The sequence below is a fragment of the Miscanthus floridulus genome, chromosome 8 (assembly GCF_019320115.1).
Source record: "Miscanthus floridulus cultivar M001 chromosome 8, ASM1932011v1, whole genome shotgun sequence".
Classification (NCBI taxonomy): Eukaryota; Viridiplantae; Streptophyta; class Magnoliopsida; order Poales; family Poaceae; genus Miscanthus; species Miscanthus floridulus.
This window is the reverse complement of record NC_089587.1, coordinates 205,939,178-206,009,383: the sequence shown is the minus strand read 5'-3', so window position 1 is coordinate 206,009,383 and position 70,206 is coordinate 205,939,178. Positions and strand designations below refer to the sequence as shown.

The 70,206-nt window shown below is 49.3% G+C and overlaps 4 protein-coding genes, 1 non-coding gene and 1 pseudogene across 8 annotated transcripts; 3 read left to right on the top strand and 3 right to left on the bottom strand.

Annotated features, from left to right (window-relative positions):
* The first annotated feature begins 7,109 nt into the window (after positions 1-7,109).
* On the top strand, positions 7,110-12,048 carry LOC136478014 (uncharacterized). The gene is made up of 11 exons (XM_066476336.1): positions 7,110-7,370; positions 7,476-7,658; positions 7,757-7,924; positions 8,019-8,073; positions 8,219-8,277; positions 9,413-9,538; positions 10,491-10,601; positions 10,670-10,724; positions 10,818-11,008; positions 11,168-11,251; positions 11,750-12,048. The coding sequence occupies exons 1-11, from the start codon at positions 7,251-7,253 to the stop codon at positions 11,771-11,773; spliced, it is 1,176 nt and encodes a 391-aa protein (XP_066332433.1). The 5' UTR covers positions 7,110-7,250; the 3' UTR covers positions 11,774-12,048.
* Positions 12,049-28,786: 16,738 nt separating this feature from the next.
* Positions 28,787-30,496, top strand: LOC136474692 (uncharacterized). The gene is made up of 3 exons (XM_066472258.1): positions 28,787-28,990; positions 29,060-29,208; positions 30,087-30,496. Exons 2-3 carry the CDS (start codon positions 29,064-29,066, stop codon positions 30,347-30,349), a joined length of 408 nt encoding a protein of 135 aa, XP_066328355.1. The 5' UTR covers positions 28,787-28,990; positions 29,060-29,063; the 3' UTR covers positions 30,350-30,496.
* Positions 30,497-33,489: 2,993 nt separating this feature from the next.
* LOC136478815 (small nucleolar RNA R160) lies at positions 33,490-33,566 on the bottom strand. The gene has a single exon (XR_010764500.1). It is a non-coding gene; the product is annotated as a small nucleolar RNA R160 (small nucleolar RNA).
* Positions 33,567-33,630: 64 nt separating this feature from the next.
* On the bottom strand, positions 33,631-33,704 carry LOC136478816 (small nucleolar RNA R160; annotated as a pseudogene).
* A 13,592-nt stretch (positions 33,705-47,296) lies between these two features.
* Positions 47,297-53,094, bottom strand: LOC136474690 (putative U-box domain-containing protein 42). 4 transcript variants are annotated; one of them, XM_066472254.1, is made up of 6 exons: positions 52,914-53,094; positions 51,434-51,569; positions 51,191-51,319; positions 49,841-50,811; positions 49,410-49,719; positions 47,297-49,128 (listed from the first exon to the last, which is right to left on the bottom strand). In XM_066472254.1, exons 4-6 carry the CDS (start codon positions 50,807-50,809, stop codon positions 47,510-47,512), a joined length of 2,898 nt encoding a protein of 965 aa, XP_066328351.1. In that variant the 5' UTR covers positions 50,810-50,811; positions 51,191-51,319; positions 51,434-51,569; positions 52,914-53,094; the 3' UTR covers positions 47,297-47,509. The 4 variants fall into 4 exon arrangements, with proteins under 4 accessions (XP_066328351.1, XP_066328352.1, XP_066328353.1 ...); XM_066472255.1 differs by having other exon boundaries at positions 51,191-51,569; positions 52,938-53,094; XM_066472256.1 differs by lacking the exons at positions 51,191-51,319; positions 51,434-51,569.
* Positions 53,095-55,101: 2,007 nt separating this feature from the next.
* On the top strand, positions 55,102-57,333 carry LOC136474689 (amino acid transporter AVT6A-like). Its single transcript, XM_066472253.1, has 5 exons — positions 55,102-55,706; positions 55,808-55,960; positions 56,068-56,271; positions 56,416-56,881; positions 56,984-57,333. The coding sequence occupies exons 1-5, from the start codon at positions 55,154-55,156 to the stop codon at positions 57,090-57,092; spliced, it is 1,485 nt and encodes a 494-aa protein (XP_066328350.1). The 5' UTR covers positions 55,102-55,153; the 3' UTR covers positions 57,093-57,333.
* The last annotated feature ends 12,873 nt before the right edge of the window (positions 57,334-70,206 follow it).

The following is a 70,206-nucleotide window of genomic DNA, read 5'->3' as shown; positions in this document are numbered from 1 at the left end:
AAAGAGGTCAGATATTTTGGACATGCAACTACGAACATAAAACAAAGAGAGTAGAATATATGGCACCTAAATAGAAATTTATCTAGCCTCAGATATTTTGGACCTCTAGGTACCAGTATGAAGATGGAAACACTATATATAAGGGTGTACATGAATTAAGAGGCACGTAGAACTAAGATGCAGCTGGTAGAGTGTTTTGCTGGTGCGTACCTATTTTGCTAGTCCATAACTGCACTATCGTCAGAGCATTAAACCTAGAACCCACCATCAGCGCATAACTGTGCATTTGCCACCATAATATCCCTGCGAGGAAGAAAACAAATATTGAATGTATCAACCATTGTAAATAGGTGGTAAAGAGGAAAAATGGTATAGACCTTTAGCTAAATTATGTCATACTACTTTATTATACACAGAACACATGGCAGAACCACCACACAATATTGTTCAAAATCTAAATATGGAAGTGTGAATTTTACAGCAAAATTCTAAAAAACTTGAATGGAATACTCCATACTAAAAGTAATCCGACAAAAAGTGAAAAATGGCAGCAACAAATTTCAGCAGCTCTTCCATACTCATGGCAAATATCAAAACAAGAATGGATGGAATACTGTGGCAGAACCGCCTAATTTAATGCCTCACAGGAGTGCTTGTCTTCCATTAGACACTAAGCACTCGGGGGAGAACGCTAAATTACTCGATTCCGTCGGGCACACCCCAGGGGAGAACCCGAAAATCCACATTTTTGCCATCAGGATCACAAATAAGAGAATAAAGCTTACATCATTCGTAACCATTTCTTACATCACTTTTAATACAACATCAGAGTATAATATTTATTAATATGACAGCGGAATGAAATCATATTATCAGAGTTATAAATAATTTACTTGAACAGCGGAATAGAAATATGTGACTAGAGTTACAGCGGAAATAAATATCTAAACATGACATGAGGAAGTATTGACATATAGACTACGACAACATATTATTAAACTTCCATTTATAAAAGCATTTGGTGAGAGTTATAAATAACAACTACGATCGCAGCGTAAAGGAAATCCTCGCTGAGCCCACCAGGAGGAATCCACACACAAAGGTCAGCTCTAGCGTCCACCTGTCACCTGCAACAGGGGGAAATAAACCCTGAGTACTCAATTGTACTCAGCAAGACTTACCCGATAGGAGAAAAGAAAAGACTCCAAGGATATGCAAGGCTATCTGGTTTGTGGGTTGCAATTGCAGAAAGCATTACTAAGTGTGCGTCCTTATATTTGATTTTTAATAATAGCCGCATTGGTTCATTAACTAACCATTCTATGTAAGCACATGTGCTACTTTCAAGCAAGTGGTAAGCAATCAGATTTCCTTTGTCCATCTTCCATCTTTCATCTTTCAGTTCTTACTACGATGCTAAACCGTAGACAAGCCGTACCGGATAGCCCGGCGATTCGCGAATCAATGCCCCCAGCTGGGTACCTCGAAAACACACGCCCCGCTTGTACCTCAGGCACAAGCAGGACCAACCCATCACTCTCCTATCCTGGGTATCCAGGTCCCCGTCCAAACTGGGACTCCAAGCCCCCGCCTCTGAGTCCCGGACTCAGTGCGGTGCAAGGACCTCCTTCACCAAAAACAAACCCTGACAGTCGGTCCGGAAAGAGCCGGATCCACGACAAGAGAGCAACAAGTCTTCCAAGCGCCCATACACAAGTATGTGCTCGGGATAATAAGTCTGTGACCTGCCTAGAGTCATATGCACGATCGGTCCTTAATCGACCAGACAGGGAAGACGGTGTAACCAAGCTATGACCCGCCTCCGCGGCGACACAACTTCTTACACCCACCAATACCCAAACCATATCCCTGCCCGGTCACCATTTTCCTTTCCACCATTTATTATTTTCCAAGTGATAGTAATCTAATAATATATTTCCTATCTCTCGCGAGTGACAGGCAATCACTCGACTTCTACCGGAGTCCTGTAGCATAGCATTCTACACGATCCTGTCATACTAGTAAGACTTATAGGAATAAAGATATATATATATGCAAGTGGGTTTCATTCAACTCCTTAACTTAATGCACAAATATTATTTAAACTGCAGAAAGTAGGGGTTATGCACCGGGGCTTGCCTGGGTAAGATATATTAAAAGTTAGTATCTGCATCTTCAGATCATGCACCATCAACTAGATAGAAAGCCCATTGCATCATCTCCTGGAGAGAATATCATTACACCATCTTCGGATTCCCAATCCTCCTTCGATCGATCCGTTGATCCATCATCGTACCTATATGATATGCATGCGATGCAATGCAAAGATGTAATTAATCAACTAAAATCGTGACTCGTATAAATACGCTTTACGCCTCTCGAGTTAACTGGCTAGTTCTAACAACGACCGTACTTAGGCTATATATACACGTTGTCGGATAAAACGTTATTTCCCAATAATAATTTTAGTTATATAAACCAAAGGTGTTTCTTTATTTCACTCTATCACTTTAATCATTGTTCGAATTAAGACATCATTATCTATTTAGCAACTAGTTATTCCGGAGCTACAAAATTTATGATGAGTAACTAATATTGCTAGGGATCTACTGTAGAAATTTCAGATCCAACGCTATTATCAATTTACCACGAAAATCCCTACAAGTTTATATATCACAATATTAATTATCTCTAATTAATTATATAGCTCCCTAAGAATATTATCCAACTACGTGAACAAAATATACTAGCAGGCAGGGCAAGATTTTAGGAGCTCAACAAAACTGGTTTTACCATTTTTGGACTCCTATGTTATTTCATATTGATTTTACAACTTTACCTTTTTAAACTAACTTAGAAATTATTCTACAAGTCGAAATGGGCCGGCGCCAATCACTTGGCCCAACGGCGCGCGCGCCGTCAGCAGCAGCCCATGCGGACGCGGCGGCCCAGCAGCAGGCAGGCCTAGGCGGACGCAGCCACGGCAGGCCGGCCCAACGAGCCGGGAGCCCGCGCGCGCCGGCTTCTTTTCAAAAACGACCTCGAGCTTTGCGATATTTATACCAACCCTATCCGCACTATTCCTACTAATAGAAGTTTCACGACAAGGCCCTCGTAGTATTCGTCTTTACAACGGGGTGGTCCTCGAGACCCCCGCGCACGACGGCACGGCTCCGGGCGGTGCTGCGCGACCACGCCGGCCATCAGGGGACCACACTAACACTGCTAAGAGGTCGACCACCTCCTCTGACTCGAACGGTGACGCTGGGTGCCCACAGGAAGCTACGGTGCGCACCCATGTGAGCAGAACCGGCGGGCGGCGATTCACGGCGGTGGCTAGGCCGTTCCGGTGATCCTACACACTCACGGGCGAGTAGAGATAGCGGAGAAGCAACAACAGCTTACCACGGTGCATGCTACGGTGACAGTTGGAGTGGAGGGAGGCTGAAGAACTCCAGCCATGTGCGCCCGCACCGCGTGGCGGCGCTCCGAGCCGGGCACCCACGCGTCACCTCGTCACCGACGGCCGGCCTGGTCAAGACAACGCGAGCATCGGAAAGAGGGGGTCGCGGTGAGTCCAAGGGCACAAGCAATCGAATTTCAATCGATCACACAGACCGTACCTCCCAACCTACCAACCTGGCGGCACACAAGACCGGCGGCGAGCCCAACACCAAATTGGCCGACCACAGTACACGACTGAGGCCAGGTGCGGGTTGGGTTGCTAGATAACCACCTAAGCTACTTGCAGAAGTGAGGAATTGGACGGTGAGGCCTCGAGCCAAATGAATTGGAAGGGCAGGGAGCGCGGTGCCCAGCTGTGGTCCTATCGCGAAGCAGCACACGGCGAGCCGAGCGGTTAAGACCAGGCGAGGACTGGCCGGAAGCAGCAGCACGTGCACCTGAGTACCGACGATGAGACCGGGAAACCTGGCGTGACGTGCTGGGTAGGAGGAGTCAACCCCGAGCAGTCCCTCTAGCGTCGGCTAGCGGCGACAGCACGCAGAGGCGCACGCCTCGACATAGGGGTCGGGGCCAGACGGCCATCACGCAGCGGCAGTGGCGAACACCCAGGGGCATGGCGCGGCAGGGAGACGTCACCAACAGCGTGGCTGGGCCAGGCAACCCAGGCGCGACGGTAGCGGCAATGACCAACCGACACGGCGTGCAGCAGCCGCGTGGTGTCGTGACGTTCGTAAACGCGGCAGGTTCACATGGCTCTGACTGAGCATGGCACGACGGAACGTGACAAGGCAGGCAGCGACGGTCAGTTGGGACGTAGACCTATGTCGGGCGTGAGAGCAGTGCTCGTTCGGCAACAGTTTGCGCCCAGCAGAGAGCGGACGCGGCCACGTCGGGCCCGGCGTATGGTCGACGTCCACAGACTGGCCAGCGGGGCACGGCATGGCAAACGGGCACCCAAGCGCGCGGGGACAGCAGCGCGACGTCGGTGGCTCAGCGCGGCCAGCACTCAGCCAGACATGGCCAAGCGTGCAGACACGCCTGGTGACCGCGACCCAAAGGCCAAAAGGGCAAAATCAGAGCCGTGCACGCTTTTTAAAGCGACGCCAAAGCTGCCAAACAGTGCGGTTAAGGTTCGGCCAACCTTGCTAACTCAAAGTTCACACCACCAGCTTGCTAGGAAAACACTCGGCGCGACCAAAGAGCGACTAGGGAAGAAAATGCGAGAAGGCCAAGACGGGTTCGTCGCACAGCGCGTCGGTTCACGAATAGAGCACCGAACGTAGGTCTACGTGCGTTCTAAAGGGTTCTGAAAACTTCTAGGTCAACCCTGCTACTTCAGACCATGAGGCAACTAACGATGCAAGAATATAAAGTTAACGTTCAAGAAAATTAGCTAGAATTTAAATACTAATATGCCATCGTCTATCGTTTCCGATTTAGGTAGTTATAACTTTTAGTTTTTGCCTGCATCCCAGAACTATTCAACTAGCTAGTGCGATATAACTTGCCACGAGTGATACTTTAAAACCTAAGTTAAGACTTTTAAAGCCCCGGAAACTCGTTTCGGTAAAACCTGTTAGATCAAAATTGTGGCGCTAAATAGGATCGTAACACCAGGGTGTTACAAATACAACATGGATCCTCTCCCTGGAGGTGGCATGGCAAAAAAATCAGTAAAGATTAGACAACAAATAAATCATGAATGGAGGAAGCTACTGATTAGTGCGCGCCGGGGGGCCTGTGCGAGTTTGCCATCGTGGGGAGGGAACGCAAGCTGTAGCGGTGACCAATGACCCGTGCAAAGGGGAAGATGGAGGGAGGAAGGATTCGGGGAGGAGCCATGAGACCGAGTGGGAGGACCTCGCCCGGCGAGCTGACCAGTCGGCGTGGCTGGCGAGGAAGGGCCGAAACCCTAGGTCGGGTCGCCGGCGCACCAGGGGCGGAGAGGCCGGCGCGGTGCTCGGCGGCAGCGACCTCGCCGGGGTGCAGCGAGGAAGGCGCTCCGGAGCCCGGCCTCGCGAGGGTTGAGACGGGTGTGCCGGCGAGGAAGGGCCTCGCGAGGGCGGAGATGGGTGCGGCGTTGGGCACGGTGCGGGGAGGAGAAGAGTCGGGAAGGAGAGGAGAAGCGTCAGGAAGTACAGGTGTGGGGAAGAAGCAGCTGGAAGCTGAGTAAGGATGGCAACGGGGATATACCCGTCGGGTATCGTCAGAACGTTCTCTTCCCCGCTACGGAGAATTCATCCCGTTCCCGTCCCCGTTAATTATCTCGGGTATAGATTCTTGCCCATCTCCGTACCCGTCGGGCATCGGTCGGGTAACAGGTACCCGACGGGTACTGCATACTCGATAAACAAGGACACTTAGGGTCACAGCTTTGCAATCGGAGACGTTTCTTCTTCACCCGGGTATAAGTGTCGGAGTCTCGAAGATGCCGAGGAGAAGGAGCGAGGTTGCAAGGAGGACGAGCAAAGGTGTCAGAGAGACCAAACTGAGGAAGCGAGGGGCACGGGCGCTCATGAGGCAGGCGTGCTTGTGCTGCTAGCGGAGATGGTGAGGAAAAATTGAACTAGGGTTCCTAGAGCACACAAACTATATATATGATTGTTCAGATTTGGGCCAAAATACCTATGCTGAGCTTCTTTGGGCCTAATACTCGCATGACAGCTCAAATAGTCGGGTTCCCCAACGGGTAACGGGGACGGGTAAACAGGGAACGTTCTCGTACCCGCTATACCCGTCGGGGATGGATTTTTGCCCATTTAGATGCCCGCGGGTAAAGATATGATCACATCCCCGTCCCCTAATGGATTAAATACCCGTCGGGTTTCGGATATGGGGGCCCGTTGCCATCTTTAAAGCTGAGTATATATTTATTTATCCGGATTTTTATGTGAAGCCAGAGAAGCCAAGTAAAATCAGACGGGAAGGCGTTGGAAGAGAGGGGAAATACAAGAAGCAGCTTCGAATCGAAGCGGATCCAACCAATCTCAGCCACACGTTGGCAGATCGAACGGCTGGGAACAATTCGGTTGACTTGGACACGGTTCCTGGCGGCCAAGTGCCTGTTTAGTTCCCAAAATTTTGCAAATTTTTTCAAGATTTCCCATCACATCAAATCTTTGGACGCATGCATGAAACATTAAATATAAATAAAAAATAAAACTAATTATACAGTTTAGACGAAATTCACGAGACGAATCTTTTAAGCCTAATTAAACTATGATTGGACACTAATTACCAAATAACAACGAAAGTGCTACAGTACAATTTCTCAAAAAATTTCGCCAACTAAATAAGCCCAAAGCAAACTGGCTTAGGCCTTGTTTAGATTGTGGTTAGGAATCAGTATTTGGTACCGTAGCACTTTCGTTTATATTTGACAATTATTGTCCAATCATGGCCTAACTAGGCTCAAAAGATTCGTCTCGTAATTTACAATCAAACTGTATAATTAGTTATTTTTTTTATCTATATTTAATACTCCATACATATGTTAAAGATTTGATGTGATGAAGAGAAAGTGAAAAAACTTGCAATCTAAACCAGGCCTTAACGACAGTAGATATCCCTCTCGGAGGCAGCAGTAGCAAGGGAGTCAGTGGTCGGCGGTGAGCTACAAATACCCCGGCCACGTGACGGCACCGGATGCAAACCTATTTATATTCTCTCCTTAATTCCCCATCTTTCTCGTCCGCCTCCGCTCCTCCGCATCCCCCGTCCCTCCTCCGCCGAAGCCTCTCCTCTCCTCCCCTCCGGCCGCCGAAACCCTAGCCGCCGCCGCCGTCATGGCGAGCAGCAACGTCTCCACCGTCTACATCTCTGTCATTGATGACGTCATCTCCAAGGTCCGCGAGGATTTCATCACCTACGGAGTCGGCGACGCCGTCCTAAACGAGCTCCAGGCTGTAAGAACCTCTGATTTATCGATCCCCAGCTCTCGTCCCCTTCAATTTTTCTTGATTTCAGCGATTTTGACGGTTGTCTCTCCGATCCGGCCGAGGAAACCCTAGCTCTGGGAGATGAAAATGCTGCACTGTGGCGCGATCTCGGGGAACATAGACCGAACCAAGGCTGCTGCCGCGTCCGCCGGAGGCACCACCGGCACGACACCGCCCGTGCACGACCTCAACGTGCCGTACGAGGCCACATCCGAGGAGTACGCCACCCCGACCGCTGACATGTTGTTCCCGCCGGTGAGACCGAATCCCTCGTCTGCTGCACCGTAAAATTTTTCCCGATCTACACAATTGGGACGCGAGGTTCTGAATGAGTTACTTGTATTTGTTTTCAGACACCATTGCAGACCCCAATCCAGACTCCTCTGCCAGGGACAGACACAGCGATGTACAACATACCCACTGGCCCTTCCGATTATGCCCCATCACCGATCAGCGATATCAGGGACGGGATGGCGATAAACGGGGCAGACCCAAAAGCTGGCCGTCCAAGTCCCTACATGGTATTGTGAATTTGTACTGTGCTGTTATGTGTGACTAGTTTTTACCCCTTGTTTTTTTTTGCGAGCCGTTTGTCATGTTTAGAAGTTTTTGCAGCCACCACCTTCCCCATGGATGAATCAGAGGCCGCTGGGTGTTGATGTGAATGTCGGTATGTGCATGCTTATGTCCTCTGTTTGTTGTCCACGACTCCACTTGCAAACTGCATTCCTAGTTTATTGACTTTATTCTATTTGGAGGTAATATCATTTGGGAAAACAATAACTAAAACGATTTGCGTGACTCATAATGTACAGCTTATGTGGAAGGCCGTGAAGATCCTGACAGGGGCGTGCAGCCTCAGCCACTGACTCAGGTAAAATATGAGATTGCATATCATTTGAGAGCATGGATAATCAGTAATGTTGTATTGGGGATTCCATCTGTTATTTGTTTTGGGCTCTCATTTATTTCTGTAGAACATTGCTCCCTGATGATATTGTCAATCAGAATGCGATTGTGGATAAATAGAATGTTTCCAGAGTTGAAAGTTGGTTACTGCCCCTTTTGCTAATAATATTAGCCTGTTCGTTAATTTTAGTATTGATTGGGTTTGTTAATTTTAGGATACTGAGATATTTGTTATGATTTTACAAACTTTTATTTATAATAATAATTGGTGATGGGAAACACACTGAGAATCTTGTTCTCAAATTCTGTTTAAACAATTACTTCATGTAACGTGAATGATATGTTAGGACCTGGGTGTGTGTTTGTGTAAGTGTGTGTTTCGGGTGTCTTACAAGGGTTCTTTACCATTCTTAATACAAAGATACACAACTCTCCTACATGTTCGATAAAAAAAATTTACTTCATCTATAATGTGTATATCACAAGTAGTGTTTCTCTTTCGATGATGCCATGTATATTTGAATTTCGGATTGAATGAAGAAACAGTCAGCTTGAAAAGTCCGCTTCCTTCCAACAAGTTGTTCAAAAGTGTTTAGTGGAAGTGATTAAAAGTGTGTGATGTTTATGGAAACTTCAGAATAAATATGCCAGCAGGATTAATTAGTTCAGTTTGTTCTGGTAGCATTATATGCGCTGGTGGTACTCATGGTCTATCGTTGGACTTCAAGCACTGTTTACTTGTAATAATGCTGCATGGTGTTTCTTGGTAGGCATATTTTGTAGCATTTTATTTAGTTAAACTGGAAGTTCTCATGTTTGCTTCTTTGGTTTTATGTTCTCAAATCTATGCTCATATAATTAATTAATGTATCATTTAGTTATGAGGTTTAGGCGTTTAGCATATCTTCAGCATGAACTCTCTTGTGTGGAGTTCAACTAGTTTAACCTGGGGCGGTGCAGAAACCATTAGGCATTAGCAGTTCGGCAATAGTTTGGAACTCATTTTACCTGTATTGCTCGTCCAAGGTAACTAATCCATTTGCATTGTTATATTGAGTCCTGATTGTTGCAGTTTCATTTTGGTTCGTTCGTTTTTGTAGGATTTTTTGATGATCTCTTCTGGAAAACGCAAGAGGGATGAGTATCCTGGTCAGCTCCCTTCTGGTTCTTTTGTACCACAGCAAGATGGAAGCGCTGATCAGATAGTAGAATTTGTTGTGTCAAAGGTAACTATATCAGTGATAAACTCAATTCATTGTCTGGCATTACTTTTCCGTGATACATTACTTCAAATATGTTTGTGCTTCCTTGAGTTATTTAGTGCTATGCTAGGACTGGTTGCACAGTTTGAGGATTTGTTCCTCATCCTCCAGTTTACAATGAAACGAGTCTTCGGTTCACAGCCATGCCTTATTTAGGATGGAGTATGTCTAGTTTTTATTTTTATTAGGATGGAATATATCTAGTTTTTGTTTTATGCAAGTAACTTTGGTGTTCCACACTTTCTTTTGCATCTGACCCACCAATCATACATTCATGTTTTTTCCCCATAGTTTGCACACTAAAGCCATGGCATGCCATACTTAAACACGGTATTTGTGATGTGTGAGTACAACAAGACACAACTAGTAGCTATTAGATACCTGCTATGGTCTAATGGAGTTAGTATTGTTTAAAAAAAACTAGACCAACCTTGGAGGAACTAGGTGGGGCATTCCATTAAGAAGAAAATAGGCACCCAAAGCCTCGACGAGGACTTGAACCTGGGTGGTGTGGGTATGGATCCACCCCTTGACCAACTGAGCTAGCCTAGCTTCCTGAGTCTGCTTAGACCTTGTATGCTTTTGTTGTGCATTAAGTAGTTGACTGCTCCCTCAAATCTGTTCCTGTCATGTATAGCCAGTTTAGACACACATACAATTTTAAAGCTTGTGCTTCTGGTGCAGTGTGCATCCTCTTTATATTTAACGGTCGGATCCTCTGGAGAAGTAACTAAATCATTCATTTTGTAAGCTGAGAATACGTTTCTATCAAAATGGAATATATTGAGTATGACCAACTAGAATGACCTAATTTTTTCAATCTAATTGATTTATGTAGTATTCCTCTGTTTATGAATTTTTTTTAATGTTCAATATCTTGTGTGTTAAGTCCTCAGTTCTGTTAATCCGTGTTTAGGAAAATGCAAACCAACTTTGGAGTTCCATCATCAACAAGCTTGAAACACCAACCAAGACAATCACTCCAGTTATTCCGCAATGTGATGGGATTCAAGATGACTACAATGATGTATTATTCTAAAACTAATGGTTTCACATAGATATTTCAGTACAAACTTACTGTGATATTTTTTCCAGCAATTTTTCTTTCAAGGAGTTCCAACTGAAGATTATAATACCCCTGGAGAATCTGGTAAATTGTCATCAAACTATGCAATTTTATGTTTATTGCTGATTCATTATTTTATGTTACTTATCTTATACATATTTTTGTTATGTTTATTAGCGGAGTATCGAGCTCCTACACCTGCTGTTGGAACACCAAAACAAAGAAACGATGCTGGAGATGATGATGATGATGATGATGATGAACCTCCTCTTAATGAAGACGATGACGACGACGACGAGTTAGATGACCTTGAGCAAGGGGAGGATGAACCTAACATGCAACATCTTGTACTTGCACAATTTGACAAAGTAGGTGCACTTTGTTTAAGTTAAAGTTAATATTTGCTATCCATGCTTAGCCTACCCTAACTTGCTTGGGACTGAAAGGCTATGTTGTTGTTGTTGATGCTTAGGTTTTCCCTCTAGTTTCAGTCCACTTTGTCTTACATCCTCTTCAATGATTAATAGGTGACAAGGACCAAGAATCGTTGGAAGTGCACTTTGAAGGATGGAATCATGCATTTGAATGGCAGGGATGTTCTATTTAACAAGGTGGTAACATAATCTTTTTTGGTCGAGTTTGTGAATATTAACTGAGCCTCAAATTTTATTTTGTTTTTTACCATAAATAATAGCTAAATCCCTTAACGTGTTTTGAAAATTATATTATATTATATTAGAGGATAGAGGCAGCTAATTTCAAGCTAATTGACCACATAATAATCATCTTAAATTGTGATTCTGGCACAGAAGACATGCAGAGTAGGTAGGTAGTTGGAAGATACTGATGCTTTTCCTGGCTTGTTACAGCATGTAATTCATTCATTACCAGAAGGGAAATGTTATGTTTTTCTGCACCTTTATTCCTTTAAAAAACTTCCAAATCGGCTGTAAGGCCATAAGCCAACTATGTACAAACTTTGTAGTTAATTTATCATGGACTTGACAACTCAGCAATGTTGGCCTTAAAAATGTGTTGTGATGCACGACTGCTTCAGTGTGGTACGCTTGTTGCATTGCTGACATGGATTCGATAAATTGAATTTGCAGGCAACAGGTGAGTTTGATTTTTGATTTTTTGGATGAAGATGAGCTATTTTAGAAGCAGCTGTATGGACATATCTTGTCTTTGACATAAGGACGGGGAGGTGACAAAGTGTTCTTGGTGGGGTCCTGGCAGTATGACTGCGTCGTGTTTTCCTATTAAGACTTTGTTTCACCCTCTGGTTTGTCACCGCAACTGTTATCGCTGTAAAAAAGTTACTGCTTGTGCTGTGGAGACATTTTCTGAGATGGGTCTCTCAAATCTGCAGCGTAACTATGTTATCTGATTTAATGCTAGTTATACATTTTTTTTTCTCTAAAGTCAGTTTTGCTGCTGTATAATGTTCTGCTGGCGCCCTTGTTGGCCGTAATGGTGCGTATGTGGACCTCAGGTCAACAAAGGAATGTAAAACGAAGAAAAGGAAAAAAAGCTCAGGAACAGGATATATGTGTTTTAAGAAATCAGAGGAATGAAAAAAACAGGAAAGTATAGATTGGGGTGTTTGGATTGTAGGAACTGTAACTAAGGATTTCCAAAACATGAGGTATGATTAAAAGAGGCGAATACTTGTTTTATACTATTCAAATAAATGAAAGTTCATACGGGAATCCTCTGCGATCACCGTGATGGCATTGGTCTTTATCTCCTCACGCTCTTACTTACATGTGGGGCCTGCCCACGGGCAGCGGCCAATCGATCGTGCATAACAACTAAAGTCTCGTAGTCTCTCTCTCTCTCTCTCTCTTGGTTGCGACGCCGAGGCCGACGCAGGCAAGCAGCCACCGCCGTCGCCCCTTGCGCAGACATCGCCCAGCACTGCCGCTGGCCTGCCAGCCACCCGAGCCCCCTCCCTCCCACACGCTAGCCTGATGCCAGGTCGGCCACGGACGGATGGCCATGAGCTCAAGCATGAAGATGAGCAGTTGACCACTTTGGAAAGGTAAGAAGAGGCATAAAACATTTGCTTCTACCAGCTTCTTAACCTCCGCGCGGCGCGTCCACCTCGGGCATACACGAAAACTTTCGATCAGAGTGGATTTTTTTTCCTATGTTTTGTGAACGGAAGGATTTCTTTCAAAGGAACGGCAGGGATGATTCCTTGGTTCCCTTTTTCCTAACGGCGCATGACGTCAGCAAAGTGGAGGAATTGCTTTCCTTTGAAATTCCGACGATCCAAACATGACCTTAGAAAGCAATTGTCCCGAGGTACTCCCTCTGTCCCATAATATACTATATTATAAGAATTTTAAGATAAATTAAGAGAGAACATAAAAGACGTATTTATCCTCATTTTATTTTCTAATCAGATGATATCATTAACATGATTAATGGTGATTGGTTGATAAATGAAAAGTATTTAATACTAAATTGGTTTTTGTCCTCTAGAAAGCATTATATTTGAGGATAAATTTTGAATGCTAGAATAAACTATATTACAGGACTGAGGGAGTAGGTGGCTATTTTTTTTACGGAACGCAGTTCCATTTAACATTGTGAGCATCACTCCATGAGGCACATCGCCTGGCACAAGGGTCTTTACAAATTCTCGTGGCTGAAAGTAATCGGTGTTTTAGTACAATTATATTCAGAAAGAATTGATATTGTACAAATGAATCGGATAACACAGAAACAATCGCAATTCGTAACTAATTTCAGCTGTACTACGAATCCTGACGTCGCCCATGCTTGCGGACGAGGACGCCGGCGGCGCGTCGAGCTCCAGCTCGATGGCGTCGTGCCCGGCGCCGGCCTCCACCACCAGCGCGCAGTTCTGACCCAGCGCCGCTAGTGCCGGCGTCCACCATGTGCCGAGGAGGTCGTGCACGTGGTTATCGCCGACGACCAACGGCTGGAGCTCGTGGCCTGAGATGGCGAGCGCATGAACAAGATCATGTCCGGCCTCGATTGTGCACGTGAGCTCTAAGCTGCTCCTCCCCTGGTGTCCGGGATAGGCGCTCTTGACGACCTCGCTGGCGCTCGACAAACAGAGATGTAATTTTCGGTGCGTGTTGACGGCACTACTGGGCGTGGTGCGAAATTTTTATCCTAAATCAAAATTTTGCGTGGGCAGATCGCCCCGTCTGGTGAGCAGAGACCGAATTTTATAACGATATAATAGACTAATGTGTCTTAACCGTCGGATCACCCAATATTAACCGTACCGCGACCGTGGTCTCGCTGCCGGCTCGCCCCTCCTCTCTGCTCTCTCGCGCATCGCCGCGCCCATCCCAGCTGCTCGCTCGTGGCTCGTCCATGCCCCTGCGTTGCGGCCCAGTTGTCGGTTGTCGTCGCTCGCCCACAGATGAGAAAATGGGAATTTGACTATCCTCATGTCTGGGATTCGCTGCTTTGCCATTTGAAAGTACAATCAAGCCTTAATTGTGGATTTTGGTGATAATAACCACGCAATTAGAGAACTAATGAGATTTATCGAGATGACAAGCAGGGAATTTATATTCAAGGATGCTACACGAAGCGGAGGAGCCTCCAATTACAAATATAGATGGCTTTAAACTCAAAAGAGGTTTAAGATTCTTTTATATCTTGAATTTGAGTATAGAAAAAGCTGTACTATAAAGGGAGACACAATGCTTAAGCTAATATGTGCTACCAAGTGCTCAAACAACCACAAGCATCCTCAGATTCATAGCCAAGACAGTCCCCACTTCACTATTATCCTTGTTGTCTTGCATCGCGGCACAAGGAAGTTAGCGCATACGCTGACAGCGCTAACTTCCTCGGATGGCTCGAGACGTATTAAACGGTCTCGTCCGACCCCTTGGGTGTGGGATCCATCTCGCCCGACCCCAAGATCGCGGGATCCGTCTCGCCCGACCCCTTGGTACGGGCTCAGTCTCACCCGATCCCAAGGTCGTGGGATCTGTCTCGCCCGACCCCAAGGTCAGCCACGGGCTCCGTCTTGTCCGACCTCGAGGCCGCGTGCTTCGTCTCGCCCGACCCCTTGAGTACGGTGACCGTTGAGGGCTAAGGGTATATATACCTTTCCCTTTCCTCCCCAACGGCTATCTGCAATTTAAGTTGAAAGCATCTAGGCCCCTAGTTGGGTTTCGGTGATTAATGACAATACGAGATTACTATGACTAACGTGTGTTTTGCAGAGACAATTAAGTTAGGTCATGGTAATGGTAATTGATTGGGCAATCATGGTTGTCATGCCCTTACGATGGAAATCGTTTCGGTTTTCAAAGGATGGACGACAAGGTTAAGGATGAACTAGTTCTAAGTGTTATTTGGTATTGAAGAGACACTTAGAGTAGTTTAGAACTTTGTTTTTCCTTTGGTCGTACTATTAAGGGGGGTATGGACTAGTAGCTTGACCTAGGTGAGTCTAGTGGGTTAGGTGTGGTGCACACTTATCAAATCTAGCACTAGGTAGCTCCGGAGTAGCCCTAAGATCAATTGGAGCAAACTTCATTCACATATGATTTTGAGTTGGAAGTGAATGGTGGGTCAAATGACTGACTGGACGCTGGTCTGGTTGTGATCGGACGCTGAAGGAAGAGTCCGGTCAGTTCATTTGATCAACTGGAGCCGTCTGGTTGCGACCGAACGCTGAGTGAAAAGTGACCGGACGCTGAGTGCCAGAGTCCGATCAACTCCAGAGAGGTTCCAGAGAGGGAGATTCCTGATCGGACGCGTCCGATCAGTGCTGACCGGATGCTGGTCAGGATCCGGTTACTGACCGGTCGCTGAACAACAAAGTGATCGGACTCTGGGTGGTAGCGTCCGGTCAACATCAATAAGGTTCCAGAGAGCAGTTTTCATGACCAGACGCGTCCGGTCAGTGCTGACGGGACGCAGGTCAGAGTCCGGTCACAACTTAATGGCTCTATGGCGGGAATAACTGACCGGAGCGTTCGGTCTCCTCGTAGAGTGCTAACTTAACGGCTCTATGGCGGGCATAACTGACCGGAGCGTCTGGTCACCTTGACTGGAGCGTCCGGCCACCTCGTAGAGTGTTGACTCAATCTCCTAACGGTTCATTTTGAATGTGGGGTATAAATACTTCCTCTATTCATCCAAGAGAGGTCTCTTTTCCATTTGTTCTGCTGAGAAACACCCTTGATAGTGCTAAGGAGAGCAAGAGCCTAGTGAGGTGATTAAGATTTGAGAATTCAAGATTAAGACCTCATTAGTGCAAGGAGAGTAGCAAGTGTGCATCCACCCTTTTTATTAGGCTTGTTGTGGTCAAGTGAGAATTCGTGCTTGTTACTCTTGGTGATCACCATCACCTAGATGGCTTGGTGGTGACTAGGAGTTTGGTGATCATCCGGCGGAGCTTGTGGATGACCCAACTCAAGTTGTGAGCGGTTGTGGATGATTCACCACGATGGAGTGTCGAAGAATCAGCTCGTAGAGAGCACTTGATCCTTGCGCGGATCAAGGAGGAGCTACACCCTTGCGCGGGTGCTCCAACGAGGACTAGTGGGGAGTGGTGACTCTCCGATACCTCGACAAAACATCACCGTGTTCCTTCTTCTCTCTTTACTTTAAGGATTTAAATTTGAGCAATTCAATTCTTGTCTTTACATTCTTAGAATTATCATGCTAGAGAAGGATTGGAATTTAGGGTGCAAAACTTTTATACGGTGGAATAATAGGAACACATTCTAGGCACAAGGGGTGAAGTGGGCTTAGTGTAGGGTTTAATTATTGCAAAGAATTTTAGAATTAACTCAATTCACCTTCTTTTGGGCATCTTGATCCTTTCATAAGTGACCGTTGGGGGTTGGGGGTATATATACCTTTCCCCTCACTTCCCAACGGTCACCTGCCTCTTTTTTCTCACTTGAGCATGTCCAAAGCAGAGCAGGAGCTCTCTCTCTCTCCCTCTATTGTTGACCTTAAGCCCTTAAGCAAATCCATTGATTTCTCCATCAATCCTTGAGGAAAAAGGGTCCCAAACTCGATTAGAGAGCAGCTCCATTGATTTCCCAACTCTAAAGAGCACTTGGTTCACGTTTTGGCCGGCAGTTGTGTTTGTTACTCTTGGAGCTTGGCTCCTAGCTGTCGGGTACCATAAAAAGGGGTCCCCTAAGCGAAAACCAAAAAAATCGCTTAGACCCTATCAAAATCGAAGCCAAGAGACAACTATTGGCTAGACCCCGGCCTCGTCCGAGGCCACCTACTCTCCGCCTCGCTAGAGGCCTTGCACGAGAGGCCTCGGATAGCCTACCGATTCTTCGTCTCGCTCGAGGCTGGCTCGTAAGGCCTCAGATGGGAAACCGATTCTCCGTCTCGCCCAAGGCCCCGCTCGGAAGGCCTCGGACGAGTTACCGATTCTCCGCCTCACTCAAGGCCGGCTCGACAAACAACCCCGTCGCCTCCGCCTCGGCCGATCTCCCTAACAGAACGCCACGCCCAATCAATGCGACCAACCACTCCCACAACATCAGCTGGATGATGGCTCGACACAGCAGAGTGACCGATGAGACACCAGTCACATCGACGCCATGCCATCCGAGACAGGACAGAGCATGGGTTACCAGACACTGTGCTTGGCACTGTGCCCACGACCGGTGCCCGCACTGCACTGTACTACCTAACCCCTGCTCCAGGAACAATGCCACCCCTATTCACACGACGTCTCCTAGCTAACACATGTATTCCCCCTGTTCCCCCTTCAACTATAAAAGGAAGCATTAGTGGAGCCAAGATGAGCACCTCGGGGGGGGGGGGGGCTAATCAATAGAGATTTAGAACAAATGTTGAAGATTAACGGTGAAATCACGTTTTTTCTACAGTAAATATAAAGGAAAATCACTCTCACAGGGGGGCTGCTGCCCCCCTAGCCCCCCCCTCGTGGATCCGCCACTGAAAGGAAGGGACCGGGGCTATTTCTAGAGAGGCCAACTCTCACGATCACACACACCCAGGCACATACGAGCTCACAAGATAAACGAACACACGCGGTAACGCACACACTTCCCCGCTGCTTGAGACCCGCATCTCAAGCAACCCACACCGCTCCACGTAGAGACCTAGAACTATCTCCCTCTCTCACCCTACTGGTAACCCCCCTACTACGAGCATTTCGGTGCAAGGAATACAAGATCGATCTCACAGACTGGACGTAGGGCATCTATCACCCGAACCAGTATAAACCTTGTGTCTCTTTGCATCATCATCTGGGATTAGGGGCACGTAGTACATTTTCACTAGTTGGTTGAGGACCTATCGGTCCAAAACACCGATAGTTGGCGCGCCAGGTAGGGGCATCTGCGTGTCAGCTTCATCATCCCAACAAGTCCCAGATGGCAGACCCCGTACGACCACTGCGTCTCGGCACGGTGATCTGGTTCAGGAGCCTAGAGTTCATGTCTCTAGGATGTGAGTACGATATGGTACTCCTCACGCCCCGAGCCCTACCAACCGACGACGACGTCACGCACCCGCAGCCCAGGCGTAGACGACGCCCGGGCGGCCGCTCTCATCGCGCTCGCCAGGCACGACGCGATCGAGGCCACCCCGACACCATGCGAGCTCATGGTGATGCACCACGTTCTGCCGGCATCCCATGCCCAGCTGTTGGCACAGGTCCCTGGTTGGGGACCTGTCTGGCCTGAGCCTAGATATGGGAAAAATGCCGGTGGCGTGTGGCGATGCCCCGTCATTCAGCTCTGCCCTACCGCCTCCTGAGGGGTCGACTTTGGCGGAGCAAAGCCTGGTGTTGGCACCATCCCCGTACCCCTTTGGGTTGAGAAATGCCGCCGCCACCTATGCTTCCGCCTACGCTTCTGCTCACGCAGAACCCTCAGGACGCCACCAAAGCTTTGCCCTCGACTTCGACACCATGACTTCGACCAACATCCACGCTGACTCCTCGGAGGAGGATGAGGCGTGGGCTAGGGCGGACTTCTTCGGACTTCGCGACCCTGAAGCCATGCGCCGCTTCCTGGCCGCGAGCGACTACTGCTTTGGCTACTCCGACTCTGACGACGAAGGCACTTACGACCCTACTCGCGAGTGCTTCCACGTCGGACTTGGGATGCCGAGAACGAGCGATAAGGACGAGGGGGCAGGCAATCGTTCCTCGCTTCGCCGGGGAGCGGGCGAGGCCACACCTCCACGCGTTGTCTTGCCGGCAGCGCAGAACGAGAACCCGGCTCTCAGACAACTTCGACGCCCGGACCTGGAGCAGCTCCGTGAGCTTCAGGCCAAGGTCGAATAGGACCGACTCCTTCTACAATAGCTTCGAGATACTCTCGAGCAGGAGCAGCGAGGTCGTGGTGATGGCGGAGGAGCTCGGCGGAGGGCCCACGATGTTCACCACCGCATCAACGACGACGAAGGGGTGAGCAACCCCCAATCTTCAATCGCGCTAGCCAGAACATCGTGGCTGCGGTGATGCTAGTCCGAACAATGCCCGAGCCCTCTACCACCGAGGGGCGACGGGTCCGCGGCGAGCTCTAGGATCTCCTCGAGACCGCCACGGTGCAGCAGGCCAAAAGTTCCACCTCTCGGCGGCGCGATGGTGCCTTGGAACTTCCCACGGCACCGCCTCGGCAGGATAGGGAGGCCTCGGTTCATCCCGAGCCCGCTCGGGCACCGACACTCAACAGGGTCCCCTTGCTGCACGACCACCTCGGCAACCGACACGAGGCGCAAGACGACCATGAGGTGGTCGGCAGGCGACAGCGCCATGACAGCGAGGGGCCCGCCCGAGGCTACCATGTGCACCGAGGTGGCCGCTACGACAGCGGGGAGGACCGCAGTCCTTCTCCTGATGTTTTGTGATGACCACCACATCCGTGTGGCCTGGTTGGCCGTAGGACATCCTAGAACAAACGGCCAAGTAGAGTGTGCCAACGGCATGATCCTACAAGGCCTCAAGCCAAGAGTATACAATCGGTTGAAGAAATTTGGCAAGAAATGGCTTGCCGAGCTCCCGTCAGTAATCTGGAGCCTGAGGAACACCCCGAGCCGAGCCATGGGGTTTACACCATTCTTCCTGGTCTACGGAGCCGAGGCCATCCTCCCCACTAACTTGGAGTACGGTTCCCCAAGGCTATAGGCCTACAATGAGCAAAGTAACTGCACCGCCCGCGACGACGCCCTCGACCAACTGGAGGAAGCCCGAGACGTTGCGCTGCTACATTCGGCCAAGTTCCAGCAAGCCCAACGACGGTATCAAGCCCGACGCATTCAAAGCCGAGACCTAAAAGTGGGCAACCTGGTGCTGAGACTAAGGCAGAGCAACAAGGGCTGCCACAAGCTGATCCCGCTGTGGGAAGGACCGTACATCGTCGCCCAAGTACTGAAGCCCGGAACCTACAAGCTAGCCAATGAGAAGGGTGAAATTCTCACCAACGCTTGGAACATAGAACAGCTACGTCGCTTTTACCCTTAAATTTCCAAGCATTGTATACATTGTTTCTCGAAGTACAATTAAGAAGCATTCTTTAGTTGTCCTAATTTTTCGAGAAACCCCCCGGGCCCATCAAGGGCCTCAGCGATACGATAACTTCATTAGGGAGACTCGGCTCCACCTCTACAGAGGTGCCCACTGCGGGGCTCAAATGAAACACGACTCTGCCTCTGCAGAACCGAGCCTCCCTCGGGGGCTAGAAGGGGGGACTCCCCCCTAGGTCCCACGCATCATTTTTAGTTGTTTTTTGAAAAAAATTCTACGCCAAACTCTCTAGCGTGCTCTAACAAATCGATTGTAAAAAACCTAAGGACCGAAAGACTGTCTTAAGGCCAAAAAGCTGGTTGAGTCACGAGACGGCCTACGCCTCTAGGCTACGGCACTCCCTCACCACTTTTGCCCTAGGAACAACTTAGGCTCCGAGGAAGTTTTTTGCGAATGATATGTTCAGAAACAAGACAGAGGGTAGAGGCTCGGAAATGCAATAAAGAAAAACGATTAAAGAAGCGTAGATGCATGATTACTTTAAAAAGGCCTCGACGGCCACCAGCGTTATGGTAGGGTAACATAATCCCTAATCTAATTACACGGCCTCTTGGGCCTAGGTCAAGGCTCAGGGTCTACAACATCGGTGGACGGCGTAGGAGGGACCACCTCCTCTTCGAACAGCTTAGCCAGCGCCGCGTCGGGGCCCTCCGTCGCCTCCATTAGCTTTGCTACCTCCTCGTCGGCCTCCCCATCATCATCGGGCAGGACGTAGCCATCGCTGATGGCCTTGAGGTCAACGTCGATGTAGTGCGAGGCGATGACGGCTAGGGCGCGCTTAACGCCCATGTGCAGCGCCCCTCGGAGTCGCTCGCGCATTTGGCCGCTCAACGCAATCAGGCGGCTCTCGAGGGAGCTGCCTGACTAGACCCCCTCGACCTCTAGGGCCTCACAGGCAGTATGGGTGGCACTCTTCAGCGCGTCGTGCTCCCCGATCTCGGTCTCGAGCACCGCCTGCACGGTGACAAAGGCCTTGGCTGCCCGGGTGACCTCCTTCCCCAACTCTGTGCCAAAAGAAATAGAATGGGGTTGAGCGCAAAGGAAAACAAGCCAAATAGGGGCGGAAGCCTATGGGACTCACCCTCGGCCTTCTCCTCCCAGCATCGGGCCTCGACCCAAGAGGCCTCGGTTTCCTTCTTCCAACGCTGGGCCTCGACCCGAGAAGCCTCGGCCTTCTCCTTCAGGCGCTGGACCTCGACCCAGGAGGCCTCGGCCGCCCTGGAAGCCTCTTCCTCCAGCTCTGCATCACACCAAGGAGTTAGGGGCCGAACACAAGAAAGACAAATAAAACAAGGGGAATAAGACACACCCTCGGCATTTCCCCTCCAGACCACAGCCTCAGTCCGAGAAGCCTTAGCCGCCTTGAGGGCCTCATCCAAGGCACCTTTCGTCAGCTAGTGCGTACCCTGCTCCGTCCCTAGCTGTCCAGCAAGGGCCTTGACAGAGGCCGTGGCTTCCCCAGCCCGGGACCTGAAGGCGTCCCGATCACCGGCCACGTGGGTCAGCTCCTCCTCCAACTCCTTGACCCACGCCGCCAAGGGGATGACCTGCTCCTGAGCCACCACCGCCGTAGCCTTCATATCGGTACCGCGTAGGCGGAGGTCCTCCACCTCCGCGCTCCACGCCGACAGAAGCTCGTTGGCACAAGCGAGCAGGTCCTTCTGCCGCTGGAGCTGGTCCTAGACGTCCCTCTCCTGCCAAAGAAAGACTGACTTCCTAAGGGACTGGGTCTCGAGCTCCTGGGTAAGCAGAACAGGGGTCATGCACTGTGAAAAAACTCAGAAAAAGACGACACCACACGAGAAAGGGAGACACGTACCTGGGCGACCCCGGGCAGGTCGTCGGCCATGACGGACAGCGCTGTCTGCAGCGACCGCTCCACTAGCTGGCGGTATTGCTCGAAGGTGTCCCAGCGCCCCCCTCGGCCACGTCCTCAAGGGCGAATAGAGGCTCCCCCTTAGGGTCGTCCCGGCTCCGGCACAAGACACGTGGGTGGTCCCACCCACGGGGCTCAGGTTGCACCCGAACAGGGGCTGAGCTTCCCTCGCCGGAGGCCAGAGCAGGCTGCTCCATGGTGTTGACTGCCTCGGCATCTGCCCTCTCCCTCCCCTGGGAAGTATCACCAGAGGAAATCGAATGGACCTCCACTTCCCGGGCGCTCTCCTACAACAGCGGTAGGCCTTGGACCAGGGGCGGCACCGAGGCCTCCGCTGTCTTTATCTCCACTTCTCGGGCTGCCGGCTTCGCCGCGGTCACGTCGGCCTGGGCCGCCCCGGCCTCGGTGGTCCTGGGGGCTCCAGCCTCCGCCATCGTGGCCTCGGTGGTCTTGCGGGCTCTGGCCCCCGCCAACGCGGCCTCGGCGGTCTTGGGCACCCCAGCCTCCGTCGCCTCGGCCTCGGAGGTCCGGCGGGCCTCGACCTTGGTGGCCTAAGCGACCAAGGACGCCTCGGCAGCCTCAGCGACCAAGGACGCCTCAGCCTCATCTGACCCATGGGCCTTGGCCTCGCGGGACAGAGGCGCTCCCTCCCCTGACTGTGTCGGGGCCACCTCGACATCCTCTCCTTGGGCGACCGGCTCCTTCGGGTCGGCCCTCGCCGACGCCACGCCACGTTGCATGGCGGCTTGCGCCTCCACCACCCAGTGGGCGGTGGAGCTGGGGTTCACCTTGAGTGCCTTAAGTGGCGCCAAGGTGGGCACATCCGCAGGACGCTTCCGGCTAAAGACAAGATACTTACGGGAGACTTACGGAAGCCAAGGCGACTGAAGAATGAACGGAAAATGCTGCAACTCTGCCGAAAATATGCTTACCTTGAGCAGGGCTGCAACTGCTTCGGCACGGCGACCCTCCTCTGCGAAGGCAGTGGCGGCGGCGGAGGCACGGCCTCTGTATCCGCTGGTGCCGGCCGGTCCTCGATGGACCCTGGCACCCCCTCGGTCCTCAGAGGGGGCAGTTGCGTCGCCCCCGCCGCCACCTGCTCCACCTCTGCCATCGAGCCCACCGGGCTGACAGCGCGCTTTCCCATTGCCTGCGACTCGGGCGTGTCGGCCTCAGCCCCGGGGCGGGCGATCGCTGGCCCCGAGGCATCTCTTCCTCCTCCTAGGAGCATCGGGCTGCTCGCCGACGCCCCGGGCGCCGTCTCCCCGACGTTAGGAAGATGGTCCAGGGGACCCTGCCCCACCTCGCTCTCGTCATCTCCATCCGAGGCATCCGTCGATACTCGATAGTGACGGCGATGGAGACGACTCCACAGGGAGACCGTCCTGCCTCTGCTGCCGACGGCGCTTATCCAGTCCCTCGCACGTAAGGATCTTCCTCGTGTGCTTTGCCTCCTTGGCGTCTTTCCGCTTCTTCTGCGCCTCGGCGTACGCCCGGTTCGCCACCCGCACGTCCCTCATCCCCTGCTAGAACGGCAAACATGGGTAAGGGAACAAGTAACGGTGAGGAACGAGGAGGCCTCGGGGGCTGCAGCAGCGCGTGACTTACCAGGGAAAGGAACCCCCACGATGGACGCATCACGATGGGGGTCAGGCCACCGCTCCTCAGCTTCGCCTCCACCGTTTCCCTTACCCAACGAAGAATCTCCTCGTCGGAGAGGGCGGAGGCGGACATCCGGATGCCCTCGATCGGCTCATCTAGCCTCATCTTAAACAGGCGCCGCCGCCGAGCCATCAGCGACAGCACCCTTCGGCGGTGGAAGGCGGCCACGACCACAGCCACCATAAGGCAGCGGTTCCACAGCCTCTCCAGCCCCTCTAGGAGCGGCTGCAGCTTGGGCTAATCCTCCCTTGGGATGCCATACTTCCACTTCTCCGGATAGCTCTCCACGATCCACTCGATGTAGGGGGGAAGTCCACCATCGTCATTACAGAGGTAGAACCAGCTAGTGTACCAACGACGATTGGTTGACGCTAGCTAGGCCGGGATGTAAAGGTGCTGACGGTCCTAGCGCACTTGGAGAGTGCAGCCGCCGGCCCTCATTGCCTTCCTCATGCCCGACGTGCCCGTCGGCTTGGTGATATGCCCTGCCCGGAAAAGGTGGAGCCACAGCTCCTAGTGGGGAGCAATCCCCAGGTACCCCTCGCAGACGGCGACGAAGATGGCCGCCTGCGCGATGGAGTTGGGGTTGAAGTTGTGGAGCTCCACGCCGTAGTAGTGCAGGAGCGCCCACATGAATCGGTCCACCAGCAAGCCAAGGCCACGCTCGTGAAAGGACACGAAGCTCACAACGTAGCCGTCGCGTGGCCTCAGCTCCGGCTCGCCCGACGGAGCGATCCACTCTGGCCTATTGGGGTCGGTAACCGAACGGAGAAGGCCATCATCGATGAGCGACTGTAGCGTCTCCACGGTGACGTTGGACTGATCCCAAGGGTCCGCCTCAATGACAACAGCGCCGGCCATGGGTGCGACGGAGAATATGACTACGATGGTGAGCCTCTCTCGCTCTCTCTACCTCGCCTCTCTCTCTCCTTCTCCCCGGCGCTCTCTGTTCTAGCAACGGCTCAAGGGCGGCAGGGGCAAACGCAGACAAGGTAAGGGGGGGAGGGGCGACGCTCGTTGTGTATTTATGCAGGAGGGAGCGAAACGGGTGGGCGATGAAATTGGGAAAGTTTCCCCCAGATCCGGCACAGTTAATCCAGATCCGATTTTACCGCCCACGTACCCACCTTTTCCTCATTAATCGTGAGGACAGTTATGTCCCATCCGTTGACACAGTGCCGCGTTCAACCACTACAGCGGCAGGTGCCGTTCCGCCTCCCCAAGAAAACCGCCTCAAAAGGCGCGCCTGCCGTTGTCGAGCCGATGGGCGGGAGAATATTCCCCACCCGATTCCTTTCAGACGAAGGAACTGGGCACCGAGCCCGTTACGGTCCAGGGGTTCAAAGGCTGGGTCCCCAAGGGTTTTGACAGCCACCCCAGGGCAACAGAGTCAGGGACGACTATGGGCGAGCCCATACGGGGCTGAGACCCAAGCAAGCGAAATGCTTGAGACGCCCTAAGTCGTGTCCGAGACCGACAGGGAAGTCTCCGAATGGGATCCCACCGTAGGGAGGCACCGAGCCACCGGGGCCCATCGAACGGCCACGACACCCACTAGAGGAACCCTCTGGTACTCTTGGAGTGCATCTCTGGACCGCTAGCTGACCCCTAGCGAACAGGGCACGGGCCTCCACTCGGACTTACCCAATAACAGCTCACTGGAAGTGCCACCACTCGCGCCCAACGAGGGTAGCCTAGCATATTCCACCCCTCCTTTCGAACGAAAAGGATGCGCGAGAGTCGTACAAAAAGCCAGGGGAACCCCTGATGGCCCTCTCGCTCCATGCAGAGGCTAGGGGGCTCTCCTGCAACCTTGCCGAGACCCAGCGACCCAGGCTCGCACCCGAGGGGGCTTAGCAAATAACCCCTCCCTCCGAACGAAAAGGATGCGCGAGAGTCGTACGAAAAGCCAAGGGAACTCCTGATGGTCCTCTCGCTCCGTGCAGAGGCTAGGGGGCTCTTCCTGCAAATATGCCGAGACCCCGCGACCCAGGCTCGCACCCGAGGGGGGCTCGGCAAACAAACCCTCATGCGCGAGGGGCGCACAAAAAGCTAGGGGAACTCCTGACCGCCCTCTCGCTCCGAGCAGAGACTCGGGGGCTCTTCCCGCAACTTTGTCGAGACCCAGCGACCCAGGCTCGCACTCGAGGGGGCTCGGCAAACAACCCCTCCGTTTGAACAAAAAGGATGCACGAGGGTCGTACAAAAAGCCAGGGGAACCCCTGACCGCCCTCTCGCTCCGTGCGAAGGCTCAGGGGCTCTTCCTGCACCCAGGACGGAGACAAGCGACCCAAGCTCGCACTCGAAGACTCGGAAAAACGCGATAAAGGGCGTCGAGCCCGTTACGGTCCAGGGGTTTGAAGGCTAGGCCCCTGAGGGTTTCGACAGCCGCCCCAGGGCAACAGAGTTAGGGACAACTATGGGCGAGCCCGCGCATGGCCGAGACCCGAGCAGATGACTGCTTGGGATGCTCTAAGTCGTGTTCGAGACCGGCAGGGAAGTCTCCGAATGGGATCCCACCGTAGGGAGGCACCGAGCCACCGGGCCCCAGCGAATGGCCCTAGCACCCACTAGAGAAGCCCTCTGGTACTCTTAGAGTGCGTCTTTGGACCGCTAGCCGACCCCTATCGAATGGGGCACAGGCCTCCACTCGGACTTACTCGATAACAGCTCGCCGGAGGTGTCACTGCTCGCGCCCACCGAGGGTAGCATGTCACCCTCCACCCCTCCTTCCGAACGAAAAGGATGCGTGAGGGCCGCACAAAAAAGATAGGGAAACCCCCGATAACCCTCTTGCTCCGAGCAGAGGCTCAGGGGCTCTTCCTGCAACCAAACCGAGGCCCAGCGACCCGAACTCGCGCTCATGGGCTCGGCAAATGCAATAAAACTCTCCGCACGATGTGAGAAAAAGCCCCTGAAGGAATCAATCCATTCCTTCAGGGCCTCGGGGGCTACACCCGGCGGGTGCATTCGCGTGCATCCACCGAGGCCTCGAGTACGAAACACCATCCCGCCGGGAGTTGCCGCAAGTCGAGTCTCGACAAAACCTCGAGGAGAGTGCTCACACTCACCCTAAGGCTTGGGGGCTACTGTCGAGTACCATAAAAAGGGGTCCCCTAAGCAAAAACCGAAAAAAATCGCTTAGACCCTGTCAAAATCGAAGCCAAGAGACAACTATTGGCAAGACCCCGGCCTCGTCCGAGGCCACCTACTCTCCGCCTCGCTAGAGGCCTCACACGAGAGGCCTTGGACGGCCTACCGATTCTCCGTCTCGCTCGAGGCCGGCTCGTAAGGCCTCGGACGGGAAACCGATTCTCCGTCTCGCCCGAGGCCCCGCCCGGAAGGCCTCGGACGAGTTACCGATTCTCCGCCTCGCTCAAGGCCGGCTCGACAAACAACCCCGTCGCCTCCGCCTCGGCCGATCTCCCTGACAGAACGCCACGCCCAATCAATGCGACCAACCACTCCCACGACATCAGCCGGATGACGGCTCGACACAGCGGAGTGGTCGACGAGACACCAGTCACATCGAAGCCATGCCGTCCGAGACAGGACAGAGCAGGGGTTACCGGACACTGTGCTCGGCACTGTGCCCACGACCGGCGCCCGCACTGCACTGTCCTACCTAACCCCTGCTCCAGGAACAATGCGGCGTGGGGAGTCAGGTCTAGGTCACTGTAGCCTCGGGATTAGTGTACATTATCAACTGCTCCCTCCACGCCTCGGCAGTCTACCTTAGGGTCTCAGCAACCTTGGGATTCGCGCCCGCTGAGCCCCCACGATGGCTCGGCCTTGGCACCAACTGAGCCTCGGCACTTCATGCGGTCAACACACAGCGACCGGCATGTCGCCCGCTAGGCCCTACGTCAAGCTATCACTAGAGCTCCCACGTCGCACAGGATCGGATGTGACCGGCGCGTTGCTCCGGCACTTCAAGGGCAGGAGCACTCCATCGATCATGCCGCCATAGTAACAGGCTACAGGGCTCGGACATGCCACCCCTATTCGCACGACGTCTCGTAGCTAACACATGTATTCTCCCTGTTCCCCCTTCAACTATAAAAGGAAGGGACCGGGGCTGTTTCTAGAGAGGCCAACTCTCACGATCACACACACCTAGACACATACGAGCTCGCAAGATAAACGAACACACGTGGTAACGCGCACACTTCCTCGCTGCTTGAGACCCGCATCTCAAGCAACCCACACCGCTCCACGCAGGGACTATCTCCCTCTCTCGCCCTGTTTGTAACCCCCTACTACAAGCATTTCGATGCAAGGAATACAAGATCGATCTCACAGACTGGACGTAGGGCATCTATCGCCCGAACCAGTATAAACCTTGTGTCTCTTTGCATCACCATCCGGGATTAGGGGCACGCAGTACATTTTCACTAGTTGGTTGAGGACCCGTCGGTCCAAAACACCGACACTAGCCGTCTAGAGCATCGCCCGTGGAGCTTGCCAACTTATGTGGCAGCCCCGATAGGTTTGTAACCATCTCTTAAAGCTAGTAAACTCACCCCTCATCTCAAGAGTTAAGTCTATTGACTTGAGAACGAGAAAGGGCTGAAAAACTCTAAGCCTTAGTGACTAACCTCAACAACATGAAGGTAGACAAGTCTCGGTGACGAGCTAAACCACGAGATAAATCATTGTGTCACTTGTGCTTGATTTACATTATTTGCATGATATATTGTGGTTGAGGTGATTTCTAGGGTTTTTAGTCGATTTACTTGTGTGTGGTGTTTCTACCACTTCTAACTCTTGATCTGTGATTGTTATACCTGCAGTAAGCTAGGAAATTTCTTCGATCTAAATTTTCGTTCACGGACTTTGAACAGTGACGTAGTCCGACAGTGTCACCCTCCAGAGCGACAGTGCCGCAGGGTGAATTTGATAAAAGTTTGAGTGTTTGTTTTGACGAGATCATTCACCCCCTCTAAGTTAACCAAAGATCTTTTACCATTTCTGATATGGGATTCGCTGCCTTGCCATTATAAAACGTGGCAATTAAGCTAGAATGCACTTTTGATCCGTTTAGGGGTGGTGGCTAGTTTCTATTCCAAAATTACCCTGCCACTGGTGGTGCTGAAATTCCCGTCTCCGTGGGCTGGTACGCACGGAACGGAGGAAGTCAACGGATCGGCCGAGCGGGCGCTCGTCCTCCTCCAGCGCCGCCCGTACGCCATCGACGCCCACCCCGAGCTCTCCGACGGCTGCCCCCGAGCTCTCCGACGCCCACTCCCACGCCGCCTCTGCCCCGACGCCGACGTGCTGCTTTGCTTTGCTTTGCTTTGCTTTGTTGAGCTAACTTTAATGGATTTCATTTCATTGTTACAGCGAGATGTCGGAATACCAGAACGTTGTTGGGGGGAGGCTGAAGCTGAAGGGTAAAGCGCTGGACGTGAAGGATGGTGGAGTGAAGAAAAAGAAAAAGAAGTATCAGCGTGAGGAGTCGTCTCAGATTGGGCACGATGAGCTCCACAAAGGTTTTTCTCATTATTACACTGGCCAGTTTTAAACTTGAGCATCTACTGGTCAATTTCTGCACAATTGGATGTGTTGATAAGCATTACTATGTTTAAACTTAAGCATCTGCTGTTCAATTTCTGCACAACTGGATGTGTTGATAAGCATTACTATGTTTGTTAGAGGTGGTACCCATCAACTGCTTGGTTGTGTGCATGATACCTTCTGACAATTTCTGGGTTTCCATGCACTGAATAATCGATTTGGCTTTGTTTTATTACATAATAGTTGATAATTACCTCTGTTTAGGTTCCCTCTATTTGTTATATATGTTCATGCCATAAAAAATAGGAGGTAGGTTACTAATGCTTCTAACAAGATTTTTGCTGCATTTTTTCTCTGTATATGCTTGATGCTCATCATATCTGTATTTGGATACACTGGTTTGTAGTTTATACAATTGCTGCATGTATCTTTGTTTTTTGTATTCATGTCTTGAGAAAGAATCTTGGAGGCATCACTAGAGGGATTTGCCATTTAGTTTGTGCTGATAAGTGTTATTAGTGGCTATGTGAACTGTTTGCAGAACAAATAAAGAACCCCAGTCCTATTACCTTCTCCGACACTCAGTTGTTGGCTGCACCTGCAATGACAATGTATTGGTTTGGAAACTTGGATTAGTTTAGTGTTATGACAGGATAGGATATGATAGTTTTCTCATGTTATTGCTGGATCAGTCTTTACTAAAATACTCTGCAGAGCTCAGTTCATTTTTCCAAAAACTTTTAAATTTTATACATTGTCTCACCTTTTGTTTGTGTAACTGGACTCCATGAATCTAAGCATTTTCGGCTGGCTACACTCGCTTCATATCCAATTCAATGGTTATTTTCTTCAGGGGGAAGCTCTGAATTACCAACTGATCCCAACAATGAGCTGATTGAAGCTGACAAGATTGGAGATGAAGAAGGGAATCCACATCCTGACTATGATCATCTCACACCAGCTGAGCGACGCTACATGGAACAGAAGCAGAAGATTGACATGCAGAAGCTGGCCAAAGTTGCCAACAAGTCGCACAGGGACCACATCCAGGACTTCAACCAGTACCTGGCAAACCTCAGCGAGCACTACGACATCCCCAAAGTTGGCCCTGGCTAACATAGCCAAACTGCTGTGTTATGTGCAAACAATTGTATGCTGTTTCTATCCAGCTTTATGCCATGTTATGTATCATTTTATACATGTTGTAAAATTACCTGTTGCCTCCAGAAGACGATATTTAATTTCAAAAGCATGTTCCAAGTATTCTCGTGTTAAGCTATTTTTTGGTTGCCCCTTTTAGTTGCAATCTTTAATTCAAAATGTGATCAGCTTTTGATCTTTCCAGGGAACTCATTTTCTTTCAATACAATGGCAGAGCTAGACAACAAATTATACAAAAAATGGTGCACATAAGTCATACAAATTGTTACATCAGGCTAGAGTACTTAAAAATTAGGAAGTACAACTTCTGATGCATCAAGAAGTCTGGCCAAATCGAGGCCCACTTGAAGCAATCTGAACTAAATTGAATTGATTGATCTTTGATACAAAGATATGTTCTGGCGTTTGTATATCATTTCCATTTTGTCTGAAAAATGGAAACAAGCGTTATGGACTTGAGAACCAGTTGGAAATCCTTGCCCACCTAGCCTATCCTGGCAAAATTGTAGATCCGGCTTCGCTAATCGGGCGTGATAAGCAGCAATACATCATAATTTGGTGATGTCAGTGTTGTGATGTGCTCATGCAGAACAAGCAACAAATCGACACAAAAATTATTACTTTAGTCTGCTGCAAAAACTGTCATCAATTCCAAAATATAGATGATTTAGCTGTTCACTAGTAGCTCAGTTCCTTTTTACAAATCTACAAACAAATCTGTTCGCTATATCAGCCATTTACCCAAAATACAGACGATATGATGGAGCACAACAATCAGTTCCCAGTTCACATGACACGTCAACGAGACCAAATCAGCTTGAGACAAACGGATGCATCAGGTAAGCATGCCAACATGTTGATTCATAAAGAACTCAGGTACATAAGGTGTGGCAAAAATAATAAAAAGTCTATTTTTGGCCCCGAACTATTGCAAGCGTCTGATTTTCATACACTGTTTAACAATCAAAACCATCCAATTTGCACCCCTTGGTCCTAACCAAGGCTCAGTTGCTTCGCTGAGTAGCACCCTTAGCCAGTCTTCTTCCTCTTCTCACCCATTCACCACCTCCCCTCTCCCTAGAAGGCCCAGTTACTTTCGTCACCTTGCTGTTCTCCAGTGTGGGTCTTATTTCCCATTCACCCCCTCCTTTCTCGTCCTAGAAGGTTGAGTGCAGCTTCATGACGTCGCTGTTCTCCGGTGGAGCTTCTTCCTCCAGATCGAGATTCGTGAACAAAATCCTCCTACCTCCCATGACCTTCTTAACCAATCTGGCGAGGGGCTCTTCTTCCTGATCAAATCATAAGGAGTTGGGTCAGTCAGAGTTGAGAAGTAGTGGGGAAGTAAAAGTGGAACGATACAAGGAATGTGGTGGTGTCATGGTGATGAGGTTTTCACGATGGCCATCCACTCCCAGTCGCTCGAGATCACTTGGCAGTCACTCACCAGCAGCTTGGCCTGCTTCCTTTTTCCCACTCCGTGCGGTGCCATCAGTGCGTGGGGCTGCAGAAATGGCACCACTGCATTTTTAGTGCCCCTTTCTTCATGCTCACCATCTCTGCAGATGCTCCCGTGTGGCTCAGAGTGGGCATTCGGTGTTAACCGACAAATCGGTTCGGTTTGTTCGGTTGCTGTGAACTTCGGTTTCCAGAAATCAGCAACCGATCGGTGTTCTATAGAATCGAAAACCGACGATTTTGGCTTCGGTTTACTCGGTTCGGTTTTTTTGTTCAACCGATCCAACCGAAGTGAGAACAGAGAAGAACAAATCGAAAGGGAAAAGGAAAACGCCAGAACCGGGAAGAACAAATCCGCAGGGTCCGTCGCTCACCGCGCCTCTCACCTAGTCGCTGCTAGCATGCCTCACGGTCACGGCCGCGCCGCCGAAGCCCCGAGCTCGCCTCGTGCTCGCGCCGCCGCCGCTGAGACCTCGCCTCGCGCTCGCACCGCCGTCGCTGAGACCTCGCCTCGCCCTCGCGCCGCCGCCCGCAAGCTCGCTCACGCGACCGCGCCGCGCCGGCCATAGGATGCCTCGTCGACTGCTGCAGCCCCGCATCCCGCCCCTGGCACCGGCACCGCTGCTGCATTTTCTATTGGAACGGACGAACTCGTGGAAGACAGACCGGGATGGGAGAACTCCTACGAATAAGGCTCTTGTGTTTGTGAGATGGGCTGCAACCGCGAGGTTGGGTTGGGCCTATACGGGCCAAGGTGGGAGGGTGGGACGGAGAGAAGCAGGGTAGTAGCACAGGGACAGGGGAGATGAATTCGGTGCTTCGGTTCAATTCCACGCTGAAACCGACACCCGAACTTTGATGATTGCAAAACCGAGAACCGAACCGAAAACCGAACAAACCGAAACTTCAGCTCGGTTCGGTTCGGTTATCGGTTTTCGGCTGAAAAGTGTCCAGGGTGACGTGTGGCACATGCCTGACTGGCATGCCTCACCCTCTTTTTTTATAAGAAACGGAACACATTAAATTAAGAACATTATTATAGGTCTAAGGCTGTCCAAGACAGGACATGAGCCTCTGTGAGGGGTTTCGAGCATACAAACCGAGAAGAAGCTCTAGCTTGTGTTGCAAGAGAATGAGCTGTTAAGTTTTGTGATCTGTGGATCTTGAAAATCATGTGCTGTTAGTCATTCTAAGAGGGGAGAATTGGTTCTGTAGCATCAAAAGATTATGAGAATCGAAAAATACCACTGAAAAAGCTCCGTCACGTGAAATACCATCGAAAGATGTAAGCCTCAACCGAAATTAGCATTCCGTCACGTTCAATCAATTTTGGGGTAACGGCCGTCATCTCCACCCGCACGAGCATGCGCTGTGATGCGCCCTTCTTCCTCCTCCGTCCATTTGCTGCCCCATGCTCACCAGCTGTGGGCAGTGTCGCCTCACCGCGCCGCCGTCCGCACGCCCGCGAGCACCGTGCCGCACCGCCATCCACATGTCGTCTGCGAGGAGCTGGAGGTCGCCGGAGTTGAGGAACCACGTGGCAAGGATGAACTGCGTCGGGCCGGTAAAAGAAAATAGAAGAATACTACTGCACTAGACAAACATCAATTGGATACCATAGGTACAAGGTACATAGAGAAAGCAATCAGAGAACTTGGAAGACCATCCGAGAATTATCAACAGCACACTTTCAGATGGTATAGCTTCCTCATTTGCTTTGCAATCGCTACATGTTGATTTAATTCACATGAAAGAATGTGAGAATAAAAGTCTGAACATGAAGCAATCAGAGAACTTTGAAGACCATAAGTGTGTTCTCCACATGATTTTTTTAAACAAAGGCAGGAGCTTTGCCGCTCAATTAAGACAGAAAGAATTTATGTACAAGAGGGCTAGCCAACGGGATGTCAAAAAACGCACCCGAAAGGCTAACCAACCCACACGACGCAGCTGAGCACTAACACGGCACACTACCATGGGTCATCGTTGCCGAGCATGGCCGAAGACGCCCGCAGCTCCGACTTCTCATGGCAGCCCACACACAAGCCATCCACCAACGAGCCCGAAGCAAGCGGCCGCCACCGGTCATCGTTGCCAAGCTCAAGCACCCCGCAAAGAGCAGCTCCGACTTCCAATCACGGCCACACGCCTCGCCTCCAGCGCTTGCCGACCCCTAGCAGACCCCAGCCAACGATGACGGTGGGGGCCCGCCGCGTGTCATCGTTGCCGAGCCACGTCCCTGACACAGCAGCTTCAACTTCTCGCAGCAAGACCCGCCTCCACGCGTCATCGAGGCGCCAAGAAGCGAAGAACAATCACCGAGGAGACATCGAGGCCACAACGAAATCCAAACGCGACGCCTTCAGGAAGGTAGCAACGCCGATGGCGCCACCGTCGCACGTCCAAAGTGGATCGGGCTTTCACCCTTGGATGATAGTGCTAGGGATACACGACGCCCCCAACAGGGAAAGCGGCACCCATAGGGTCGCCGTCGCTAGGCTTTCGCCTAAGGAGTCCTCAAGCACGAACGTCGGGCCAAGAAGCAAGGCCCCTTGCCATCCATCACTGCCATCACCGTTGTCCTGCCGCTCCACAGTAACCCCTTCAGAGGGGCCTCGACGCGCCGGCTGCACGCAGCAGCAGCACAGCTGCGTCGGCCGTCACCCCCTCCGGCCGGGCAACGCGGAGCCAGACCTGACTCAGCTGCACGCGAAACACCACCGCACGACCAACGGTTCGGTGTTTCTGACGGTAGCCACATCGTGCCGCAGCCGTCGAGCTCTACCCCCACCTCCCCTCGCCGCCGAGGGTTGTCGATGGACCAGATCTGGCCATCTTCGGCCAGGCCCGCGTAGAATCCGGCACGCCTCGGCCGAGCATTGCGGCTGACGAACCAGCCAGCTGCTGGGAGCGGGAGACGGCAGCAACGGCTGGGCTTGGAGGCACGCCACCGTGCCCACATCCAGCAGCAGCAGCTCCGCGGCCGCGGACGCCCCCGCCTTTGCAAGGGTCGCACCCCCGCGAACACCACCAGCACAGGTGCAACCACCGCCGATGTGGCCGAGATGGGTGGATCCGGCCGTCGGATCACTGGATCTGTCCACCCACGATGAGGATGTGGCCCGCCGTGCCATTGCCGCCTTCCCGCACGCCGAAGACCGCAGGCACAGAAGACGACACGAACGCTTCCCAATAGAAGCCCAGCCTCGAAGGCCCCACCGTCGTCGTCCTCGTGGGCCACTGGCGGCTCACTCAGGTGACGGCGAGACAGGAGATGTGGAGGGTGGCGGGAGTTAGTGGCGGCACTCGGTCGCCGCCCGAGTCGCCCTGGCCTGGAGCGACGCGGGGGCCGGTTGCGGTTCTCTGTCCTGTAAGCCACTTATGATTTCTGGTTTGTGATTTTGTTCTCCACATGAAAACATTCAGATATTTCAGTCTCCTCATTTCGCTTCTAAACAGAATTCAGAGCATGACTACACTCGATAGATTAACAGAAGGGAGCAAACATATCTGATAGTAATACAAGAAAGAAAACAACAGCAAGATGATGTTGTGGCAGATGATATGACTCCGAGGATACAAGAAAGAAAACAACAGCTAGATGATGATGTGGCAGAAGATATGACTCTGAGGAAAATCACTGGTTTCCACAGAGGTAGAGCCCCTGGCCGATCCATTAATCTTGCACCCATAGATACCCTTTTCTCGCATTTTTTCCTGCGTCCACCCCTCACAGAGCAGGGGGCTAATGGTGCGACTTAACCAAAACAGAAGTCGTCGATTCATGTCTACGCAAATCAAGCGCAAGACTGCGCTTCTTGATTTCCAAAAGGTACTAGTAGGAAAGCAAGGCCGATCCAGTGGTCCAAAGCGAAGCAAGGCAAATACAAAATCACCCAAGCAACGCCCATTGAATACAAACAAGCAACAAAACCGCTCAAAAATGATTGCGTAGAACAGGATATAAACCCTATGAACTTTGGTACTCGCTCCCTGGACGCCTGGCGACTAGGGTTTGCCCCCGCCGTAGCGCTACATATCAAGGCTAAGGAGGAAGGACATACGATATTCAGCCTGTTCGCTTGATCGTATTTAGCTTATAAGCCATGGCTTATCAGCCAACGAACAGTATTTTTCTCTCACACCAAACCAGACAACAGTACTTTCAGCCATGGCTTATAAGTCAAACCAGCCCAAACGAACCGGGCGATTATTGGGCTGGGCCTTCCTATCTTGCCATTATGGATCATATGAGCCCATTTAAATTTCGACCGGCTGACCGATGACCGTGATGCCGCGCGCACGGACCGAATTTTTTATTTTTTAGCCCTTTTTTGAATTTTTTTTACAAATATGCCCCTGGAGATAAAATTTCAGAATCTGGACTGTTAACTCAGCGTCATCTTTGCTGGCGCCAAGCTTACACATCTCGGTGCTAGCGTGGCGGCGACATGGCAGGAAGCTCGGCGCCAGTCACCCTGGCACCAAGCTCGGCGCCGTAGCTCCTAGCGCCGAGCTTGTGTTTTAAGCCCGGCCCCAACCTTCTTGCCCGAGACTTCTTTCTCCTCCCTCTCGGGTTTTTTCTCTCCCCACTTCGCCCTACCTCACGAATCGACATATTGGACCTTGGAAACTTTGATTTGATCCGTAGATCTTCGAGAGCAAGATATCCGCGTTCTCCTCCTAGTTTTTTTTGCATAAATTTGGTCTATATTAGTCGGATTTTTCAATATAAGAATCGTCATTACTTAGGGTTTCATGCAATTTTTAATATTTGTATTAAACCTAGGTAACCACAGCGCATGTTGTTATATTTTATGGGTTCATTGTTTTGCATAACATTGGAAACCCTAGGTTTAGGGTTTAATGTTAATTGCTTTCGGTTCTTAAAACGAAATTGGTTGTATTGTAGTTATGGTTCTCATTGGCATTAATTTGTGATGTTTTGATTTTTGTTTGTTAAATTACATCCGTTTTGTTAGATGCAAGAAATGTATCGGGATGAGTTTTGGCAAAAACGGGGTCGTCCTCGAGAATTATACCCCGACGCGTCTAGCAAAGATGCCCCCGTCCCTCCTGACCTCCCTGTCCCTAACTGTGACTGTGGTTTCCCGGCCCACGTGTTTCAATCAAAACATCCAGACACAGCGGCGCGTTGCTTCTACACATGCAGTCGTTTTAATGTAAGTAATTGTTTTCACGATCTTTTTTTATTTGTGTAAGTATGCTACTAATATTTTGTTGAAATCTCGTTGTGTAGGACCATGAGAGGTGCTTTTTCTTTTAGTGGATCAACGGTGCAGACAAGTTTGACCATAGGTACCTCCTTTTCGACGATTGGTTTAGAGGGAGACATTCAAGTGAGCACTTCAAGCGGTGGGTTCCACCCCCCTAACCCCCACCAATGACGGCTAAGGAGAAGTACCTAGCCGCAGTTAGACAACTCGAGGAACCTCCTCTGTGCGAATGCGAAGATCGAGCCATGATAAACCCTGATAATACTTTGGAGTTTGTGTGTCCGAACAAACATGAAGTAAGTGGAAAGTGTATCTGTTTAAATATTTAGTTCTATGCATGCATGTACTAATGTCACCTTATTTAGGTGTTCTCAATGGCGAAGTGTCGTTTCAAGGAGTGGTTGTATGGTCCTAAGAACCAATGGCAAGAAGAATCGCAAAAGGTTAAGGAAAAGAAGAAAGAAAGGGTAATTTACAAAGCACCTCCTATCATGTGCGAATGTGGTGTTAAATCCAACTATGGCCTAGTCGCTTCGGAGCTTGGAATAGGCCATTATTGCGGCCATATGGTTGACTATGATGAGGTTCGTTATTTTTTGCGGTAAACATGAAATCGTATTTTGTTTGTTTTGCTAAGGCATATATGATATAATTTTTTGTTTGAACATAGCACTAGGAAATGTATGTGGGAATGTTATGATGGTCAAGCTAAGTTCTTGGATGAACTCAAGGGGAGGCAAGTAATTGCACGGAAGAGGGGATATGGACCTGACTACGTCAACCTATTCGTTAAACATCACAAAGAAAAGATGCGTGAGTTTGCTAGACAGCGCGCTATTTGTAACCCGATCGATGTTGGGCTTGACAAATGAGGATTGGAGAGACGGATGACGTTAGAGGAGAAGAGGGCAAGGAAGGAGGCAAGGGAGGAGACAAGAGTATAGATGCAGGTCTTGAATGAGCATGTTGTTGCATTATATGTCAGTGAGTGCTTGAAAGCCTTTTTCGTTGCCTGATTTTAAATGTAATATAATACCGTTGCTAACTGATTGCATTTTATAAATGAAGGGATCGGATGCAGCGAGGAACATACCGTAGAGGTGGCTCGTGCAAGGTATGAGAAAAAGAAGTTAGATGAGCACAGATCGCGAGCTGGTCGCACCATTCAATCACTGATTATGTTGTCCGATGAGGGAGACGAGGATGAGGACACGCTGGCAGACTGAGTGAGCTCATCGCTCTAGCAGAGATGGGCTTGCAGGCGGAGGAGGCTGAGGACGACACTGGTAGACTGAGCGAGCTCATCGCTCTAGCAGAGGCGGGCTTGCAGGCGGAGGAGGCTGATGACGACACTAGCAGACTGAGCGAACTCATTGCTCTAGCAGAGGCGGGCTTGCAGGCGGAGGAGGATGACGACTCATTCTTCACTCAGGCCGCAGAGGCCGCAGATGAAGCGGAGGCCACTTACTATAGGCGACACGCAGGTCAGAGTAATGCAGGTGAGCCTAGCCACAACAACAAGGTTATAGTAGAGGACTGGTACTCGAATGATAAGTTGCTTACTCAGTATGTTTCAGACTGAGGATTTGAAAGTGCATTTGCCCCTATGTGGGTTTTGGTGTATTGATGACATCCAAATTAGGGACTAATGTGATCTTAATGAGATATGTCGCAGCTATTACTCATTATGTGCTCTCCAATGGTTTTATTTTTATTTTTGGGTTTAGGATCCACCGCACTATAAAGAGGGATGTAAACTTAGTTAGTCTGAGGAAGATAGAGTGCTCAAGCATAAAAATAAAATCAAAAGAGAGACACTCTAGCACTCCACGAGTACGTAGAATATTTTTAAGTGGCTGTTGGTGTCAGAAGTCTCGACATAAGCCGGAACTCCCGACAGTCGGAAGTCATGACTCATGCCAGAAGTCCTGACGCCCAGTGACTTAGCCTACACAGTGACTGTGGCCGTCGGAAGTCCCGACCCAAGTCGGGGTTCCCGTCCCACGTCTATACGATACGATTGGACTATACATAATAAAAGTTGTGCTTCCTTGCATGCCAGTACTATGTCAGTGAAGTGATAAATCATTGTTGTCCTTGTAACTAAAAAGTCTATTTTCATTGTCTGAAAAGCCTTTATTCGTTCACTGTTACTTGAAAAAGCCTATATTCATCTGCAAAGTGTTTGTATGATACGATTGGACTGTACACGTTCTAATGAATTTGCATTTAATCTGTGTACTACATTTGTGCCTATTTAGTAGTGTAGAATGATTAATGATTCACGAAAAAAATCGCAAGAGTTTCCCTTATTTCAGGAGCATCCACAGTTACAAACAGAGACATCATTATATAATCCAAACATTTAATCATCCAAAGAGCACAATACAACCACAACGAACGTCACAATCAACATAACATATCCTGCATAGTCTAAATAGTCCATAATGTCCATACAGTTCCAAATAGTCACAGGAAAGTAAATACAAAATCCATAATAGTCCATACTAACCTTTACCACAACCCTCACAGTCTCCTACTCTTACCCTTACCCTTATGACCGAGAGCGCTCGTACCTGGAGTGTAAGGGTCAGGTGGACGACATCGCCTAGTGCCTGGAGGCTGTGTAGGCTGAGTTGAGGGAGCGTCATGGAGCTAAGAGGGGCCAAGCTCCTTGTGCCTCTGGTCCACATCGTCCTCGTCATCGTCCTCGTCCTTGTCCCCGTCCCCTGTAGCTGCTTGGCTAGAGGAACCTAAGCCTCCTCTGCCTGCGGATGGAATGTACACGTCTTGCGTCGTGTCTGTCCAGCAACCACAATGAGCAGCCGCACGGCGTAGCCGATGTGACAGTCTCTGTTGTATAAAATTATGTTAACTGAAAGAATATAACGTATTAATAATATGTTTGAAAGAATATTTTGAATCTTACGTCTAGGAAGCTACGCATGTAGTCATCCCTGACTCTCGACCGAATGCGCTCAATTTCTTCAACGGAGCATTTGAGTGTATTGCCCTGCAACAAAGTTCTCAGTAATAATACTTCTGAACAGATATCAATATGTTTTGTTTTCTTTTATACAAGAATCTAACGTATGATAAGGATGATACGGCTCGAAGGTGGCACTAACTAAAATAGATAACTCTAACGCCTAATGTATCAATATGCAACTTAAAGTAGAAAAATAAGGCAATTGACTTACCACTCTGTCCAAGATCGGTCCTGCCTCCACCTGCCTTACTGCACGAGTAGATTGGTCGTACGTCGTGTCTTCATCGTTGGAGGACTCGATGTCGGCGTAGTCATCTTCTGTCCACTGTACCCTCAGCCTGCAACGTGTCGCACGCTGGTACCAAGCTTGGTACCGCCTGAACTCATGATTCGTGTGTGGCTCGTTGTTCTCGTCCACGTTGTCGTGCATCTCCTCCCATTGCTCAATGTAGAACTAGTGGTGCTTCTCCCAGTCAAAAATCTTTCTGTTCTTCTAATGATCCAACTTGCACGTATGTCATCATTACTTGAATCCATGTACATATCACCATATTAATAGAAATGGACCATCGCGAGACATTTGAAATAGCAAAACACTTATGTAAGTCAACGCCAGTCAAGAACGGAGCCATAGGCCAAAGCTGTCTCACTCTAAATTGGCGTGCAACTCTATCTGGTAGGTGGTACTCGAAGCATAGAAGCAGATTAGAGGGCACCTCATCCTATAGAAGTCATCGTCGAACCCAGAAACATTGCTCAACTGAAAAGGAAGTGCCCTCTCTCCATCGTACGGCTCCCACTCCACTTGCAACATGTCCAAACAAGATGTTAGATGGTATACTAATCCATTTCAAACCAGCATGAAAAATAAAATTTTCTTACACTAGACGTCGTCAGCGTGTCTAGCTCTTTCGTTAACTCAATGTACGCTCGCTCTAACCTCGCGTACGGAACCCTAACCTGGTCCCAAAGGTACGCCCACGTCGGCTGCCGACTTGAAGGCTGACCTTGGAACCACTCACGACGAGTCAGAACCTCTGGACGGCCAACTAGAAGACGAGCCCACATCCACAGCTGGAGCAGGTACACGCATCCACCAAGTGACGCGTTGGACGAAATCCGACGACACCCCTCACACAGCTGCCGGTATAGAAAACCCAAGACTACAGAGCTCTAGTTGTAGTGACCCGCCTGGTCCTAGTCACTGAGGCAGTGGACCCACATCTAGGATGCAGTGTCACCCATGGCATCAGGGAAGAGAACATAGGCAAACAGGTGTAGGATCCATGCCCTGCAGTAGTACCCAACTGTCTCCTCATCTACCTCCTTGGGGCACTGTGCGAACTCTTGCTGGAGCCAGGAGATGAGAACTCCAGAAGTACGAACCCCTTGCTCACCAAGCTCACGCCCAAGGAAGGCCTCCACTTGTGCTCTCTAGCCTTCTGACCTGCACTGTCCGGTGACTGAGTTGCCGTGAATCCTCAGGCCTAGCATCTTTTGACAGTCCTGGAGCATGACTATCATCTCCCCGAAAGATAGGTGGAAGCCATGAGTCTCCGGCCGCCACCTATATTTTAGATAAAGCAAGATTACATGTCAAAAAGGCAAGCGCATGAACAAATGGCCATGAATGGAGGCAATGATTGAATATAATACCTGTCAACCAACGCAGTTATGGCCGCTGAGTTAAACTTGGGCAACCCACGACGAACCTAAAAATAGATGACATCCAGGCCAGCTCTTTGTAGGAAAGGAGTGTACCTGTCGTCGTACCGCATGTCCAAGAACCCATTATGGGTTCTAGGATGAAGGAGCGGAAGGTCCTGCATAGAATAAAACATAGTCTCCTATTACTTCACGAACACATGTACGCTCACCAAAATTCGAACAAAACGTATAGATTATTACCTGCCCCTGTACTATGAGCAATGTTTTCCTAAACGGTAAACGGTCTTTACACGGTCGCCCTTCGTTTAGCGTTTAGGCTGTTTACATGGTGTTTAAACGAAGTTAAACAGACTAAACGGTTTTGTACTTTTAAAAAAAATACATATAATTACATATGTGCATGTAAAAAATCAAGTATTCTAGCATTTATACATATTTATCCGAGTAAAAATTAATTATTTTGGTATATATATATTTATGCATGTGAAAAGAACCAAATATAGATATTTATGCATGTAACATATCAAGTGTACACATTTATAAATATAATAAACTTAAGTATACAAATTTATCCATACAAAACTGAACTAGATTTACCTCGTGTTCGCCTAAACAACCGTTTAAACAGTTGTTTAGCCCGTTTAATACAGTTTATCTCCGTTCCGTTTAGGTCGTTTAGACCGTTTTTCCTATTTTTTGACCATTTAAACGGTCAACCGTTTAATTTCTGTTTACCCCCTAAACAAAACAGTTTACCATCGTTTACCGTTTAGTGGTCGTTTAATCGGTCGTTTAGGCGAACACTGGCTATGAGACATCCTCGGTGGGTCACCTCGTACGTCGGATCGAGCAGGTGGAATTGTGCCATCCTACAAAAAAAGTCAATGTATTAGAAATTCAATATACAATGAAACATGAGCTTAGAAATGTATAAGTAATTAGCACAATTACAAGCATAAATTGCTATATGCATAATTAATTAAATGATTACGACAAATATAAAATAATAAAATCAACCAATAGTCGCACCTCACTAATCTACCAATGACAACTTCGTGAATTGTGGCCAAGTCTACCATACTTGCCGCACTCGTACTGCTCGGGGTCAGTAACAAATAGGGTTCCTCTCTCATGCCTTGTTCTTCCGGGTATCTGATCCATAACCATCTTGTGTCTCGTCCTCTTCCTTGATCCACGCTTGTTCCAACGGTAAGCTGGATCCGCAATGTACTTCGGCCCATCATATGGAGGTCACTCTCCAGGGTCCCGAAAAGGCACGAAGCGGGGGCTCCAGGTGTGCACAAGCGTGTCGACACTAAACTCATAAAGTATCCTGCTGTCGATATTATAGTTGTGATGCCTAGCTGCAGCCACCAAATATGAACATAGAAAGTGGTACTACCTTAGTTTACCACAAGTGCATTTGAAACCTTGGAGGACAACCACATGCATCCTCTACTCTCGGGTCTCACCGTCGAACGTAGTACTGCCCCTATGCTCGACCTGATAAGTCCTTGTGGCATGATCAAAGCATGTAACCTCATGTGTGCTAGCCCTTTCATTTGTCTTTTCTAGGTGTGCCTTTGGTTTCAGAGCCCATATCTCTCCATCACTCCGCAACTTCAATGCACAGGCGCGTCTATCGTTGAACTAGCCAACAAGCTTATAGAAGGTGAATTGAACAATTGAATTCACGGGCATACCATGTATCTCCAATAGCAACCTATTGAATGACTCTACCATGTTGCTGCACTGAAACTCGTACCTCCATCCACCTGCGTCATGAGCTCTCATCCATTTCTCCAAATCCCTCATCAAACCTATGAGCCATTGTCTACCTTCTGCATTTGATGCGGTTCTGACCTACTCCAACTTTTTTCTGAAAGTACTTGTCCTCAAGCTGTCGAGCAGCCTCCTAGAACAGATCAAGGTTACCCTTCACACCATCCTTTCGGAGTAGATTCTCGGCAAGGTGCCGAGTACACCAACAATGAAGCAAAGGTGCATACCCCTCTATCTGCTCTCACACGGCATTAAGTATGCCCTGGTGCCTATCAGATATGACACCAACCTCCCTGCCAGGCCCAACTATGTGTATCCGGATTAGCCTCAAGAACCATCCCCAATTGTCATTATTCTCCTTCTCAACCAAAGCAAATGCCAATGGAACCAACTTGTTGTTCGCGTCACAAGATATGGCTATAAGAAGTGTGCCCTGGTATTTGCCAATCAAGAATGTACCATCAATGGAAAAGACAGGACGACAGTGCCTAAAGGCCTCGACACACTGAGGGAAGCACCAGAAAGCACGGAAGAATATCTGCCTCCCATCCTTCCATGCATTTGATTTTGGGATGTACTCATAATGCATGTCTAGATTCACCACTCTGATTGCATTGAAAAGTACTGGCAGCTGCTCGTACCCATCCTCCCAGTCCCCATATATCATCTTTCACGCTCGCTGCTTAGTCCTCTAAGCTTTACCATAAGTTATCACATAATCTTCATACAACGCCTCAACGGTCCTAATAATTGTCCTAACCTTCATGTTGGGTTCTCCCTGTGATATTCCCATCAACCGCTTAGCAATGAGGGTAGATGTCAACTGCCGATGCCTTAGTGTCAGCTCATGGTCAGCACAATTGTGTGGCCCGACAACTTTTGTGATCTTCCACTTTCCAGTGACCGTTTGCTTCCTTGCATAAACCCTCCATGAGCAGCGTTCCTTGTCACACACAACTGTGTAACGGCGCTCCACATATGAATGCAAGACCTTGTAAGGTCTCTTTCGTATCATTGTAAACGCCTACAACCACCTCTTCAATGCAGGGAGGTCATTGAACACCCTTCCATTCTCAATTACCATGTTAGGGCCGGCCTCAGGAGCTTCTAGGAGCTCATCATCACGTCCTTCTGCACACGCCTGATCGAAATGAGCAAGATCGCTGAACTCATGAACTCTTGGATCCGGCGGTCGGGAAAGATACGCCTCAGCATCTCAACATCACTCTCTGTCAGCTCTCCAACAGGGCGATCATCATCAGAATCAAGAGCCATTGCCATCTCATATGGCTCCGAATCATGCATAATTTCAATACTATTGGAGCCACGGAATCCATCTCCAAAGTGCACTTGCATAGCAATAGGGGCCACATCCACATTCTCAAGAATGTCTCCTACAACATAAGTATAGAAATGAGGAAAGAATGAGATAAATGGATGTAAGGAAGATGGTAAGCTCCCAATAACCATGTGGTTAAGACACTTACTCGGATGATTCTGTGTCAAAGGGATCTCATGAGGAGGATCTGCCACAACAACATGAGTCTGACAAGCATCTCCAACTACCTCATTGGACGTAGAATTAGCATCAGAAACCGTAGGTGCAACCTCCATATCCCTATCAGGTTCCAAGATGGGAGGGTCGATGTGTGTCTGCTGATCCATTGGTGGGGAAAACCCATGAGGGATGGGATCAACTAACATCCGACACACAACCACGTTCAAACATTGCAGCTAGCTCTTCATAGCCGATCTCACATAGTTCTCCTACTGATCCGCACAACCAATTGGGATCATTCGCCTGAGGATGTTGGGAGGAGAACCTAGGTGCAGAACACCCTCAACTACAATGCCATCATCTCCAAGGCAATGCAGCTCCTCTCGAGCCCTTGCAACCATCTGACTAAATGAAGGTCTATCATTGAATAGCACAGGCACGCTTTGTATGTCAACAAACTCAACATATCCATAGCGATCATATTCAACAGTGCCTTCATGATATATGGTCACTAGGTTGTCCATCTAGTTCAAACACATAACAAAACACATGTCCTTTAGTCCAAATTAGACGATAGATAGTACCTAACAGGTACTTTCTAACTATAAACTAAGTAAATAAGATAATAACTACATACATAGATATAGTGTACTAACTAAATAGCTAGATCCTATTTAGTTAACTAAATATGTAACTACCTCTCTAAGTAGCTATCTAACTATATCTATGTACCTATGTATCTATGTTTCTATCTATCTATATATCTATCTCACTAGATCACTAACTAAATCAACTATCTGAGCCATCAAATTAACTAGTAAATAACAAATGCCAAAACAACTACACTACAATCAAAGCTAACTAAATACGCACATTACAAATTCACAATTTTTACCTATCCGACGACGGAGTCATGGACGTCGACGGAGTCGCAGTGGACGCCGGGCGTGGGTCAGGCCGACGAGCCGGGCCGGCAGGGGCGCGACCGAGGATGGCAGTGGCGCGCGGCGGGCACGGGAAGCCCGGCGCTCCGCGCGACGAAGACGGCTCAGTGGGCGCGGGTGGCACGGCGGGCGCGCCCGAGGCCAGCAGTGGCGGGCGGCACGGTTACGGTCATGGCACCGGCGCGGCGCGGCCATGGCGGCCGCGGGCGTGGATGGCACGTCGGGTGAGCGCGGGGCGCGGCACGGCGAGGGCGGTCGAGCGCGGGCGCGGCGGTCCGGTGGGGGCGCGGCGCGGCCTCGGTGGCGATGCGGCGCGGGCGGCCGGGCGTGGGGCGTGGCGCGGGGACCGGCGCGGCACGGCGCTATGGCGGCGCGACGTGGGCGGCCAGACGCGGGCGCGGATGGCTGTGGGCGGGAGAGGGCGCGGGAGGCGGCGGCGCTGCACTGCTCGGGCGACTGGGAGAGGTGCGAGAGAGAGGGAGGAAGAGAGAAAGGAATGGGGCCCATACGTAAGGAAGCTAGGCGTCAGTCACCCTGGAGCCGAGCTCGACGCCAGGATCTACTGTGCCGAGCTCGACGCCAAAATCTACGGCGCCGAGGTCGGCGCCAGGGTGACTGGCGCCGAGCTTCCTGCCATGTCACCGCCATGCTGGCTTCGAGCCCAAGAGCTCGGCGCCAGGGACGCTGACGCCGAGACGTGTAAGCTCGACGCCAGCAAAGATGACGTCGAACTAAGGGTCCAGATTTTGAAATCTTTCCTCCAGGGGCATATTTGTGAAAAAAAATTCAAAAAAGGGCTAAAAAGTAAAAAATTTAGGTGCACGGACAACACGGCGAGCTCGAGGAGCGCGAGCACAGCTGGTCTGTACTGGGAATGGCACGACAAGCACGTGTGACCCAGAAGATAAAGTTTTTCTTATATAATGATGCATTTAGATTTAGATGAAAAATGGGAGCTACTCCCTCTATCTCAAATTATAAGTCATTCTATTTTTTTAAGTCAAAACATCTTAAGTTTGACCAAATTTATATTATATAATAAAATAAAATAATAACATTTATGATACCAAATAAGTATCATTAGATTTTTTATTAATATATTTTCATAATATACCTATTTAATATCATAATTTTTTTATTCTCTATAATTTTGGTCAAACTTGAGATATTTTGACTTTCGAAGAAATTTAAGATTGACTTATAATTTAGAGTGAAGAAAGTAATATTTAACTGGGAGAAAATCAAAAGGGAGACTTTCCAAAATTCAACAGACAGAGAGAATCTACGTGCTTTCATCTTAAATCAACAATCAGGGCTGAGAACTTTACCTTTTTAAGGTAAGCAACATAGGAGTTGCGCTACTAGTTGACAATATCCATTCACCTGTTAAAACATTCAGGTTGTGAAAATCATAGTGCTGTACAAAAATGAAACTAACAAGCCAACATTGTATTAGGGTCACCCGATTCTGTAAGTTTGTTCAAACAAGCAAGTAAAAAAGTAGCATATGCACAAACTTTGATACTGTGTACATTCCAACGACTAGAACTCCATGGATACGTAGGTTGCAGAGTAATCAGGCATCTTGTGTAGTCGCCGGAGGATGCTCTCGGCGGCCTGCTTAGTACTCTCGTCCCCCCTGTGGAAGGCGCTCACCAGCGCCGTGGGCAGCATCCGATCGCCTGTCACCTCCCTCACGCATCGGTCGTCGCCGTGCTCCAAGAGTTTCTCCACCACGCAGAAGCACTTCTGCCACAGCAAGTTTTGCCGGTGCAGCCTCAGCGCAGCAAGCACACGCCGAGCAGCATCGAGCTCGGCAAGGGCCGCTACGCTCTTCTCGACGTCCACCCTCTCATCGAGGAGAGTGCACAGTGCTCCGAGCGCAGCCTCCACCACCTGGATGTTGTCGTTCTCGAGGCAGCCCAGGAGTCCCTCCACAGCGCCAGCCTCGAGGAGGCAGAATGTCGTCGCTGGGGAACAGACTCCCCGGTGCACCGGGCAAATGTTGACCTGGTGGTGTGAGCTCTTCTTGTTGTTGCTGTGCGCCTTTGAGTCCTTCAGGAGCTTCAGTATGGTGTTCTTCTTTGACTGCAGCTCATCGGGCGGGGGCTGGGACAGTTTGATGGATTGGTAGCTGAGGTTCTCAAGCCCCACTGCAGCAAGGCGTTGCACCTCGTCGCTCCCGGCTGCTCCATCGAGCAGCTCAGTGAGCACCAAGGCCAGATCGTGGTCCATGGCCGCCTTCAACACTTCTGGGCTGTACAGAGTCGCAGTGAGCCGCACGAGCGTGCCGACGAGACCCTCCATGTATGGCACCACGTGCCTGCTTGATCTAGCAGCGCCGTTCTGAACCTCTTTTATCGCCATCAGTATGGCTGGCACGGCGCCATCCTGCACAAGCACGATGTTGAGCGAGGTGTTCCGGTAAGGTAGCTTCGCGAGGAGCGTCGCCAACGCAGCTTGCCGTTCAGTGATGCGCCCGGCATGGCTGATGCTTTTGACCACCTTGCGTGGCTGTCCTTGTGTCTTGCAGAGCCTCTCTACGATGGTGTGTCCAATGTGTGGGGACAGGGTGATGAGCAGCCTTGTTGCAGCGAGGCTGAGCACCTCCGTTGGGGAGCTCATGAGCTCGATGATAGAATGGCTGCGGTGGTTCTCCCGGATAACCGAGACCACTGTGGCCAGTGGCTTGGCGAGCACGGTGAGCGCTAGCAGGATGCGGATGATGCTGAGGTTGAGGTCGTCCGACATGAAGCACTTGAGCATGTGCACAAAGTTGTAGATGGAGTACTTCGAAGTGAGCACATGGCCTTCCTTGTTCACCATCGTGGTCTCCGGGTCAATGCCTGACTCAACAATGTTGGCCAGGACAGTGGCAGCGGTGGCCATGGAGTTCACCGGCTCGTCATCCATCTTTCTGATGAACAGTTCCTCGATCATGACAGGGACAGCGCCTGCGTCGACAAGCTTCTTGCTGTTGGGGCGGTGCAAAGAAAGCTGGGCAAGGACATTGAGCACTGCCTTGCGAACCATGGGGTTGCAGCCGTGCGCCATCTTGACGAGGATTTCCGAGGTGCTTCTGTTGATGTCAATGGTGAGCTCCTGCTCTTGGACTAGCTCACAGAGGTAGCCGACCATCTCCATCTGCATCTCTTCCAAGCCTGTTTTGTAATCTTCAAGTCAGTTTAAAACACCAATTTACTACAGGAATATGACGCCCTTAGTGAAATCTCTTAGTTCTAGTATGCAAAGCAAGCTTCCAGGTGTTTTACTGATGAAGTGCTAATACAACATGTGCAGCTGCATTCTAGTAGCTTAAGTTTACAGAATTGCCATTTGGTTATACAATGTCAGAAACTTGGTGGATTAAACAAAACCAGACTTGTAAAGATAACTACTACCATACTTGCAAAATATGCTTTCCTAATACTCTGCATCTCACCTTCCACTAGATGCCTCTGAAGGGGTTCTGAGTAGCCACTTTCAGCCATGTACTTGATGTTCTTCGGACACTTCTCCAGGTTCTTAAGGACTGCTCCAGCTTTCTCAGCAGAAATCAGGTCATCTGAACTGTTGATCTTCATTGTAGTGAGGATCAGAATGCTTCCAGGTGTTGATCCAATATTCTCCAACAGTAACTGTGACTTCGAAAGCTCCAGCAAGAAAGAGATGGCTGCATGCCTTTCATCAGTAGAATTACTTGACAGTAGTTTTATTGTCCTGGCAATGGCCTTAGTTTTTCCAATGATATCCTGTATGTCATGCAGAAAACTTATATCATAATTGAAGAACAAGGCTAAGCTGCTGAGCAATCAGTATAAACTGTTCTAAATTGAAGATGAACTCCTTTAGCCAAGAAAATTTCCTACTCACCTTTCCTTCTTCATCTTCAGCTAATAAGCACAGAAGCTTGAGAGCATCAAACTGAATCTGTCCATTGTGGTTATCCAACAACCGTGCTAAGAACTTGGTGACCCCGATCTTGTGCATCAGCTCCCTGTTCTTCACCCTCAACTTGGCCAGCAACTCCAGCTCATGTATAGCTTCAAGCACCATTGTGCCTGCAGTTGACAGAGAAAGGGCAGTGCGAGCAATCCTGACACGCATGGCCTCATTCCTCGTTGTCCATTCTTCAATTACACTCTTCAGGGAAGCATTGCTCACCATTGTCTTACTTTGCATTCTCATTTTTGTGACAGGGCAATAGACAGGTTCAGAACTGTCTGCAAACCTCTCAATATACTCCTCTATGGCCCTCCTGTCACATGTCGCACCACTATCAATTGTCACAGGATCAGTCATTATCTCATTTGTCAGTGGACAGATGAACGCATCATACAGTGGCTCAATGTATTCTGCAATCTCTGGGAGAGTGTTGAACATCTGGCCACCAAATTCATGTGATTCATGGTGCATTCCCTGCAGAAAGTCCACCAGCCTCGGAGTATCATTTTCTCGGAGAGACCTTCTCCTAGGCCTGTTGCCCGTTACATTTATGGGTATATCAGCCTCGCAGTAATCCATCATTGACTGTGATTTAATAAGAACATCCATGTAAGCATTACTGCCAAATGCTGAAGCTGGTATCCTGCAAAGATCATCATATATATTCTGCAAGACATTCTCCAGGTCTTGTGCTATGCTTTGTATCTCATCAGCCGTGTATGTTCTGCCTTTGCACCTAGCAGAAAGATCTTTAGCAAGATTGACACTGGCAAAAAGAGATTCTATCATCTGTGACACATTAGTCTGGGTCCTGCGAGCTGTTTGACGCTCCATTGTTGCCATGACTGATTCCATGGAGTTCCCTTGGCTGACATTGGTGGTAGCTACTGACAACATGACTGCATCCACACAGAAGCAGCAAAACTTGAAAGAGAGAAATGTAAATGATTTTCAAACAAGCATTGCCAGTGAAATCAAATCATCATAAGAGAGCTGAAAAAATAATCATAAGGACATGGAGTAGAAGATAAGCTTTAAAATAGCTGTGCAAACCTATGCAGATAACAGCATTATCATACTTGTGCTTATGTGTACCAAAATTATTAAACTAAGAATCATGAAAATCAAACAACCATTAAGCTGAAGCAAAAATAGAAGTCTTTCTTCTTGAACAAAGCTTACCACCTTATTCCTCAGAAGAACTTGCTGCAGTGTTCTTCTACAAAGCCTAACCCTCTAAATAAAGCAATAAAGATAATTATAAAACAAAAATGGTACCTGTATGGTTCTAGTGAAGACCTCAAAGATCTGAACTCTACAGAGGTACCACGTTAGAAGAGTTATAGGAGGAGTATTGCTCCAGCAAATAACCTGGCCTAGGTTCCCTGCGTGCATAAGCACATTCTCCTATAGATGAATGCAAATAGAGCAGACCAAGCAAAATATGTTCAATATATAGTCTCTTCTATTTGGGTATTCGTAAAACCCTTCCAACTTGCAACTAATTATCACCAAATAGACCTGATGTGTTGACTTTCTGTTCCATCAGACTGCTATCCACATCAGCTGGAGAAGCATGACATGTAAGTCACAGTCTTGATGACAGACTGGCATCCTTCCAGAAAACTTAGCTTAATAAGCCTTTATGAACTTCAGACTATAAAATAAGAAAAATACAAATCAGTTGCAGGAAAAAAGTTAGGCTATGGGCAGATTGGTAAGCTGCCCCAAAAAACACAATGATGCTGATATCAAGGAAGTTGCCGAAAGCTGTATGGCTCAATAGATAAAAAGAGGATGGGGAAGAGGCATGATATCACTTCTTAGGTCATGATCGAAATTCCTAGAAGGAGCAAACTACTTTGAACACCTGCTGGGTGATGAAATGTATGCATGCTTCAGAAACAGTAACCATAAGTAGCTAAGCATAGATAGCTCACCATAAATTTGATAGTTTTTAAGTGTGTTAATCTACTCCAATTTTAGCAGAAGGATTGTATGGTTCAGCAACCTTAATGTCTAGAGCATTTCTTAAATTTTACCTTGGCCTGAGACCTTGTAGCTCAACACAGACTCAACCGCACAAGCTACTTCATTGCATAGGTTTGTCAAACAAAGGGACAATAGGGGAAGGTATTTCTGAATATTATTTTGAGTAAATGGTTTGCAGCAAACCATGATGGCTAGTGACTGTCCAGATTTTATAAATATTCCCAAAGAGTGGTTATGATTGGATAGCACAAGTAAGACTATGAGCATCAAAATCATAAAATAGAGTAAGACAAAAAAAAAAAAACTTGACCTGCGGGGGGTAAGACGGCCCCCGGGCATTGCCTGGTAGAGAAGATCTCTCACGCAGATCAAGAAAACCCCCGAACCTCCGCCCCTGCACCCTTACACGGGACCGTTCACCATGTGAGTTGGTTCGGAACCACCGTGCTTTGAGTGAGTCGGACGAGGGGGTTTTTTTTACCCAGGCCACGTAAATCCGCTCCCACTGGGAGTCGAACCCGGGTCACTGGGGTGCCATCCGGCCGCTCTAGCCATTCGGCCAAGAGTCCGTTGGCAAAATAGAGTAAGACAAGGGAACCAAGACATCTTGTATGTTGATTGTTGAACAACCCTATGACTAGGACGAGTATGGTGTGACAAAAATGCTGATGCTTCAAGTTTGGCGTATCATTGTAGCACTGACCGTTTGTACACATCTAATGATCTAATCCGGTCCAAATTCAAGTCATGGACTAAACCTTGGGTCAAAGTTTCGCTCAACCAAAAGAAATTGAACCAGTGGCGTGCTGCTATGCGAGACAACTACCACTCTACCAGGCACCAAAAATACGTGGGGCAGTGACGATGTCCTTCGACGGTCGCCGCTGCTGTGACCCGTCACCGTGTGCGGGTCCTGCTACAGCAGCGGCGACGGCGAGGGTCGCACCGAGAGGCGCTGAGAGTGTTCTAGTGCGAGTGGAGACTGGAAAGTAAATTCAAGGAGGGGTACCAGCGTCTGGCGAGGGAGGCGCACCCGGACATCGCCGGCGGCGGCGGCGAGTTCATGCTGCTCCCTTGTCTGCCCAGGCGAATGGGGACGGATTCGGCGGTCCATCCGTTGGCAGCCGTGGACCGTGAGATCCGACCTGAACGGACCAGATTGAGCAATGCGTTAAGTGCAGGAGCCTGCAGGGGATATGTTGTCAACGCTCTGCATTTGCATGGATCGTGCGGATACAAACTTAGAGTAGGGTGAGTCCAAAACACTCGGACGTTAGCTTCTCTTATAATCCGTCTTAGAACAATGTTTTTCTCTCACAACAAATTAGCCGGAATAATATTTTGGCTTGTTTTTTCAGCGAAGCGAACGAGACCATTAAGTAATGGGTAGCCTCGTTACATAAAGAAGCCCGGATGAAGTCTAGGGTGAAACAAGATTGAATTACAAGACTAATCGGCTGATCTAGCTAGAATATAAGCTGCCACATTATAGCATCTACTGACATGAATAAAGTTAAAACCAGTAGATGACTCCTATCTCTTGCTTGATGTCATGGATAATGGAAGCCACCAAAGAGTGATTTCTTCCATTTGATTGGAGCTTCTGAATCATTGAGAGGTAATAAGAGGCAATTATCACACTGTTATATGGGATATTGAGAAAATTATTTCCTTGCCTAAAAAAAGGCTGCATAGTTTCTTGGCCCTTTTTTCTCAAATTTGTTTATTTGGCTCTAAAACGATTTTCCTTTGGTTTCTTGGTCTTTCCGTTAGTTTGATGGGCTAACGGTGTTAAGATGTACGCGAAATTAGTCTTTTACCCCTGGCGCCGAAGGCAACGGTTCAGCAACTTACAGTTGCGCCATACAGGCCTTTCAGACTGCCTCTATCAATAATTTCCTAAAATAAGGGACAATATTTTTTCAAGCATGACAAATTCTAAATCAGTGGTCCTATTGCATCCTTGCCTAGAAGCAGCCAGGAAGTCACCATTTATGGTCTCTACAAACCAATTCCCAATTTCTCATACTCTCAGATCATGCAAATAAAGCAACATCAACATTCACCTTCACCCATCCTTTCGGCGGTGGAGCCTATTGTTTAGATTTAACGGGATCACACCTTTTGGAAGCCATATGTTTGTAAAGATGCAGCATCCTTCTAGCAATGGAGCTCATTGTTCAAATTTAGCAAGGTCACACCTTTTGAAAGCAGTAGCTTTTGTAAAGATGCAGCAGGACTATCTCAGCGTATGCTTGTATTTTCTCTATAGTACAATGAAAATGTACCTAGAAATCACCATTTCTAACATTATTTCTAGCCTCCCAAATATTGCCATAAGTGATCGTTAAGATTGTGGCTTCTTTCTGAGTGAGGGCTTTGCCAAATAATCAAATAGCCATTTCTTGGGAGAGGAGAAGCTCTTTATGGTGCCTTGTTAAGCCATTCTTTCTTCGGTTCTCTCCAAATTTTAGCAACGCATTGGCCAGTAAGGAAACCATGTTCTAGAGTTTTTCCCTCTGCCGCAATGAAAATCAGTGTTAGGGGGCTAGGACACATCCCATTTTCAATTGTTGGTCTGTCGGTAAGCAATTGTGTGCAAGTCTTCGTAAAAAAGTTCATCTTCGGTGGAGCTTTGATCATCCACAGTCTCTTCCACTCGTGTGTTGCGCATATCTGGTTTGATGTTATAACTTTCCCATTAGCACTTTTAGTCATCATAGGGTGAGTGTACGTGTGTGTTGTGGACGTCTAGGTTGTACTGTGTAATTTTAAAAAAAATGTAAAAGGACTCTGTTCTGGCCATAACATAAAGTGACTTTACCGTGAAGTCACAAAAAAAAGGGTGACTTTACCGTGTAGATTTCTGATTTTGTATGGGCCCAAGATACAAAACCCTGAGTTTCCACTTGTAGCCCATTAGAGGCTCAGCCTGGTAGAGGCACTACTCGCAGCAGCCCATCAGCCCACTGCTAGTCTGCGGCGGCCGAAGGCATCGACGCGCGCGCGCGCGGGAGGAAGGCAATGGCAATCCTGCCACGCCGCCATGGGCGCCATGCTGGTGCTCGGGTGGCAGGCTCCAGCTGGGATGCATGGCCACGCTTTCAATATTTCTAAATGGGGAGGCACTCTAATTATAAGACGCCTCGTCTCCTCCGATCAAAAGCTTCTCCACACTACACTCCCCAATTCTTCCTCGCTGCATGCGCTCCATCAAAAGTCATAACGGAGGAGCTCTCCAATCCATACATGCGTGAAGACACTCGCATTTCTGTGCAACGAGGGACCGGCGGCAACTGGAAGCTGGATTTCCGTCCGCGGAGGCCTCACCGTCCCAGCAACGAGCCGGGCTTCGGCGGCGCCTTGGCGAGGATGGTGATGCCGATCTCGAGCGGCGGTGACCACCACCACGCCGCGGCGGGCGGCGAGGGCGCGGAGCCCCTGCTCCCCGAGAAGCATCAGCGCGGCGGCGGGGCGGATGATGCCGGCGACGACTTCCACGGCGCGTCCTTCTCCGGCGCGGTGTTCAACCTCTCCACCACCATCGTCGGCGCGGGCATCATGGCGCTCCCGGCCACCATGAAGGTGCTCGGCCTCGTCCCGGGCCTCGTCCTGATCGTGCTCTCCGCGCTGCTCACGGACGCCTCCATCGACCTCCTCGTCAGGTTCAACCGCGCCGCGGGCGTCAGGACCTACGCCAAGACCATGGGCGACGCCTTCGGGGTGCTTGGCAGGGGGTTGCTCCAGTTGTGCGTCATCGTCAACAACCTCAGCATCTTGGTCGTCTACATGATCATCATTGGTATGGCGGCGTCGGCGTCGATGTTTGTGAATTGTGATTACTGCTTTCATCAAGAATTCTTTTTAAGGACGACAACTCGGCTCTTGTCTGCACAATGCAAGGTGACGTGCTCTCTGGAACCTCCTCCAGCGGCGTGCACCATCACGGTGTGTTCGAAGGATGGTTCGGCGCAAACCGGTGGAACGGACGCTTCGCGATCCTCACCATCGCAACTCTCGGTGTGTTCACTCCGCTGGCATGTGTCAAGCACGTCGGTAAGCAACTGTCACGTCTTAACATTTTGGTTGTTTGTCTTTGTCAGTCAGGTCTGACCATGCTTGATTCTTTTCCTTCCTTCCTCTTACTTCGTGATCCATTTCAGACTCACTGAGATACACGTCTGCTCTATCGGTCGCTCTGGCCGTTGTGTTCGTCGTGATCACTGCCGGGATCGCTATGTTCAAGCTGGCGAGAGGGCAGATTCTAATGCCTCGGCTGTTCCCCGACGTCCATGACTGGCCATCCGTCTGGAGGCTCTTCACAGCGGCTCCAGTTCTTGTCACCGCTTACATTTGCCACTACAATGGTAATATATCATCAACATCTACTGTATAAATATGTGCTGCTTAATTAACTCGAGTATGCATTAATGCATTATTGCTCAGATTTGGTTTGTTTGCTGGTACATATATATCTAAGGACAGCTTACTATTGACTAACAACTTTGCAGTTCTCCCAATTTGCAAGGAGCTCAAGGATTCTGCGCAGATCAGGCCTATAGTGCGCACGTCGTTGTTGCTGTGCTCGGCTGTGTACATCACCACCAGTTTCTTCGGCTTCCTCCTCTTCGGTGATTCGACGCTCGACGACGTCCTCGCCAACTTCGACTCCAACCTCGGCATCCCCTACAGCTCACTCTTCAACGATGCCGTCAGGGTCAGCTACGTGCTCCACCTCATGCTCGTCTTCCCCATCGTGTTCCAAGCGCTACGGCTCAACATGGACGGGCTCCTCTTCCCCTCGGCGCGACCGCTGCCCTATGACAACCGAAGGTTTGGCGGGTTGACGGCGGCGCTCCTTGCGGTGATATTCCTCGCCGCAAACTTCATCCCAAATATCTGGGACGCCTTCCAGTTCACCGGAGCCACGGCTTCCGTCTGCGTTGCCTACATTTTCCCAGCTGCGATCACGCTAAGGTGACTCTGATATATAGCACGATTTTCTCCATGCATCATGGCTTTGGATGTTTTTGTGCCTAGCTACTCTCTCTTCTCATATCGTCTGTCCCATTTTACCAGGGATCGTCATGGCATAGCAGAGAAGAGAGACAAGTTCCTGGCAGTGTTCATGATTGTTCTTGCTGTGGTGGCAAACGCCGTGGCAGTGTACAGCGATGCTTGCTCGTGATCTTAAATGACAGCCATGGCTATGTCAAGTGCACGGGTATCTAAAAATTAGTCAGCGCTGATAGTACCATAGTTGTGTATAGGGCGTCTGATCCCACCATGCATGGTACTAAGGTGGGATCCATAATTGATGTGATAGCACAGAGTACTCTCTCTATTTGAAATTATAAGATGTTTTAGTTTTTTTAAATATATAGTTTTTATTATGTACGTAAATATATACTATATCTAGATATACATAATAAAAGTAATGTACGTATTTATAGTGTCAGCGACCCTGTCAGCCGCACATGGCTAAGGACTCTCGCCTGCCGCGGCCTTGAATAGGCCTGGCACAAAATACCCAAAACCGAACCGAAATTACCGAGAGCCGAACCGAAAATACCAAAACCGAATTTTTCGGTACCCTGTTCGGTTCCTAACTATGTGAAATGTGCTGAGTATGAGTATTGTTATATTATTGATTGTACTATTGTAGACTATTGTATTATGTATTTGTAGTACTCTACTCTTATAGTTTTGTTGGCTTTTACATGTATGTATTTAGCACTATTATTCTCTAGGAAATCATGTCAAAATTGGCTTTTGAACATGCTATTACATGTCTTTGTGATCAGTTCAGTATTTTTCGGTAAATACCGAAACCGAACCGAAAGTACCGAAACCGAATTTCCTCGATACCGATTTTTGGAAGAAACTGATCAGTACCAGTTTTCCGAGGAACTGAATTTCTGTGGGAACCGAAGTACCGAACCGATCGGTGCGGTAATACCGAATGCCCAGACCTAGCCTTGAACGCCACCGCCGCTAGCATGCAAGTCAGCTCTTTTCTTATTCATGTGCGCGGCACAAATAGCATTCAGAAGCCATGGCGGGCGCCATACCTGATGGCCGACGAGCACTCGGCCATCCCAGGCAGACGATTGCCTGACTACGAACTGCTATGCAGCGGCACAACCTTAGCATGGTCTCGTTGGCTCGCTGCATGTGATAATGCTACATTGTAATGTTTTTGTATATGTTGATCAAGCTGAAATGGTGTAACATGTGGTTCAGAATCAATTCGAACTAGCATCTAGTCGTCTTCTAATAGTGAGGAAATGGGTGACGGCGGACATGTGCTTGAACCATGGGTTTTATATCGTTATTTACTTGTTATGTGATTGTTTTATTTATGTCATGGGATGACATGAACGACCAATTTGTCTCATCTTCTGAAACTTGGTTTTATGTTGGCAGTCGTGTTAGAATGTTATTGGTCCTTGTTACCTTGAAAGATCACTAGATGGTTTAGTCAAATTGTCTCATCCAAATTAGCATCGGTCTATGTGCTAGCATGCCCCCTTTGCTCTTTTTTTTTTTGACCGAAAAGACTGTGCACAGTGCCTCAAACTTTTATAAAATTTTCAAAAAAGAGTTACAGAGCAAACTTACAATGCGGAATTAACTGAAGGCATCTAACCAAGCGCAAAAGAAAGACCGTAGGTCTCCTCTAAATCTAAGCAACTGAAGATTACATTGGTTTTTAAAGTTTGCGAGCCAGGTATTAAAGCTAGGGTTCTTGCCGTGGAAGATCTTTCCATTCCTCATCTTCCAAATTTCCCAAGAGGCTATCATTACCAAATCCACGAAGAACGGCAGGTTTGAATTTGCTCTTGCTTGTGTCAGGCGGGGCAGTAGGCCAAGCTGTTCATTCCACTGAATGTTTAGGGCTTGCCAGCACCTTCTAGCAAAGGTGCAGGTGAAGAACAGGTGTTGTATATCCTCTACTGTCCCTTGTGAACAAAGGACACAGAGATCATCATCTTGGGTATTGTAGTGACGTCTTCTGAGCATGTCTTTAGTGTTCAGTCTATCCTCCTAGTACCAGCCAAGCAAAGAATTTTATTCTTGGTGTGCACTTGGCCTTCCAAATCCATCCAAAGGCTGGGTGAGCATCAGTGTTGGCAAATAATAGCTTATACAGTCGTTGGGATGTGTAGGTGCCATTGCCCCAAATGTAGCTCCAGACATCATCCTCAGATTGAGGCCCTGGCAAACCGATCAAGTGTTCCTGAAGGTCTTCGAATTCAACAAAGGCTGCCTGAGATAGCGGGAGATAAAAGAGGTCCTCAAAATCTTCAGCATTCATTACATCCTTGACTGAAATCCTAGAATCCTTAGAAAAAGAGAGCAGCCTTGGGTACAGCTCAGATAGTGGATGGCCCGTCCAGATGTCATCCCAGAAAAGGACAGTGGATCCATCTCCAATAGTGCACCGGGCTATCCGTTGAAAAAGGTTGCTTAGCCTGAGGATATCTTTCCACCAGAAAGATCTGATTTCTCTAGCTGCATGGGGAACCTTTTCTTGATAATATTTCCACCATATGAGTTGGACCCAGGGTATGTGTCTCCTGGTATAAAACTTGTCCAAGTGTTTGAGAAGCAATGCATCATTTTGTAGACGTAAATTTAGCACAACAAGACCTCCTTTGTCTTTGGGCGTAGTGACTACTGGCCATGCTACCAAGTTGCCTCCCCTTTGCTGATTTGAATTGCCTCGCCAAAGGCACTGCTTTCTAACTCGGTCAATGTTGTCAATGACCCCTTTAGGCAACTTAATTACACAGGAAGCATAGATGGTGATTGGCGTGATGGCAGACTTGATCATCTCTAGACGCCCTGAGTACGACAGTAGGGAAGAGAAGGCTGAGAGTCGACATTCAACTCGATCCATGATTGAAGTAAGATCCTCAAAACGCGGTTTTGTGGTTCCCATTGGGAGACCCAAGTAAGTGAAGGGGAGGAAACCAATTTGGCAGCCAAAGGTGTTCGCCAGAACTTCCATCTTTTCAGGCAGCACATTTATCGGGATAATCTAGGATTTTCGATAATTCACCTTGAGCCCTGTAGACTGTGAGAAAGATTGGAGTATGCCTTTTAAGAAGAAGAGTTGCATGGCATCCGCTTCTAAGATCAAAAGTGTATCGTCCGCGTATTGAATTATTGGGAACTCTTCTCCCGGCTGGGGGATTGGTCTTCTTAACAAACCAAGGGAGGCTGCTTTATTTATAATAGCTTGGAGTAGGTCTGCCGCTAAGACAAACAGCAACGGGGAGAGAGGATCACCCTGTCGTACACCTCTTTTGCAACAATTTTTTCCCCAGGACTCCATTGAGTAGCACCGCCGACGTGCCTGAGGAGAAGATCAGCCTAATCCAATGGATCCAAGTGTCTGGGAAACCCATATGCTGCATCACTGACAATATAGTGTTGTGCTCCACCGTATCGAAGGCCTTTTCGAAATCGAGCTTTAGAATCACTATCTCCCTCCTTGACAAGTGACATTGGTGGATGAATTCAAAGCACCAAGCTAAGCAATCCTGCATAGTTCTTGATCTAATAAAGCCGCATTTATATCTATGAATGAGCTGGAGGATGACTTGCTGTAGCCTATCTGCAAGAATCTTGGTCAATAGTTTCAGACTGGAGTTGAGCAACGAGATCGGCCTGAAGTCGTTAACTGATTCAGGGCTATTATGCTTCGACACAAAGGTGATGAAGGAACTATTGACACTTTCCAAATTTACATTCCCTCCGAAGAAACTATCACACAGTCTATAAAAATCCTCCTTAATGATGTGCCAACACTTCTTGAGGAACAACCCATTAAAACCGTCTGACCCCGGGGCTTTATCAACAGGCATTCTTCTAACAATATTGTCTATTTCTTCATGGGTGAAGGGTTCCACTAGGCAGCTTAGGTCCTCGTGTTGGGTGAAGAGAGAAGCTAAGTTGTATAACATTGTTGGTTCTTCTGTCACTCCCATTCGGTTTCTGTGGGGGTATTAACCCCTATACCCTTACGGCTAGGCTTGGGCCGGCCCAGTCCAAGGGGTCCGGTCTACTGAAAGATGACGCGCGGCTAGACCGATCTACTCGGAGTACCGCGCAAGGAGTCAAGACAGACTTGGAGATCAAGCAAGATCCTAGTCGGTTAGAATAGGAATCCTTATCAGGCCACCTATGGCAATTATAACCGGTTAGGATTAGTTTCCAGATCTGTAACCCTGCCCCCCAGATTATATAAGGTGGGCAGGGGACCCCCCTAAAAGACACATCTCATTGACATACAGCAATACAATCAGACACAGGACGTAGGTATTACGCCTTTACGGCAGCCAAACCTGGATAAAATCTCATGTCTGTCTTGCGTCACCATCTTGTTTGTGGCTTGTGCATCTGTCTGCCGATAATCTACTACCTTGGGCATACCCCTAGGTAGACTGCCGACCATATTTCATCGACAGTGGCGCGCCAGGTAGGGGGTATGCGTACTGCTCTTCAGGCGAACAAGATGGTCATCATCCCCGGTTCCGTGGCTACACCGAGCGGCCTCATGTTCACCATCGGCCAAATCACCTGGACCACTGGCTCCGACGACTTCATCGCCATGACCCCGGAGGAGGCGCGGGTTCAATCTGCGTCGACCACTGCTTCACCTGCATCGGCTACGACCACGGCGGATCTGGCTCCGACCACGCCGGCCTCATCTTTGGCCACGCCTACAACCCATCGTCCGCTTCCTCGCTACAAAGGGAGGCAGATCGACAACACCGACCTGCTCGACTCCATCGATCGGGTCGGTACCAAACTTGCCGAAACCCTGGCTCTGGTAAGTTCGATTTAAAGTCAACCTAATGAGCAGGTAATCACTACCCACAACAAATCTACCCGACCAGCTCGGGCTAGTCGTTCTGCACGGCTCGGTACGGATCTTGTGGTCACATCTACTCCTGAAGGGCGCTCCGTTCATCGCTAGCCAGCCCCCATGACGGATCTCCGGCTCTCTGAGTACAAAGCCTCGATGGAGAACTACTAGGCCCGGCTCTACGGCCTGCGCAATTTCGTCAACATGGTCCGGCTTGAGGATTATCAAGAAGGATCGGTCCACACAGTTCAAAAGGGTGGCTCAAGCTCCTCGTCCGGCATCGCATCTAAGGGCTCCGTCCACACCGAGCTCCAGCATCACTACAATGAAGGCGTTGAATACAATCTAGATATCCCAGACCACGCCCTAGGGTTCCCATGATTCCCATCCTTCCCACCAAGGCGAGGAGACTTGATCAACGTCGTCAGTAATGACGAACCACCGGCAGTTGGCGAAACATAACAAGAAAGGCTAGCATGCGAAATACGTAATATTGACCGATTTAATCGCCGACAAGCCGATGTCGAGGCAGAAGAGGAGGCATGACGCATAAGGTTCCAACCACGCGATCTCAACAATGCCTTTGATAGGGTAAGGGAAAAGCAAGTCTGAAAGGTCCTTGTTTGGTTTTGGTAATTGAGTGACAACTTAGGTGGACTAATTGTGTTTATGTGAGATACACAGGTGATTAGTCCACAGGTACATGTGTGTGAGCAACATATGCCATGGAGGTGAAAATGGCTTGGAGATGTTGCAAAGCTCACACATGTGATGATGAAGGAGCTTATTGCACATGAGACATGACATTGAGTCATGTGATCAAGGTGGAGAAGATCAAGACAAGACTTGGCTTGATGGACCGGTTGCAAGCATGAAGGGCAAGTCGAAGGTTTTGGAGTGATGGACCGCGTGGCGGTGAAGCTTGAGCAAGACTTGGCGCCGATGGACAATGGCAACGGTGAAGAGCAAGTAAAGTCAAGATCGATGAACCAATATGATCACATGATGATATGAAGTGGATCATATCATTGTTGATCATGTTGGTGCATGTGTTGCATCAACATTGAAGGAGATGGAATGGAATGCGCAAGGCAAAGGTATAACCTAGGGCATTTCATTTCACCAGTCATAGGTGTGTAGAGAAGTTTATGACCGGGTTTAGGATAGATGGCCGTACTATCAAGAGGGGCAAACTTGTTTGCATATCGGTCATCTAGTGCCACTAGAGTGATCTAACTTTGCATCGTCGCTAGGATCGAGTGGCGTGGCAAGTTGAGTGGCTAACATCCTTTGGGAAATGATTGTGAAAAGCTAACACACATACACATGATGGTGTACACTTGGTGGTGTTGGCACATTTACAAAGGAGGTGGTGTTTGCAGGGTTGAGATGGATTCGGCGCTTTCGGGAAAATGGAATGCCTATTTTCTATTGCGTTGGATGCAAATTCTTGGTGGTTAGCACATTGGAGCAAGGGTGAAGAAGTTACAAGTGAAAACGAGTTGATCGCGAAGATGCTGGCGTCGGACAACTGACCGGACGCTGGATCTGAATGCACCGGACACTGGCAGGCTGCGTCCGGTCAGGCTGACGTACGATGACGCGGAAGCTAGAGTGTGACCGGACGCTGGCTGCGTCCGATCAAGTGTGACCGGACGCGTCCGATCGAGGTCGATACCTTACTGGAAATGACTGGACGCTGGGGGTTCAGCGTCCAGTCAGTTGAAGCTGCTGCGTCCGGTTAGGTCAAGTGACCGTTGGAATCGGGACACGTGGTCGTCTGCGGGCGACCGGACGCTGAGGTCTAGCGTCCGGTCAACACGACCGGAGCGTCCGGTCGGCCTGACCGTTGCCTAGTGAAGGGGTAACGGCTAGTTTAGCCCTTGGGGCTATAAATAGAAATGGCCTTCGGCCATGGCTGGTGCTGAGCACCTCAAGGGACTTAGTGTCTATGCTTGTGAGTGCTTGGGAGCCCTCCATCATACATATACTTGATAGTGATCATTCGATTGTGTGAGTGAGCGATTCTAGTGCGATTGCATCGTGAGGTTGCATCGAGTGGCACTAGGTGATCGAGTTACAAGCTAGTGGTGCTTGTTACTCTTGGAGGTTGCCACCTCCTAGATGGCTTGGTGGTGGTCTCTGTCGAAGCCCGCAAGAAGCTTGTGCGGCGCTCCGGAGAAGTGCTTGTGAGGGGCATTGTGCTCGCCCCGCGGGAGCCGCGAAGAGCAACTCTAGTAAAGCGTGTCATTGAGCTACCCTCACTCAAGGGGTAGGTTCTTGTGGCGCCCAACATGCGGGCTTAGCGGGTGATGCTAATTAGCCGCCGAACCACCAAGTGAGCGGTCGACACAACGGGGACTAGCGTGTTGGCAAACACGTGAACCTCGGGAGAAAAATCATCGTGTCAACCTTGTTCTTCCTATTGGTTTGCATCCCCATTACACAAGCTTGCAATTACTTTTATAAATATTAAGCTTGTGTAGTTGCTCTTGTAATTAGATAGCTTGTGTAGCTTGCTAATTACCTTCTTGCTTGTGTAGCATAGAAGTAGCTCCCTTGCGTGGCTAATTTGGTTTTAGTAACCTTGTTAGTCACATTGCTTAGTTTGTGTAGCTAAGTATTTGCGCTCTCTAATTAGGCATTGGTTGCCTTGTTATTGAGCATTGCTAGTGAGCTTTGTTAGCTTTGTGCTTTTGCTTACTAGCATGTGTAGGAGCTCTCTTGTTGCTTAAAATACTAGTGGCATAGGTTTGTGTAACTGTGCTCCTAGAATTGTTTAGGAGAGCTCTAACTAGCCCGGCACCTTTGTTGCATAATTGTTATCTTTGCAAGGTGCTAGTGAACATATATAGTGGGGTATAGTCTTGGCTAGACCGATAGTTTTAATTCTGCATTTGTATCGGTTAGCCGACGCAATTAAGTTTTAGAAAAGACTATTCACCCCCCTCTAGTCCGCCATCTCGACCCTTTCAAAGTCTTCAGCACTCCAAGTGCCAACGTAGCTATTGCTATGGCGACAATGCAACGACTACCCAATACCTCAGAAATCCAGGCAATTCGTGATGATGTACAAGCCTACCTGATGGCTGCTATAGCCTAGACCGAAGAGATTGCAAACCAAGCCCGAGCTCCGTCCCTCTCAGTCGAATCAAGTCGCAGTCGCCAGTACCCAAGTCGTCCATAGCCATCCAACCAACGTGGCTCGCGCAATAACGACCCACCAGACGACCAAGGCAGAAACGGTGGTCATGATGGTGGTCGGAACGACAACCGCCACGACAACCGGGATGATAATCGACGTTTCTTGGAGATGCGTATCAAGGTACCATCAACCTCCAACAACGAGGCAATCGAAGCTTTCATCACTGGTCTCCGCTTCCACGACTACTGCGGCAACCGTGGTCGGAACAACAATTTTGATCGCCGCAACCAGCGCAACGATTCTCGCGACCACCATGACCGGCGTCATCAGCGGCGTAATCGCCGTGACGATTACAGGGGCAAGCGTGCTCGGGAAGATGACGGCAAGGTCAACATCGTTAAAAAAGGTGGCAAATGATGCAGCTACGAAGAAGACTACGCCAAAGCATTGAAAGGACCCTGCCAGCTCCATCCCAAGTCAAATCATACCATGGAGAATTGTCGTGCTCTCAAATCCATCTACACGTGCCAACAGGCTCCGGATAAATCCGACAAGCCTAACGACGTAGGGGAGCAGTGTAACGAGGACAATGATGACGAAGACGTAGATCCCCGTCACCAGTATGTCAAGCCAACCGACCACGTCCACACCATCATTGGGGGCAGAGTGTCCATCGAGACCAAACGAGAGCGCAAGCTGCTCGCCCACGCTTGCTTGAACATGGCCAATACCGATAACCTCATCGTCGATCCGCGGCTCCCTCCTTGGTCTCACCACGAGATCTCCTTCAGCAGAAAGGACCAATGGGCTGCAATACCTGAGCTAGGGCATTTTCCGCTGGTTCTCGATCCTTGTATCAACAAGGTTTAGTTCGATAGAGTGCTGATTGACGGTGGCAGTTCCATCGATATACTGCTCAAGAACAGTTTGCCAGCCCTGAAGATAACCCAGGCTGATCTCAAGCCATACGTGGCACAGTTCTAGGGTGTTCTCCCCGGACAGAGCTCCACACCTTTCGGGCAGATCACGCTACCTGTGCAATTTGGTACCCCAGACCACTTCCGCACCGACTATGTTAACTTCATGGTCGCTGACTTTGAAGGCACCTACCATGCTATCCTAGGCCGACCAGCGCTCACCAAGTTCATAGCCATACCTCACTACAGGTATTTGGTGCTCAAGATGCCTACTGAGAAGGGGGTTCTAACTCTCAGGGGCAACATATACGTAGCTTACACCTGCGAAGATGATAGCTTCAAAATAGCAGAGGCTCACGACCTCTCTATTCGCATGGCCAAGACCACGCTCGACGCTAAGCAGACCCCAGTCGACCACCTGGAGATCCTAGAGTGGCGCAAGAACGCGAAGGAGGAAATCTTGATAAAACGCATAACCCAAGAGGATGGTGAACATCTCCTAAACAAAATCCACTCTAGCTGCTGTGGCAACCATGCGGCCTCGAGAACGCTGGTTGGCAAGGCTTTCCGAGCAGGGTTCTATTAGCCGACAGCTGTAGTCGATGCAGAGAAGCTAGTCTGCTATTGTGAAGGTTGTTGGTTCTTCGCCAAGAGGATCCATGAACCAGCACACGAGATTCAGACGATACCACCCTCTTGGACCTTTGCAAGCTGGGGACTGGATATGATCGGGTCTTTCAAACCGGCCCCTAAGAAATTTACATGCGTCTTTGTGTTGATCGATAAATTTTCCAAGTGGATAGAGTACATGCCTCTGGTACAGGCATCTTCAGAAAAGGCTATCACGTTTATCGACCAGGTCATCCACCGCTTCGGCATACCCAACAACATCATCACTAATCTGGGTACTCAGTTCACCGGGAACACTTTTTGGGACTTCTGTGATGAAAGGAGCATAGTAGTAAAATACGTCTCGGTGGTGCACCCTAGAGCTAATGGATAGGTCGAGTGGGCAAATGGTATAATCTTGGACGCACTTAAGAAGAGGATGTATAGAGAAAACGACAAAGCTCCCGAAAGATGGCTCAAAGAGTTACCAGCCGTGGTCTGGGTCCTCAGAACCCAGCCCAGTCGCAATACCGGCGTATCACCATACTTTATGGTTTACGGCGCCGAGGCAGTGCTCCCAGCAGATATAGCCTTCAGGACAGCACGGGTAGAGAACTTCGACGAAGACAAGGCCAATGAAGTACTACAACAAGAACGTTAAGGAGCGGTTCTTCATGGTGGGGGACATGGTCCTGAAGTCGAAGACGAATCAGGCTGGTGTCCACAAACTCGCAACTCCATGGGAAGGGACCTTCATGATCAAGGAGGTTATAGTACAGACGTACCCAATTCATGGCACATCGACAAGCTTAGGCGTTTCTATGCTTAACTACTAAGATATGTACTCCTCTTGCACTTTTGATTTAATTCAATAAAGCTATTATGATTTCTCCGACCACTCTAATGTGTCACTTCGAAGTCTATTGTTGTTCTAACTCAACCGGTCAAAACCGATCACCATTCCTTCCCGGGTTTTCAGAGCAGGCCCTATCTTCGGTTCCTCCCAACGCGTGCGTGGGATCTGCTCTCTATGCTACGGGTGAACGGTAGGTCCCCTCTGGTTTGACTTGTGTACGTCTACGTGTGCATAGGCTACGCACCTCACACTCCAACCACAGGGCAAACCAGGGCCATACAAACCTTTTCAGGATGACGTGTCAACTAAACTGGTACAACTAAACAGAACGCTAACATGTTCACTTAGTTACATCAACACGAGATCCAAGCTTAAATACGTTTTCTACAAAACAAACAAGCTTATAAAGATATACAGTTACATTATTACAAGATTGCCTGAAAGGGTACAAGTTTACAATAACACAACTATATCTTCTTCTACAACTATAGCCTATACTATTGGCTGGTCAGGTCATGCATCACCTGCTGCTCGCTGGGCCTGACATTGTGCTCGAGTCTCGGGAACTCTTGTACTGGTCGAGCTGAAGAAGATGGCCCCGCCGATGCCTGGCTGGTCGAGACCGCATGCTTCACCAGTTGGCTCAAAACTGATGGTGCTTCCAGCTGACTTGTTGATGGCATACCCTGTATAGGTGCTGTCCCGCCTCCACACAGGTTAATGTCGCCAATTATTTTTGCCGACAAGTCTAGTTGGGTCATCCGAAGCTCCTCAGCCTTGTCTGGATCTACCTCCTTCGGGTATCTAGCCTCCAGGCGCTTGAGGTCGATCAAGGGGTAGTGAGCATGTACCATGCTTAGCACATGTGCGCCTGTGTACTCACCCGCCTCCTTCACAAACTCCTGGAACCATCCTCATGCCTTTCGGCATCTATTGACCAGTCCGAGCTGCGGTGTCCTTGGCACGTCTTCTGTAAGCGCTGGATCGATAAGGTTGAGCACCGACAAAATGCCTGTCGCCACTTCCTGGCATCGGTTCTTCCATGTATCCCGATCCTTGGTGATCTCTTGGAACTACGCCTTCCAGCCATCGCGATCTTTTATCACGGCCTCCAGATGCTTCTTGGCATTAACTTTCACAACTGCAAACCGCACAAGCTATTACAACGTCATACCATGACAAGATAAGGCGGGAAACAAAAGTGAGCAAAGTGGTTTGGAAAACTTACTTTTCAGTTCCTCTTTCATCTTGGCCGTGTGGTCCCGAAGCTGCGACTGGTCGTGCGCTAGTTTTCTGTTGTCCTCCTTCAGGTGATCACACTCTACGCCCGCACGACTGTTCTCCTCTCGGAGACGGACCATTTCGGCTTCTAAGCCTGCACTACAGCTGTTACTACCAACAACGCAACAACACTTGTCATACACTCGTTGTGATAAGTGACTACTTACTTGTTCTTTCTTGCTCTTTGTTACTGAGCTGGGTGACCAGGTTCTGCTTCTGGGACTCTTGCCCGTCCTCTCACAGTTGGTGGCTTCAAGTAGATGGCGCAACTGCTCCACTTCCGCTGTCAGCTCTTTATTGCTTGCTATGATCCCCTCGATCTGGTCGAAGCACTTTTTACGGTACCTTGCGGTCTTCATTAAGTCCTGTGTGCAAAAAGCTAAGTAAGAAAGTTTGACTAGACAGCAAGATCAAGTGGCAAACCAAAGCATACCTGGACCTCCGTCACTAGTCGTTTCATCGCTCATTCAACTTTTTTGGTCTCTTCGACCTCCGAGATTTCCTCGTGAATGACCCATTGGTCGTTCCGCCAACGCGACACATACACGTGTTGTCGCTTGTCCTGTGGACGGCCCAGGACCTCCACCACTTCGTCCTCTTCAGGCACATCTTTGGGTGTCATTACTGATCCGATATTAACAGTTTTCGTGATCACCAAAGCCTTCCCACAGTCTTCAGCGTCAGTAAATGTGGGATGTGCTCTCAACTCCGGTGGTCGCTCCTCGGTTTTCTCTGTCACTCTCGATGTTGAAGTATTGCCCTCAGCAGGTTGAATGCTCGGAGCACTCATGCCCGGTTCAATCGGTACTTCGACCACCTGCTCGGGGACTGTTGTATGACTGCTCCCTTGCTGAGGTAACGACGGATTCTCTAATATGGCTTCCTCAGTGACCGGCTGCTGGGCAGTCTGTTCTGAATTTATTGGCGGAGCCACGGAACTTCCGGCCAGCTGGTCTGGATTTTCGGTGGACGTCAAACTAGTACATACGAGATAAGTTCAGAAGATCACCACAATCAATACAAATTGCAAGCTTACATCAAAGTTACAAATACTTACATGTTGGAACCACGGAATGATGTGGCAAAGGCTCGTCTCTTTGGCCGTGCTTGCTCCACGTGCTGTGTGGGTGACACCTGGTCTCCCCTCTACATCCAGCACCGATGCTGGGCCTTGGTGCTCGACCCCTCCACCACTTGTCCTTCGTGCTGCAGTGGTTGGCGATGTGGGTCCCACCGGCACATAAGAGCCACCTTGCTCTGTTGATTCCAGTTGCCTCCTCCTCTTTCGAGGGACGAGTCAAAAGATGTCTGCATCCTCTCCCTCCTCTACATCATCGTCCGATAGAGTAAAGATCGCCTAACGACGCTTGCTGGCCGCCGGCCGCTTACCAGCAGCTTTGGCCGCTGCCTCCTCTCCAACTCCGAGCACGGCCCAGTCGACGTCTTCGACCTCGGCGCTGGTCTGGGCGGTTGGGTCAGCAACTTACGGCCAATCTACGCCAGGGGGTGGCGACACAAACATAGTTGCTCTATCCCGACTATTAATCTGGGAAGCAAATAGGAGATAACAAAGTAAGTTCCTATTACAATATAAGACTACGGGTACAAGGCAAGATG

Coding starts and splice junctions, on each gene's coding strand:
- LOC136474690 (XM_066472254.1), bottom strand. CDS start 50,809: ATGTTGTCAGTAGCTACCACCAATGTCAGCCAAGGGAACTCCATGGAA. Junction 49,720..49,840: donor CTGAAGATGAAGAAGGAAAG/GTGAGTAGGAAA, acceptor CATGACATACAG/GATATCATTGGAAAAACTAA. Junction 49,129..49,409: donor TCAGAGGCATCTAGTGGAAG/GTGAGATGCAGA, acceptor ATTACAAAACAG/GCTTGGAAGAGATGCAGATG.
- LOC136474689 (XM_066472253.1), top strand. CDS start 55,154: ATGCGTGAAGACACTCGCATTTCTGTGCAACGAGGGACCGGCGGCAAC. Junction 55,707..55,807: donor CGTCTACATGATCATCATTG/GTATGGCGGCGT, acceptor GCACAATGCAAG/GTGACGTGCTCTCTGGAACC. Junction 56,272..56,415: donor TTACATTTGCCACTACAATG/GTAATATATCAT, acceptor ACAACTTTGCAG/TTCTCCCAATTTGCAAGGAG.
- LOC136474692 (XM_066472258.1), top strand. CDS start 29,064: ATGTCGGAATACCAGAACGTTGTTGGGGGGAGGCTGAAGCTGAAGGGT. Junction 29,209..30,086: donor GCACGATGAGCTCCACAAAG/GTTTTTCTCATT, acceptor TATTTTCTTCAG/GGGGAAGCTCTGAATTACCA.
- LOC136478014 (XM_066476336.1), top strand. CDS start 7,251: ATGGCGAGCAGCAACGTCTCCACCGTCTACATCTCTGTCATTGATGAC. Junction 7,659..7,756: donor CTGACATGTTGTTCCCGCCG/GTGAGACCGAAT, acceptor ATTTGTTTTCAG/ACACCATTGCAGACCCCAAT. Junction 11,009..11,167: donor TACTTGCACAATTTGACAAA/GTAGGTGCACTT, acceptor AATGATTAATAG/GTGACAAGGACCAAGAATCG.